Consider the following 58,791-nt stretch of genomic DNA (forward strand, 5'->3'; position numbering starts at 1 on the left):
TCACTTTCGGTTTGCCAGAGTGACTGCATAGGAGAGTTGATTAAAATCAACTCCCAAAAACCGGATCACAATGGTAATTCTTATCTTGCTTTCCATTTTGACTGCCAAGAAAGTGACAATGAAACTTACTAAGACATGTAGAGTACACTTACTAAGACATGTACAGTACATTTTTACGCCGAAACTTACCAAGGCATGTACATTATATTTTTACACCGATATATAAGAAATGTTTCAAAAGATTCTATTGATGAATTTTTAATGCATCTACATGAATATAACAATTCCAGTGAAGGTTCTGAGAGGAGTTAGATATGGATTCGTATTGTCACAGCTTGTCACATTTCCTTGGTGTTCTCGACTGAGACTGTAGCCAGATATCATTTAGCAATTCATAAATCAAATACGCTAGATATACCCCTTAAAATCGGTGTATAAATTTCATAAATCATCTGTGTACTGGATACTTTCTGGTGTTTACAAGTATAATAAATCAGGTGGAGTTTAACAGTAAGATAGGTAAAGGTATGTACATGTATCGGCATTGCAATCCATAAAACATGTATTTTCATTTGAGAACAACATTGTTATGAAGATCAAAATTAAAAAAATTGAAAAAGAAAAGAAAATTCACTTGGTTTTGTTGATGATCAAATTATTTAAGATTTCCTGAGATCGAATTCATCCTCGCTGCGTTGTATAACACATGAAATTGCATGTTATAAACGTCACTAAAGTAAACACTTTAAACTAGAGGCCTATGGGCCATATTGCTTACCTAAGTAACCCTTTCATTTCGATCGTGTAAATTTTTTTGTTTAATAACAATATGCAGTATGCACTCTTTCTTTTGGCGCCATTATGCACAGGGGGTCATGGTTTGGGAACTTTAATCAGTATATTTGCAAGGGCAATATACTTTACATAAAATAAGATTCTTGGTATTTTCAAATATTAGGAATACACATTTTGATCAAAAGAATGTAAACAGTTATAACACAAACTGTTGCGATGCCTTTGAGAAGATTATTCAAAGATTCCGAAGTAAACGTTTGCACCACTACATGTATTGGTACGGTGTCAGAGTAACAATTGACAGTTTTTATAATACTATAGTACACGTACATCTTTATCCCATTTGAAAGGGATGTGGATCTACGGGTGAACACTTCGAATCCTTTTCATAATCACCCAAAGGTATTTTGAACCAAGTTTGAATGAGTTTGGCCCAGTGTTTTAGATCTACTAAGTACAGAAAATTAGAAAAGTTTTAATGAAGTACGCGGTCGGACAACGATATCGACAGGCGGAAACACAGGCGTAGGACAATGCAGGGTCAATTAAAAAAGGTCGCTCATGCCCGCGCCACGGGTCTAAACTTAGTCAAAATAACTTTTAAAAGTACTTTTATAATACTTGAAGTAAATTTTCTGTTGTTGCGGAAACGCTAAACAATGAAGTGATTGGTTAAAATGAGTGACTACGTTGCATTTAAATGTTTAAAAACCCAAAATATATTTCTACATTTATAATTTAATCTTAGTTTCAGTTAAGATTAAATTCAGTTTGATATTTGGACTGACGCATTACATTATTGGTGTACTGTGGCCACAGGTGGTAGCTTAAAATCTTAACGTTAAGAAATGTTTATTCTGATAGACTTCCTTCTTCGTTTAGAGGTTTTGGGTTTTAAAAAAAAAAATCTTTTTATGATTTATCGGCGTTTTAAATGGTTTATATATAGGCTACCTTCATTTTATTTCTCCATTTCATTTCTATCTGTACTGTATTGTTCGTACAAGTGGATAAATATTTATCTATATGTGAGGTACTTTGCACTTTAAAAATCTGAAAACATAATTTGTCATATGATATATATTGTTTGAGAGGCTTGCTTGGATGTAAGTAAAGCAGCTTCATACCGAGAAACTCAAAAGGTGTCACAATTTATGAGAGAACTTGAGAAAAACGCCATCAAATTAATCTCAGCATTCCAAATACGTATTCAAGTAGTTTATATTCGCAAAATATGCAAGTTTCGAAACCATGACTGAGAATCATCGCAATTCATTTGAGAATTCCCTCTGTTAATATGAAATGCGGCTTTCGAATTCATTTCCTGGTACCCATTTATTCCATTACACGATGCAGAGAGAGAGAGAGAGAGAGAGAGAGAGAGAGAGAGAGAGAGAGAGAGAGAGAGAGAGATTATGCATTATAAGATAGTGGGGTGTACGCATTCAGCTATCAGTTCTCCATGAGCATAATTCTGAGTAAAATCTACCTCTTAGGCCTATAGTTGTACAGAAAACAAGAGGAAATGTTTGTATAATCCTTTTAGTTTGATTTGAAATCTAATTTGAGTATTGTAAATACTTCCCATGTTGAACAATCCTTTATTAGTTCATTGGGGCAAATAAACAAACAATAAAACCATAAAATCGCGCTAATTTGTGTATAAATCTGGGAGGATTGAATCGATGAACTAACTTTGAATAATATATCCCTTTTGCAAATGTTTGATGTTTAAATTTTACAAACGGTGCATATTTCAAGGTGAAACTGATAAGCGTTGAAAAATGTTGACTTTGATCGTCCAACACCCCGTCAATTTTTATCACGTGAGTCAATACTCCACCAATGGGAAAATAATTCTATTTGTTGACCTGGTGCACGTGGATCAATTTAATTTCAACACGCATGTGCAATAACCTCATAACCCTAGAACCTGACGTCTGCTAAGAATGACAGTCCCTGGTCACACGTCGAATATGGAGGAAAAACAGCAATCGGTGTCGGGGACTCCGAATGAAGCGAATCTTTTGAAATTAATGGAACGCACCGGTTACCCAATGGTGCAAGAAAATGGACAGAGAAAATATGGACCGCCGCCCGATTGGAATGCCCAAAATCCACCTCGTGGATGCGAGATTTTTGTGGGCAAAATACCAAGAGATTGCTATGAAGATGAACTAGTTCCTGTTTTTGAGCGTGTTGGAAAGCTTTATGAACTCAGGCTAATGATGGACTTTTCAGGGAGCAACAGAGGGTATGCATTCGTGATGTATACGAATCGTGCCGACGCACAGAAAGCGGTCCGGGAACTGAATAACTTTGAAATTAGAAAGGGACGATTGTTGGGTGTATGTACCTCTGTTGATAACTGTCGTCTGTTTGTCGGTGGAATCCCGAAAATGAAGAACAGAGAAGAAATACTTCAAGAAATGAAAAAAGTCACAGAGGGAGTAGTGGATGTGATTGTGTACCCAAGTGCTGTGGATAAAAGCAAAAACCGGGGGTTTGCGTTTGTTGAATATGAAAGTCATCGAGCTGCAGCTATGGCAAGGAGAAAGTTGATTCCGGGTAGAATTCAATTGTGGTCCCATCAGATTGCTGTGGATTGGGCAGAACCCGAGCAAGACGTCGACCAAGAAACGATGTCCAAGGTAGGCACCGGCAAAACACGTGTTCTCAGTCATGCATAAAAACGTAAACAATCAGTTTACGCAGTTTGTTTACCGCGGCATTTCAAGTGATATTTGTTTGGGTTTTTATATCAAAGAATATCTACGAAATTAAGAATTGAACTCTAGAGAAAACCTATATACCATGAGAATAGCAGTGAATGATAATTTAAGTAGGTCACCTTGTCATACCTGGATCGCGTTGTTCATGTTTGCTCTTATCATAGATAACGCAGATTATCTGTCAACAATGTTGGTGTTTGCTTAAGAGATCAAGAATGTACAGACACGTTATCATCCTGCATGTGTTTAATTTTTAACCTGACTATGAAATTAGTGAAGGGTATAAGTTCAGTACCATGCAACTACATTATTGCATATTTTGCCCTCCTCTCAAACTACTCTAAATTTTGACATTATATTTCTGATATGTTAAAACAGCAGTATCATTAAAAAAAATTATATATGTTGTATGCTTTTTAAAACATTGTACTATAATAAGCAAACTTAACTGCACCTTTGCCACTGACTGACAGGGTTTCTTCCAAAAAAAAGTGGTCCAAAGTCAGCCCCCCCCCCCCCCCCCAAGCCTTAGGCTTTATAGTGTATCTGTATATGTCACTCATGTTAAGATGCTCATGATGTACATAAGATTGACTTTGTATAAATTTGTGATGAAACTTATCTTTGAATATATATGCTTACCTAAGAAATTTTACATTTTTAGGTGAAAATACTCTATGTACGAAACTTGATGTTAAGTACTACAGAGGAAACTATACAAAAGTTCATGAACTCAAAGTTGGGGAAGGAAAATGCTGTGGAACGTGTGAAAAAGATTAAAGATTATGCCTTTGTTCATTTTAAAGACAGAGATGATGCTCTCCAGGCTATGGAACTAACAAACAGTAAGTCCTCTGGCTTTGAACTATAAAATACAAAAAAAGGAATTTAAACACCCCAAATAAACCCTTGATACTCTGACAATGAGTAAAATTTGTAACATATATACCAGAGGCGAGTTCAACAGAGCAAGCGTTCGCGAGCGCTCGCCAAAATTTCCTATACCCGCAACACAAATTTTGGCGAGCGCTCGCGAGCGCTCGCTCTGTTGAACACGCCTCAGGGATCTATCTATATCTGTGTGAGTGTGTATGAGAAAATATGGTTGGCTTGAATGTTCTTTGAGCTATCAGGTATTGTCCTACAGAGTAATACTATTCCACTATCTTTTGGCTAAACCACAGTAATAACTATTATCTGTTAAACTTGAGATTCAAGAATAACTCCGGTTTTGAAATAGAATATGTATTAAATGAAAATAATGATGAAAACACAGACTATGACAAAGATGATATATCGGACAGACGGACACACTTGGCTCAGACGACTAACGTCCATACACGTTTATCACACGCACACTCCCACGCGGCTTTCCTCAGCAATTCCAAGAACCAGTCAAAACTCACACATGACCTCTGGTCACAATAAATACCAGATAACACAAAATACACACTTACATATTTCATCTGTATAGAGTAAGCACTGTCTTTTTTATGTTGAAAATTTGATTAATGTATTGTTTTAATTTACTAATGTAACAGATGCAACTATTGATGGAGCCCGAGTAGAAGTTGTACTCGCAAAACCAGTTGATAAAAATGATTATAGGAACTACACTAGAGGCAAAAGTGCATTTCAACAGGTAACTTTTAATGCTCAAGTTTTACACTACCAACTTTCCTATATGCTTTAGATTGTCTTCTTGCTTATTATCTGTTGTGGAAGGAATTATTTATTGAACATTTCTGGTGAATATAGTATTGTTAAAAATGTGTACATTTTAATTAATAAAAACATGTGCGGGTTGGAGGCAAAGTTGCTGTAGATGCACTTAAATTTTTTATTTCAAATAGTTACCACAAATACTATGCCAAACACAATCAATTCCTTTCACTTCATTTTGATTAGTGTAGTGGATGATTCCAAATTTTGTTAAGAAAGAAAGAAGTTTGATAATCATCCTACATGACATGGATTAGATAATTTGAGAAGCAAATTGGGTAGTGGCATGGGTGATGCCTGTTTTTATGCAATGCAAGTTTGATGTATTAACAGAAAATTGAAAACTTTTGATCATATGCATACCTACAAAACGTTTATACCATGTGTATCAATACAAAACCTTTGGGATTCTATAGAAATTGTGTACATTCTTTAAAAATGTTATTCTTTTTTCTTAGGATGATATTGAGGAAACTTTAGAGGCACAATTAAAGCAACTTTCATTTGAGGTTCTTAATGCTTTTTCAACTTTCTGTTTGAAAATTTTCATTTTATCTTTTGTTGCATGTGGTTTCTTCAGAGGAGATTTTTCTTTAGAATGTTACAAATACATTATTTAATTTATTAATTAACCATTTCTGACTAGACAAGATTTATATCTCCGGAATTTGACTAAAGTTGTGCACTAAACCTTTTTTGTGTTCTACTTTTAAGTGGTAAATACTGTTGCTTATACTCCTAATTGTCACTGTTAACAGTAATGGTTATAGAAAAGTGATTCTTTTGTTATACATGTATTACAAAAGTTGAAGTTATACCTCAGAATGTACAATTGCTAGGTTATTAACTTGCTATTTAAACCTATTTACCGTTGGTTTATATGCTAACTCATTTAATTATTGACATGAGACCACCACTTATTTTTGAGGAAAAACTGTTATTTCTAAAATGTCTTGAAATTTTATCATTATCATAAAGCTCTACTGGCTTTCAATAGTGATCATTTTTTCTGCCTGTCTGTCCAACATCAGTTGTCTAAAGCATATTTTATTTAATCTTGGTCAAATCTAAGTAACCCACAAAGTTTCTTTGTGTTTAGAGTTTGTATTGACCTTAAGCAAAGTTTTTAATAGGTAAAAAATTCTAGGTTACCGTTAAGATTACAACAAAGTTATGTCTAAATGACTTGTCTAGACCACGCATTTTCCCCATTTGCCCTATCTGGCTTATAATTTACATGTAGAGTGAGTGTTGGCAAAGGGTGTGTAGTGATCTGGAACCACTTTTCTAGGTCAACAGTGAATGTCAAAGTAGGTCTCTTTGAAATTCAGTTTTTGATAATACTTTCTTTCCCTTTGGGCCAATCATGCTCATATGTTATTAAAAGATTGCCTTTTGTTAAAAGGTGTGCTTTGACCTTGAACCACATTTCGATGTCAAAGTTCAAGGTCAAAGTAAATCTGTGCAATAAATCTTGACAATATTTTTGCTCCTTTGGGCCCAATCTGCTCAGACTTCTCCAAAAGACTGCCTGTATATAAAGAGCATGAAATGTTTCTGTTTCAAATGTCAAGGTCATAGCAAAAATTCTTGTACATATCTTTTGTTTCTCCCTTCTCCACTATCTGTGCTATGATTTTGACCTAAATACATAAATCAGAGGTTATGGTTAAATCAAAGTGGTCTTTAATTTTTTTCATTCTAGTGTCCCTTATAAAAACATGGCCTTTAAAGTTGGTCACCATCTCATTAATGACTAGGTAATGATTCAAAGTATAATTAAAGTTTATGGAGCTGTTATATACAGCCATTTGAATATTTTTTAGAAACAAACCAGGCCTAACAGCAAATTGAATTTTTGACAGTTTTTGATCTGAATCCTTATTTAAGCAAAATATTTCATATGGGAGTTCATCTAATTGTAATTGACATTTTTTTATGATAGCAAATACAAACTGCTCTATTGATTGGCAAATTTTACTTTTAACTAGACCCATTGCTGTGTCAGATTATTTTCATGTATCAGGACACTAACAGTTTACTTTTAGACCACTCTCTAAATTAAATACCAATGGTACTAGTTCAAAATATAACTTTAAGAGGTATTGTATAACATTTTTACATGTATATCCCTCGTTGGGAACTGAATTAAAGATATTTATCTTTTGTAGGCATTCAGTGGATACAACTTGTACAGCGATCAAGCTATGATTAATCAAATTTTTCCTCAATCTGGCAGGTATTGAAATAATGACTAAATTATTGTCATGATGCATTGAAATTTATTGTTTGATACTTTTAAAATTGATTATCATTTTACAGAAATCTGGAATCAGTATCATGTGTTATTTAAAGTTTTGAGGTACATGTATATATCTTATGTATATGTGATGTTGATATATTTTTTTCTTACTTAGGGACTTTCAAGGCAGGACTGCTGTGGGGATAAGAGGTGCTTTGAGAGGGAGAGGCCGGGGTGCTGCAGGGTCTCGTGGTGCTGGAAATCAAAGAGCTAATATAATACCTGGATTAATGGGGAGGGGCCTTCGAAGATATCCTCATGAGGTAAGTCAATCATTTATATCTGCATGCCTTATCTGTTCTCATTTTTGATTGGCGGATTAAGTTTTTTGGAAGATTTTGTTGAATTTTTAGTTTTTGAAATGGTTATTTGGTTTTCGTTGTTTGTTTTTATTTTTTTCTAAATGATGAAGTTTATAACATCATGCATTAGGACATCTTGTTATCATTAGTGAACAAAAACGAAAGAATTGTCACTAGTAAAGTTTAAAAAGTGAATATTTATGGATTAAAGTGCACGGAAAATAATTTAACACAAATAACTTTGTACTGTATTCACAAACACTGCAAAATCTTACTTTTACAGAATAGAACAGATCTTTTATCACATTTCTTATTTTGTGCATGCTGTTTTCTTGTTGCTACTAGGACCGTTTGTATGATTTGCTGCCTGGCATGGAATTGACACCTACTAATCCTATAACACTCAAACCACAAACTGTCAAACCTCCAACTCAGGTACAGAGCTATGCTTTTCTGAGTGCTCTATTGTAAGAAGTATACACTTTTTCATATCTGTATCATGTTTGCTTAGATTGGGTAGATGATGCAAATGTGCAAAGATATATTTAACATACACAAGTCTTTGAAAATCAAACCTAACCCAACCACCAACCAGTTTTCTATCTTTATGGGGGAATATGTAGTCATCAATCAAAAGCATCGGTATATTTTGTCATGCTGTTTAGTTTTACATACTTTTTAGCTCACCTGAGCTGAAAGTTCAAGTGAGCTTTTCTAATCACTCTTTGTCAGGCGTCCGTCTGTCCTCCTGTAAACTTTTTACATTTTCATTTAGTTTCTAGAACCACTGGGCCATTTCAACCAAATCTGGCACAAAGCATTATTGGATGAAGGGAATTCAAGTTTGTTTAAATGAAAGGCCACTTCCTCTTTCAAGGGAAGATAATTAAAAATTATGCCGGTTTATTTGAATTGAATTATCAATTTATTTCAATCTAAACTTACAACGAAGTCTTCCACTGTTCCAATTTCTCTCATTTTTATCTTAATCTGGTTCAGCCTAACTTTTACATTCTGGCTCTTCACTTTCAAATTCTTATTTATCACTTGATTAATTCAATTGATAAATTTTCATTTTTTTCCCTCTCTCTCATTATCAACTTTCCCCTTGTTCTCTCTTTCTTTCTCCCTCTCTTTTTTCTCTTTCTGCACACATCATGCCACATAAGCTTAGTTGTCTGATAGTGGAATTCTTATTGTTCCCGAAGACATAAATGATTAATTAAAACTGGTATTTGTGTGTGAATTTCTGTGTATTGTAATAAAATCATTCACTGAAAACCCTGTTTCAATTGTGGTAAAAAGTGTATTCATTCAGTGTATGTCCATAGAAAAATGTAATGAAACAACACTCGCCATCTTGGATTTAAAGGGGCCCTCAGTTCATGCTGTTTTTAACAATCTCTCCAATATCTCTAATTGATTTCTGACGATATATAATTTGGAAAATGATCGAAAGTCTTATTCCTATCATCTGACTTCATCTGCTAGCTGCATTATAAACACACCGTATGAATATGTACTTAATACTCACCAGCATCGGAAGTTTGCATTTAAGTGACATAAATTCTATACATATAGAGAGAGCCAAAAATCTGCAAAAAAACTCCTCTTGATTTATCATATGCGGTTGGATCTCTTCAGTGATTACCAGAACTTCGATGATTTTGTACAAAATTTTGTTGTATTTTCGCATGATCCTCTCTCAACATTTACCTGTCATTTGAACTCATGATCCTCTCTCAACATTTACCTGTCATTTGGACTAACAGGCAACCTCAAGTAATCGGTCCTAAGTTACTTTTATTGGTCTTGCCAACAGGACCGAAAGATTTCAAGAACTCTGCTACATTGTCCAGATATTTTGTATATGACTCCATAAAGCTAATTTCATTTCATGTATATGCCTATTGCTGCTAAGGTGAGTGATGTGGCCCATGAGCCTCTTTATTGTCCATTCATTATTTTCTCCATGTACAAGTTGTTGTAGAGGAGATATTCAATATAGCACTGCAAATTAATTATGTATAAAAGCATTTTGGGAAAAATTTGATGAGAGCTTAAGTTAATTAGCATTTGCAAATTTAGTTTTGCATAGTATGAATGAGTCAAACCCTTTCATTTCTAAAGTTATCAGTGATTTATTTCTCAAGTTACCCAGTTTTATCGAGCAGTTGCAATGTGGGAGTTAACAATACAGCATATTAAACAAACAAGTTAGATTTGACTCGATGTATTTACATTGTTGAAGGAAAGTATTCGAAAAAAGATAACTTTGTGTACATTGCAACACATTGAAAAAATATTTCCTATGGTGAGGGGATTTACTGCTTGGAACTCACAGTGCTCTTTTCAATTCAAACACTACACTATGATTTCTACCTGTCTGTCTTTCTGTCTGATGTTCTTCATTAACTTATTAACTGCCTCGATAGAATTGTACATATTTAAGGTCATGGCATACCTATGTTTAAAATCCTTGTATATGGGCCATATATTCTCTGTTGGCCTGGACTGTTTCATACTTATCCCAAAGAGAGCCTTTGGATAAAGTGTGGGCATTGACTTTAACCATTGTTTTTAAGTCAAAGGTAAAGGTTATATAAGAACTTGTTGAACAATCTTTATCCTGACCATATATCATATCCCCTTGATCCTATCTTGCTCATATTCCACTGGAATAGTGCTCTAGAGGGTGTGCTGTGACAGTGAAGCAAATTTTGAGGTCAATTGCTATTATTATACCAAATCCAATTTTAGACCTTGGTTTCTCTTCCTTTGACCCAATCTTGCCCAGACTTTATGTCTGCCTGTTGTTAATGGGTGTACATCTATGTAAAACACTTATCAAGAGCCTATGTTTTTAGCTCGCCTGAACCGAAGGTTCAAGTTAGCTTTTCTAATGCTGTTGTTTATCATCTGTCTGTATGTCTGTCTGAAAACTTTTCACATTTTTGACTTCTTCTGTAGAACCACTGGACCAAATTTAACCAAATTTGTTACAAAGCATCCTTATTGGAAGTTGATTCTATATTATTCAAATAAGGGTCAAAACCCTTTTTTAAAGGTAGATAGTTGCAAAACAGTGAATATAGGTTGTGTGTCTTAAAAAATATTTTCAAGAACCGCTGCATCAGAAATGCCATTTGACCCCAAACTAATACCAGGCTAGGAGGTTATAAACGCTAGCTCGGGCTCCAGCTCCAACTCTAGCTCGAAAAGCAAGTTTGGAGTATGGCTCCAAATAATTTTAGGTTATAAAATCTGGCTCGAGCTCTGTCTCCAAAATTGGCTCCAAAGCTGTCTCGAAAATTTCGAGCTGGAGTACATACTCGAATTGTGGTTATAAAACTTTCGAGTACGGAAAATATACTCCAAATGGAGTATGTAAAGCTTAAATCTCGAGTAAGCTAAAGAGCTTACTCGAACTTTCAAGTTTGTACTCAGGGTGTCGTCTGCTTTCATAGAAATGGCTGCACATCAACGCATAGCCAACAGAGAACGCGTTCCGCGTAATTTTAGGGATAGGTCAAACCCACTGGAGGACTTGTCAGCTTCTGACATATTTGCAAGATATAGGTTTCACCCAGATACCATTATGGATCTCCTGAGGCAGCTCCCTGACTTATCTACTCATACAAAGAGGAACCTCCCAATTCCACCCCTCCTTCAGCTGCTTGTGACATTAAGATTTCTTGGTACAGGTGCCACCCACATCCTTGTTGGTGATGATGTGAAGATTTCAAGATCAACAGCAGGGCGATGTATAAGGCAGGTATCGGCCCTTATTGCAAATTTGGCACCAAACTACATCAGCTTTCCAAGGGGAGATCAGGCGCGCCAAGTGATGCTGGAGTTTGCACATATTGCAGGTTTTTACTAAGATAACTATAACGAAAACATTTACTCTGATCAGTACTTTTACTTGGAACATAACTTGTTTAGGAAATTATTACTTTACCCTGTTTATATACATCGACCCTTTAAATGTATGGGGGTTTGGGAGGAGTGAAAGTTCAGTGAATTTTTACCAGTTCAGAAAATTTGTTCTATAATTTCATTTACCTAAAAAATGTGCTTCACAGGTTTTCCAAAAGTGTTGGGTTGTGTAGATGGTACACATGTTCGAATAACCAAACCATCAGGGCCTCAAGAGGCAGATTTCGTAAACAGAAAACAGTACCATTCATTAAACGTGCAGGTACCAATAAATTAGCTTGAAAGCATTCATGCACAAGGCATTCAATATATTTTTTACATAACTAAGACTCTTGTCCAAATTCAATAACTGACTTAAATCTTGATATTAATTAAGAAATACATATATATAAGTCGTGTACCAGGTTAATTTCATCACCCCTTCCCTTTTCTCATGCAGATGGTATGTGACCCAGCTTTCAAAATTACAAGCATATGTTGCAATTGGCCAGGTGCAACTCATGACAACCGGATTTTCAAAATGTCTTCATTGTGCCATCAATTTGAACGAGGTAAAAGAAGTTGTTCGTTTATTATTGAGACCTTGACCTTTCAAACATGACCCTATTTAACAAGAGACCTATTGACCACATTGTTCAACTGATTTTTGAGAAAAAGAAATTTTTTAAAGATTTTTCTTTCTATATTCCTATGTAAAAATTCAACCCCCTGTGGTGGCCCACCTTACCCCCGGGGATCATGATTTGAACAAACTTCAGTTGAATCTATACAACTGGATGCTTCTACACAAATAAATGCTTCTCTGGCCCATTGGTTTTTTGAGAAGAAGGTTTTTTAAAGATACTAACAAATTTTTAATATTTCTCAATTATCTCCCTTTGAAAGAAGGCTTGGCCCTTCATTCTCACAAACTTAAATCCCCTCCACCTAAGGATGCTTTGTGACAAATTTGGTTGAAATCGATCAAGTGGTTCCGGAGAAGAAGTCGAAAATATGAAAAGTTTATGGACACACATACAGACATATGGCTGACAAAAAGTGATCAGAAAAGCTCACTTGAACTTTCAGCTCAGGTGAGCTAAAAACGATGTGTATCGAGTGAACCATAGTAAAGGATCAGTCCAAATGTCAGACTATGTACTGTTAGATTTAAAGCTACATGCGTATTACCATATCATCAAAGATATTCTTTGTAAACTTGACCTTTGAAATACCCCGGTATTATATTAAGTGAAGGTCCATTGGCGGATCCAGAAGGGGGGGGGGGGGGGGTTCCGGAGGTCGGAACCCCACCCCCCCCCCCCCCCCCCCCCTTTCTCTGGGACATGTGAATTTTTTTGAAAACTTTTAATGCCTATTTCAAGGCAATTTTCCCCATTTATAATATAAATACTGTAGTTATCTCAAATAAATGCTTTTAACATTGCTTATTTAAAGTCATTTGATATTAAAATATCGTAATTTTGTTCTTATATGAAAAAACCCTGTCGAATTTTTATCGAAATAATGTACATTGTACTCCCCTTCAGCATCCGATGTTTACTACACTGAGTAAACATGTGGAAAATTAAAGAAATACAAAACAATAACTTAAGCAGTATTGCTACAAACACAGATTTACAATAACATCTCCAATGTATTTTCTACTCTATTTCTTTAAAAAATCAATTATAATAGTTCATTTATAACAGTTTTGAACCGACAAGCCATCGAGTAAAACGACGTTCAAGTACGAGTACACGCATTCGTTTTACTTTTTTAAGCCGCTTTCAAATGTATTGTTAGTTTATTAACTTAAGTATTATAATAGATAAGTTTTACTTCGTTTCGTACGAAAAATACAATTTGAAAGAAAATTACATGACCCGCTTATTTATTGACAAATAATGAATTTTGCACGTATTGATTTTCATCAGTTGGAACCCCCCCCCCCCCTTTTCCAAATAGCTGGATCCGCCTCTGAGGTCATACAGTCTTTTAAAATACAAGCTTCTTGCAAACAACTAGACATCATTGAAGTGTTCATACTATAGGGCTCATTGGCGTCGGAAGGAAATTTTTTTCTCCAAATTATGGAATTCCTAATCCGGGGGGGGGGGGGGGGGGGGGGGGTACATAACTTCTCAATATTCCCATCTTTTCAAGGTAAATATATGAACACTTATTTTTGCTGCGAGAAAAATGGGGGGGGGGGGGGGGCTGAACCCTCTATGATGCTATGTGCCTAATGGTTAGGTTTAACTTTGCAAAAAAAGTGGGGGGGGGGGGCTAAGCTAAGAAAGTGTCATTCAAATTTTTCAGTTTGCAATGATGATTCTTAATTTAGGTGACCATGATGGGCTGTTACTGGGAGATTCCGGGTACCAGTGCCGTCCTTTTGTTATGACTCCGTTCATCAACCCTGTTAATCAAAATGAGAAACGGTACAATAATGCATTGTGCAGAACAAGAGTGCTGATTGAGCAAACTTTTGGATTCCTTAAAAAGAGATTTCAATGTTTGAATTTTCTACGTACAAAACCAGAGGTGGCAGTAGTCTATATCAAAGCTGCAGTAACTCTGCACAACTATGGTATTGTAAGGGGAGAAGTTCTTGAAACACAGCAGAATGTTGTGCAGGAAGCTGCTAACGTTGAACCTTGTCCTGCTGGAGGTGATGGCTATGCCATGAGGGCACATATTGTGCAAACATTTTTCAGCTAGGTAAGGTGCAATTAATTCATAATTGTTAGACTACTGAACTGAAATGAATTGGATAAACAACTAAACATATAACAGTGTACATTAGTTTATATACATGAATAAACATTCTTAAACTTTAACAGTCCATATGTAAATAAAACAATTAATATTGTCCCACACATACCTTCTTAAAATCTCTCTCTCTCTCTCTCTCTCTCTCTCTCTCTCTCTCTCTCTCTCTCTCTCTCTCAAAACAGGGGACCAAACATGTATAACATATGGCAAACAAATAACTTTTGTTTCAATCAAGATTCTGACTGACTCATTTTCATCTCATAGAACTTCTGTTTTGTATCAATCAGTTTAATTTCCTTCTCAAGCTTTGTTATTTCTAATTCTAGCTTCCTCTGCTCTAGCCTTATTCTCTTTGTGTCCTCTGTGATGTTCTCTTTCCTTTCATCTATCTTCCTCTTCTCACTTACTTTACCTGAATATAAAGTATAAATAAAAGAACATACATTGAAACATTTTTTCCATTGTTGAATTCTTTTTTATTACAAATAAATTTTAACATACATTTTTTTACATATAGCTAATGTAAAAGACAATTTAAATGATTTCATTAATTCAAATGTATTTGTATTTTCTGCTCTGATAAAACGCATTAACGAAGGATTTGTTTCAAATCAATTTGATCTTTCAAGGCTATAAGGAACATTTTTTTATCGACATTATGTATAATACTGTATTATCCTTAATAATTGCTCCAGGCACTAAGAAAATATTATTATTTTAGAGTTCAATAATCCTGTTGTCTAATGCATACAAAAAATATCAATAATATATCACTCTGTAAACTAGTAATACATATACTATACTACTTGAGTATATAGCTTATTTTATAACATCACTACTTGACTGTAATTTGGGGAGGGATTACATGGGCTTTGCCTGTTACCCAATCCATTTGAATTCTCAATAAAATATGTTTATATTAAATTAACAGGTTGAAAGATTATGACCCAGACATAGAATACAAGTCAATCTTACCTCTGCTTTCCTTTTCTTTTGAATTGACTGTCCTCTGTGACACAGATGATGGAGCTGGTGCTGAAATAAAAGAAAGAATTGACTACACCTGAGGAACAAGTCGAAGGGTGTTGCACTCAACTTTCTTGTTCAAACTGATGAAATAATTAAGTTATTGAAAAATTATAAAATAAAATTAATACATGTACACTTTATTGCAGACTTTTTTAAAGATTGAAGGGGTAGAGTTGTGTATTAAATGTATTTTAATCATGTTAAGGTGGCCCATTACACCTTGAAATAGTTTCTCAAATCAGCAGAAAATCAATTGACTTAAGGAATGAAATTCAAGTTAACTTGCAACAGACTGGTGTTCCATCCAGGGGAGTCAACGACTCTCATTCGCTGGAGATAAGCGCTAGCTGGCCCTATGGGCCTTCATGGCACAGAGAAGGATTTAACTTTTAACTTAGTCAGAAAACGTGTTACAACCAGACTTACATGAAAATTGTTTTGATAGATAACAAATGATGCATAAGAAATATATAAAATTCAAATAGGTGAAAATATATGCAATTTATATTAGGATGAAAATTATTATTTTTAAAAATTCAACTGAATAAATATGAACTAGCCCTGGGCCGATTCAAACTTGTGATCTGCAGTTCACAGATTGATACTTTATTACCACTGAGTTGCAATGATATTCAAACCATTCGATTGATACAAAAAAATCAACAAAACAATTAAATCACCATCTAATGAGGTAGGGTCTTAAAAAGCATATTAATGTAGTGAGGTACGGTATTTTAAATTATCTAGAATTGATTAAAAATATATAAAATTTGTTAATTTTTTTAAAGAGCAATATATGTAATATAATTTTGGTTTTACCTTGTTATTTGATTGGCTATACACAAATTCATCTTTAATTATATTTTCATAACTTGCCAACTTCACGTCAAAAGATGTGCTTGCATAATGCATTAATCTGCTTGACATCAAGCTTGATTTTTGTACAGATTAACATCATTTTTAAAATTAGACGTCTTATTAACTGCAAATGATAGTGAATAAATTTGCGGTTTAAAGCATGAACTGCCCAAATTTATATGTTATACAAATATAACATAGGAAAAATTTATAAATTCATTGTAACAATACTCACCAACTGTATCAATTTGACTTCTATTTGTCTCTGTCTCTCTGTTAGTACAAGTGAATCTTACATCTAAAATTAAAACAAAGTTATCCATGTTAATTCATGTTAATCATTGGTCATTCAGCAGATAATTTACATCACAATACTCTTATAGATATTTCTCTAGTATGTAGTATTTTAAGAGAACTTGATGGCAGTGGCCATTATCAAACTGCATTTATATCCTGTAGTATAATTTAAGAGCTTGTAATAAAGAATTTGAAAATATCCAAATTTAAATAATGGTAAATCATATGAATTTTCCTTTACTTAGTACCGGTAATAATTTATCGCAAAACAAATCATCAAACACTTTTAGGTAGATCATTGACCATCCTCCTGACAGACTCACAATTTCTATTTTGGCTGGTCTGCCCACCAAACATAAATATGTAACGTCACTATATACCAGCAAATGATCAAAATGTTTTCATGCATCCATTCTGGTGGAATGGAATTCAATAACCTGTGATGAATGACTGAATGCTACCGGTACACATGTACTTAAAATTATACTTGCATCTAGCTGTATTGGAGGGTATAACAAAACAGTTATTGAATGGTATTAAAGGTCAAATGACCGTTTTTATCTACAATGAAGAGTAGAAAAATTAAATCATAAGCAATGAATTGGGACAGTTTACACTATATAAACCGCTTCAAAAAGCATAAACTGTTTCAAACCATTTTATATCGTATAAAACTAATAAATATTGAATTCATTGCTTATAATTTAATTTTCCTACTCTTCATTGTAGATAACAACGGTCATTTGACCTTTAAAATGACGTAAAATTGTACAAAATTCAAACAATACGTCAGGCGTATTGATACATTTTTGACGTTAGTCTTACTATGACGTAGACAACATTCTTTATATGATATAAAATAATTTTTTAGTCAATCAGAAAGCGCGTTACAACCAGAATTAAATAATATCGGTGTATGACTGTTTAATATTTTCTGTGAATTCTTATAAATTTAAATATTAGATTTTGCTTTCTCACCATCACTGTCAAACCCTTCTTCTAGACCAAAAAGACTTGGCCTTCCTTCTTGTCGCTCAAGAAGCACTTCTTCTGCTTCTGTTAATTCAAATTCCACTTGTCCCCCACCTGTCTTCCTGACTTCTCTCTTCAGGTAATCGATTTTCTCTTTGGCTGTTAAAAATGAAATGAAATATTTTAAGGTAAATTATGGGATGACGTTTAAATGTTTTGTTTAAATCTTCTAAATATTTTACAGCCAGCCGTAGTAATTACACATGTTAATTAAAATAAATATGATATTCATGCCTTTAATTGAGTCTATACATGTACTAAATACATGTACATATATATGGTATTTTAATAAACATACTCCTTTGTTTAGCATTGTTGTACTTTTTTCTGCACTCTTCTGGGGACCTCTTGCTGCTGGTAAATTGTCTACAAGAGTTAATATGTGTTAATTTAAGCTTATTTTTTTCAAGTCATGACCTTAATGATTCATAATCAATAGATGTAGATCTCATTCTGAGTCTGTGTAAGAAACTTGTCCTCATTTGTCACATTTTCTTATTTTCTTAACCTTACCCAAAATATATCAATTTACTCGAATTAAATCCATAGCAAAATGGGTTCTAGCTACATGTGTACATGTATTCTAATTGGTTAATTAATTTCTGTTTTCTGTCAGGAAAATGTTAATTTTTTGATCGAACTTATGATTTAATCAAAACTTTTATAACTTATTGAGTGAAAGAGGTATTGTTTAGTAATTCTTTATTTATTTTTTTTTAGGGAATCAAAATTTCAACAAATAACATCAAATATACATTAGTACTAGATTCACTAGATCATTGTAACATAACACGGTAAACATAATAACATTGATTAAAATTAAATATAATGTAGTAAAATTAATTTGCATATTTTGCTTATTTTATTTAGGCCTAATAATGTTTGCAACACATTATTTTAATATTTTCACCTGCTTCATAATTACCTCCAATGCAATCTTCATTAATATGATCAACTAGCTACTAATATAGGCATATGCTTCTAAAATAAAATCAGTGACCTTTTTTTTTTTAGAACTTTCTTACGCATTTATAGCATCTGCGACCTCCTCCCAACCCTGCCTCCTCTTAGCCACGCCAGACTTCCCCCCAGGACCCTTGAACTCCCCAAATAGCACATCCTCCCTGTCCAACACGGCAGATATAAGACACGTTTCCTCATCTGCAGACCACTTTGTTCTTGTTTTTTTGTCGCTAAGGTCTACCCTTTCCTTTAAGCAAAGTTTCTCGATGTCTTTTTCTGCCATATTGCGATGAGTACAACTAATCCTATCGTCTGCAGGACACTGAGCAGCCGATGGCACAATTTCCCGGTGCGTTTTGTTGTCAAAAAGTACCTCTTAATGAATAAATATTTCGTGGAAAAGGATATTATAAAAAGTTTTATCAAAAGTATTGTAATAACTCACCGTTATATTGATTCAAGACATGTCGTCAATATAAACAGCAGGGCGCCGCCATTACAGAAGAGTTCCAAAAAAGCCGCTTGTGCACATAAAAAAAAGTTAGAGTACGAGCTCGAAAATTGGAGTACAAACTCCCGGGAGTACGTACTCGAAATCTTTTATAACCTCAAAATTTGATCGCGTACTCCTAGGAGTACGATTTTGATTTCGAGCTAGAGTTGGAGCTGGAGCCCGAGCTAGCGTTTATAACCTCCTAGCCAGGGCCCCAAGAGGGTTTCAAAGTTGAACATGGAAATATATTGGAAAATGTTTAAAAAAATGAAATAGAATATTATACAGTGAACAGTTGTTCAGTTGAGTGATGTGGCCCATGGACCCCTTGTTTCTACTTGGTTCTATCTGCCTTATATTAACCCATATTATGCCTGTATGATAGAGGATGCTTTAAGATTTGGGAGTAGAGCTTGTTTAAAATACCGTCAATTTTCCCACTTTGTGATGGTCTTGTTTTTGTCAGCAGCTCAATAAATCCAGACCCCCTTTATTTCACCGGCATCAAGGACATGTTCCCAAAACTCCCACGCAGTACAACTGCATTAGAGCTGGCTGGGTCGCTTTGCCAGCATCAAAGAAATGCCGCTAATTTATTAATAATTCTACTTGACTTATAAAAGAAGGACTGTTTAGTATTAACGAGGCTGGGTCTAATTTGTTCTGCCCTTGATTTTGGAATGAAATTTTCTACATGAATTTCTACTGCTATAATTATTATTTAAGATATATAAAAAAAAGACATTTAGCACACCGTTTGTTAAGGGGGTCATCTCAAGGTTTGTTAATTTTTAACATAAGATCTTATGGGTCTACTGACAAATGTTGTTTATTTATTGATTTCCTGAACACTGTAGGTCACAAATTTATATTTACATGTTTGAACTGTATCTTTACTTTCTATCTCTCTTCTTGCTCTCATTCAAGTAACAAGGGTAAATGTCATAACTCCGCCTTCTAGGGTTAGATTTGACAAGGGTCAGTCATCTTCATCAGCGAAGATGTTACAATAGCTAACGAGTATGTAGTTCACTGATCTGTATGGGGTTCAGGGGTAAACCCAGAAAAATGTTGATACTTAATAGTGCATTTTAATTAGCACAATTGGCTGCAACTATAATTAACAACATAAAATATTCAGCATGCTATCTTTAAAGGAAAAAAAGACAAACATTTTTTGTAAAGATGGCTCCACCGTTACCAGAATCTTAAAATCACCCTACTCATTCCCCAACTCAAATCCTTTTTTAAAAAATTCATAAATTTTAGATCAATACGTAGACTTGAGGTTAAACATTGACTTTCAAAAAGTTGGTGACGCAGGCCTGATGAAGCCCTTTTTCTCTCTAAGTTCTCTCGATCTCTCTCTATTGACATATATTTGAAGTAATTCCAAACATATGAATAATTACAAGCATTAGTATTTATAAGAAAATTTTTGGTTTTTCGATCTGCAGTACACGATTTTTAATACAGTTGCAGTATCAACGGCATGCGCTCTCTCTCTCTCTCTCTCTCTCTCTCTCTCTCTGTGCATGTGTTTATTGAGCTACAGTTTTATAAAGTCATTCCAAATATGGAAATATCCAAATTTTTCGACCTGCAGTGTACTATATCTAGTGCAACTGCACTGTTTCAACCTCATGCTTTTTTGTGGCGACGATATGCATTTGATGGTGGCGAATTCGAAGTTACCGGCCAGTTGAGTCTAGCTAGCGAGCGGCTGACATAATCATTGGCTCTCATAAAGTGGGAAAATCGACAGTATTTTAAAACGAGCTCTAAATTTTCAAGTTAGAGGTTACATAAATAAAGGTCAAGCAAAAATGAGGCAAAGTCCTGTTAATTATTGTCAACTTTATGTCCTTTATAAAGGGGGGGGGGGGGGCTTTTAAGATTGTCACCATCTTATTTATGCCTAGTTTGATTTGGAGCCATCTAAGATCTGTCATTTGAGCTTTAAAAATTTCTATTTTACTGGTATGGATATATTGAAAACAGCCTCAAAAGCATCAATCTGTTGATTTAATACTTCTATTTCTTATACCTGATGAGTGATGACACATTATTTTAGTTAAATTGAGAATATCTTTTAGGTAATAGAATACCAGGCCTCCTAATTCTGTTGCACAAAATCTCTATGCATTTATTTTGAAGTTGTTGTTTTTATTAATCCTGATGCCTTAATTGTGCTCCTGAGCATAATGATGTTATGTGCGTTTTAAACATTTTAGATAAAATGTATGTGACAAATTTAGTATTATTTTATAATTTAAAAAAATGAACATTATATTTAATATTTTATAGATTTTAGATGACTTTTGTCAGAAAAATGGCCTTGGTTCCCCAATTTACCAACTTCACTCAACTGTGAATGGGGATGCTCAGTTATTCTTGTACAAGGTAATGTCAATGCATGCTTTAATTGTAGATGCAGTTCCTAAAAAATGTGATTTTTAAGTTGTTGTTTTTTTCAGAATTAATCAAGTAGTTTTATGAATCTCATGATTTTACTTAGAAAATGTGTTAAGTTGCTCACAAGAATTTTGTTTTTTTAACTTTCTCTCAAGATATATTATGATATTATTTGTTCTTAGTCAGATTGCCTTTTTTGTTATTTGATCTAGGTCACTATTCCAGCTTATCCCAATCCATTTCAACCCAATAAGTTATGTCGTACAGTTGATGATGCTAAATGCTATGCAGCAGAATTTGTTATGTCTCAAATGGGCATTCCATTGGATGGTAAGTTCTGATATTGTAATGAGTTGTTTAACATCCAAGAAGACTGATGCTTGGTTTCCTTGCCTGTAGTATTTGATCTTTAGGAAAATGTAATAAATAGATCATGTGATGTATATAACAAAGCTTTTTTAACATCTTCACTCTTTAATATTCAATCAAGAATTATATTTAAGTGAGAACTTGTGATGTATGTGTAGACAGATCATATTTATTGATGTCTTGTTCTATTGATAACAATGTTGTAAGGTCTAAAGTAATTATGGCTAGGGAAGTCTAAAAAAAAATTCTTACTTGCATGAATTAAGAAGCATTTTTTAAAATAAAGTATATTCATTAGATAATGGCCTTGTGTGCAAGTATAATTATGAAAATAGGAATTGTTTTCTGTTAACTAGCAGCTTCCAATTATTTGTAAGATTCATTTTAAATATTTGATAATGGAGTACTTTGGAAAACTGTTTAGTACTTATTCATTCAAATTGGGATCTAAATAAACTGTTTTAGATGTTTTAGAGATTACCTGGTAAATGCAGGTATATAAAATGCCAAGCCCTAAGATAAATAGATAAGAATAGCTTTGCTATCAGTATTCAAGTACCATGATTTATTGATTCAAGCAATGACTTCTTGACAAAAAGTTATTTTCTCGTGAGAGAATTTAAAGTTCTACTTAGCTGCAGACACTGTGGCCCAAATGTTAGCAATTCATAGGGATGGCAACAATTTATTGCGTAACCAAATACTGATCTGTTATTTTACATATCAAATTTTTCAAATATGAAAACTGAAAGGTTCATATTATTCATAGATTTAGAAAAAATGATAATAATTAACGATGATCCAATGTGACCAGTATCAGTGATACTTATAAACCCTTGTAAATAAAACAGGGCTTTGAAACTCTGAGCAGTGATGTAATACTGGTTGTTTTAATAATAATTTATGACCTTGTTCTTTGAAGCTTAGTGTAAGTTCTATAAAAAATGAAATGCATTTATCATTTTCTACATGCCTTTTTTAAAAAAGGGACTGGAAAATTGTAAAATAACATTTTATTGCAATACCGAAATTGACATTGAAATATTTTTCCAAATACAGTTTGGGTTTTTTTTAGAGCAGGATATGATTGCATTTTTTTTCTGTTATTAAGTATTTACTTAGTTTAGTGTGCTTTCTCTGCTAGAAACTCTTAAATGCTTTCACAGGTCCTCCAGAGATGCCTACAGGTCCTGTAGTGGCTTCTACCCCTGTCGCCCCTAACCCATATCAGGGGCGACCCATAGGACCTGCTTATGCATCCATTCCAAGTGCTGTGTCTGCCCGTCCAGACCTGACTTTTGCTTCCACCATGCCGGTGGTTACTAGTGCACCGCCTTCCTATGTAATGGCACCAGGGGAGGTACCACCACCACCTCAAAGTAAGCTCATTCTCAGGGCTTGTATTCCTTAAAGTAAGCTCATTTTCAGGGCTTGTATTACCTTTCTATCGTATACTTGTAGAAAATATACTGTTTTCTGCCCTTTGTAATATAAACTGAAAATTCCCACTTCGTGAAATATAAACCTCAAGGGTGTAACACCATAAAAATAAACCTCAAGGGTGTAACACCATAAAAATAAACCTCAAGGGTGTAACACCATAATTTAAAAAATCAATCTCTTGGTTCTCCAGCCAATATTTTCAAAAACAGATGTGGTTGGGTGGTGATATATTTTTCTTTTATTTTGAAAAAAAAGGATGCAATATTTTTCTTTTATTTTAACAATGTGCAATTCTTTATAAAATTCTAGAAAAGTGATGTTTAAAGCAAATAGTTATCTGCATCGGTCTTAGTAATAGTTAGATCATGTAAGTAAAATTTATGCGATTAAGAAGGGGGCGGAGGGAGCGAAGCGAAGCGCAATTTTAATCAGATGCGCGTAGGCCTGAGAACCAAGGAATTAATTTTTGATCGCCAAATATGAAATATTTAATGCACACCTTTCTGGGGATCTTCATTGTTATATCACACCCTTTTCCGTTTCGTATTGGCTATTATGATGCAGAAATTGGTATGCATCGTTCAATTTCAATGCCTAAGTATGATTTCAGCTGGAGTAAATTGACATAAAAGGTTGTTTTTAAAGCTAAAGAGTCATGATGTTTTATATTTTATTTTTTTTTTAATTTTCTACAAGTATATGATAAAAGAATCATGACATGACATTTTTTACATTGCATCTAACATCAGCTCTCAGTCACTGTATGTCAGCCTTTGACCCTTTTTTGGATATCAGTGACCTAGGGCTAATATAAGGTGTGATATAAAAAATAGCATAAAATACCGGTAATCTTTATATATTGCATAAAGTCTGTCAGCTGCAGATATTTATAATAGCCAGAAGTGGTAGATTTAGTGTTTCTATTTTTTTTTCAGTGATAATGTATTAGGATTGCAAATGCAGTTAAGTGAATTGTTTGATAGTCCAATAGACTGTCTTCTTTTAACAGTTGCTGCTTATGACACAGGATACATGAAGTGAGATTACAGACAACTCTTCATCAACATACATGTGACAGATTTGCATAATATTTTTATTTTCTTAATAGTTTGAAATGGGAGAAATAGAAGCAAAATTAGTCATATGTCAGTCTAGTGATCATGATTCTGACATTTTAATTTGCAGTGTTGATTTGTGGATATTGGTTGTATTTTAAAATGACATGGTTGAAAAAGTTTACACTTTTAAAACTGAAGGACAGGAGATATTGTATCTGTTGGTATTATTCTAGTTGTTACATGTATTATTGCATGCAATTTTAATGTTAAATGTTGACACCATTTTAACTTTTAACAGTGTTCTATTGAACACGTATGTTCACTTAAGATTTTATTCTCACCTTTTGAGGATACCTTTTTTTTGTAACTTTTTTTTTACAAAGGTGAAATTTTAATATTGATGGAACCAAATAAGAATGAGTTGCATGATATTGTACCACAAAACAAATATTTGTTTAACTATTACATCTCTTAAATTTTGTTTTAATCTGTGTATCTCTTGGACATGTGAAATTGATCCCTGTTGAGTTTTAGAACGATGTATGGTACAATATCGTTTGCCAATATAACAGTTCTTTTAATTTATGGATGAGAAAGCTGTTGATTTGTGAATATTATACAACTACCCCCTTGTGCATTGCCATCAATAGTGCCAAAAGTTTCATTATTTCTTTTTTTTATGTAACATTAGTGTATAGTAAAAAGGTAGAAAAATTGGCAATGTTTACAACATAATAATTAATGTAACACTAGTAAATTAAAGTTAAAAGTGCTTGATCTTGTGAAAAAAATCAATCAAATTTGTTGTAAATTACTACAAGGAAAACTTAATTCCACTTGATAAGTAAATGTACAACATCGTAATTTTGAATTTATAGCGTGTTTAAGGAAAGGAAAGTGGTTATACATCATGGCAAAAAAAGTGTTCACCTTCATTAACAAACTTGCCAGTTTACTGTTATTAATCAACCTCACCAAATAGGTATTGTTATAGGTGAACATGAGAATGTTCACAGGCGAAACTCGAATGTCTCTCATTTGAAATGCTTGAAATATCTGTTGATCCTGAGTAACAAGAATGTGCTTTGCAGATATTGCAGGTTTTTTTTTTGGTTTTTTTTAAGCATACTATATATGTAGAACCTAGCTGATTCTAATACTTGGGCAGTCTGATTCATAGAAATGCATGTTTATTTTTGGTTAAAGGACAATGTTTCTTAATTTGTTTTCTTTTTGTTAATTATTTAGTTTGGTGGTGGTAATTATAATTTGTAATGTAGAATTTTGGTAGTATTTTGTCAATTATAAGGTAATCAGATTTTTTTCTTTTTGTATTATTTAGTGATGTTAATAACCAGCTTTCATTTGGTTTGTCCAATTTTTTTTAGTCATGTCTGTCAGATAGAACCTCTGTGGTGCTTATTTAAATGTAAAACTGCATGTGTTAAATGTTTTAGTTATTCTTGTGTTTAGTGTGTTTGTTGCTTTATTTTGATTAATATTATTTGCTTTTAGTTTGCCTTTTATGCATATCATTATCAAGCACAATTATTTGATTTTTAGAGAAAGTGTCCAAAAGACTTTTGAACTAATCATACAGATAGCTTGCCATCAACCAAACTAAACCAAATAATACATTTTTATGCCTAGCTAAACAGATCTATCCTTGACAATTTGTTCAACATAGAAGTGATCTTTTGTATTTTATAACACTCAGGAAGAGATGTTCTTCATTCCCTTGCCTAGCATATCTGTGATAAATTGTGTTGGGTAGCTCTAAAGCAATTTTTCTTTCTGTATGGAACCTTAATATTGCAGCATTATTTAGAGAATATTTGTATATTGGAGTTAATTTGTTCTTGAATTCATGAGACTCAAGAAAGGGATTGGAACATTTTGTTTACAAGTCTATTAATCAGGTAAAGATAGAAATTTATTTTCTCAGAAAATATTGCTAAGGAGCTACCATAATGTATACACAATCCATTTTAAATTTTTTGCAAAAACCCATATGCAAGACGTAAATCATGATATTAAGTCACAGAATTATGGTGTTAAACTCGAAACCCTCAAAAAGACTTTACAGGGAGATCAGAATTGTGATGTAATGTGAGAGCTTTGTTACAACTGAAAACTTGAGAACATTATTTGTATTCTTAGTGTAGGTATCTTTACACTATTTTTTTCCATTTGTTATGATTTGTTGAGATATAATTCAGGTGTAGATTGGTTGCCATTGTGCAGAGGCAAATTTTGTTACGATTTGTTCCATATAATCTGGTTAAGTAACTTCACATTCCAATATGTACAATTTGATAAACATATATCAACATTCCATTGTATCAATCAGAGCTTAAATAAATGTTAGTCATCTGTATACAAAGTCATGTCTTGTGTCTACTCTTTGGTTAAATCGAAGTGTATTATAAAGCCTTTGTACTGTAACGGGATGGGAGAAATAATGACGGACCAGACCGGGTTTCGAACCCGGGCCCCCTGAATCTCTAGTCAGGTGCTCTACCAACTGAGCTATCTGGCGCCGGTATTCGAACCGGTCTGACCGTCACATTCCTCCCCCCTTAAATGATCTTCGTCCCCGAAGATCACCCCAGGCTCTTCCCTTGGCAGGAGTTCACCTGTCAGTTCCAGGGGTTGGTCACGGCACCAAATGTAATGGGATGGGAGAAATAATGACGGACCAGACCGGGTTTCGAACCCGGGCCCCCTGAATCTCTAGTCAGGTGCTCTACCAACTGAGCTATCTGGCGCCGGTATTCGAACCGGTCTGACCGTCACAGTACCAATTCTCGACCAACTTCCATGTGAGGAAAGGATCAGAACAGAAATCCTGGCGACTTGAAAAGATGATTCTCTATTTGATCTACCTTTTCTATCCAAATTGGCAAATTCTGATGCTATCATTGATCACCATGAATTTAATGTACGTTAGTAAATCCTAAATATTTCAGAAATATATTGGGAGAGGCTCAAAACTTGACTACAGCTGGGTTACTCTTGTATGGTGGCATATTTCTGCCCCCTACATGCAAGATAATTATGTTGACATGCAAGTTACAAATATTTTAAGTAAATCTGGTTTTTATGTTGTTAAATCACTTAGATCTAATAACGCCCGTATCTGATATCACTGATGTAAGATGCAACAAAGTTATGTCAACATGCGAGTAATGTATGTCAACATGCGAGTAATGTATGTCAATATGCGAGTTAATTATTTAAACATTTGACTTATTTATGTAAACATGGAGGTTAATTATGTTAGCATGCAAGATATTCACGTCATCATGCAAGATATTTATGTTAACATGCGAGATAAAAATTATGTTACCATGCAAGATATTTATGTCAACATACAACTTATCATGTATGTTGACATACATAAGTTGCATGTCAACATAAGTTGCATGTCAATGTAATTATCTCCCATGTTGACATAAATATCTTGCAAGTAAACATAATTAACTTGCATGATCACATAAATAAGACGCATGTTGACATAAATAAGTCGCATGTTGTCATAATTAACTGGCATATTGCCATAAATATCTTGCATGTCTACCTAATTTACTCGCATGTTGACATGATTTTGTTGCACCTTACATTTGTGATGTCATATACTGGCTTTAGTAAGTGATTTTACAGATATAAAAATCAGATTTCCTTATACGTAAATTGTGCCCGTTTAGAAGGGTATCAGTTGAATTGACCCCCCGAGAAAACCTTTGACAACCAATGTGAAGCAGAGGTTGACAATGGTTTTTGAGGGGTGTCAATTTCAACTGTTACCTCCCCAAACAGGCACTATTTGTTTTATTATACTGAATGTCTTAATTTTAGAGAAAATTTTACTGCTTTTATATAGAAATGACATGAATTCTACTCAAACCGTAGGCTCATAATTTACGCGCATGTAACAGTTCGTTTTATTATACTTTCATGTCAAATACTGAAATCTGATTGGTTTAGACGCAGTTGATAATCCGTTCTATTACCCTCAGCGTTAGCAACACACTTGGCAAGGGTAACATTATATAAAAAGTGCCTATTTGGGAGGGTAACAGTTGAAATTGACACCCCGAGGAAACCATTGTCAACCGACGCAAAGTAGAGGTTGACAATGGTTTTCAAGGGATGTCAATTTCAACTGTTATCCTCCCAAACAGGCACTATTTATTGTCCCCCGCCGCAACGCGGTGCGGGGACATAGAAATGCCGGGCGTCCGTCCGTGTGTCCGTCCGTCACACTTTTTTGTAAGCGCTCTCATGCCTACAAATTTTGATGGATTTTCATTAAATTTATACCAAATGTTTATACCACTATTACCTTGGTCAAGTTCGAAAATCAGCATTGGTCGATACTTTTTGTTGGAGTTATGGAACTTTGACCACAATAATGACTCCGTTTTATCCAAAAATTGACCTTGTAAGCGCTCTCATGCCTACAAATTTTGACGGATTTTCATTAAATTTATACCAAATGTTTATACTACTATTACCTTGGTCAAGTTCGAAAATCAGGATTGAACGATACTTTTTGTTGGAGTTATGGGACTTTGACCACAATAATGACTCCGTTTTATCCAAAAATTGACCTTGTAAGCGCTCTCATGCCTACAAATTTTGACGGATTTTCATTAAATTCATACCAAATGTTTATACCACTAATACTTTGGTCAAGGGGACCCAGGAATTCTATTCTTGTTTTATTATACTGAATGTCTTAATTTTAGAGAATTTTTTACTGCTTCACATGAATTCTACGGCAAACCGTACACACATGTAACAATTCGTTGTGTTACCCGTTGCTAAGTATGTTGCTAACGCTGAGGGTAATAGAACGGATTATCAACTGCGTCTAAACCAATCAGATTTCAGTATTTAACATGAAAATATAATAATACGAATTGTTACATGCATACAAATGATGCGAGTACGGTTCGCAGTAGAATTGAAGTCATTCCTGTAGAAAAGCAGTTAAGTTTTCTTTAAATCAACATTCAGTATAATGAAATAAATATTGCCTGTTTGGGAGGATAACAGTTGAAGTTGTCGATTTCAACTGTTACCCTCCCAAACTGGCACTATTTATATAGTGTTACCCGTTGCCAAGTGTGTTGTTGCTTACGCTGAGGGTAATTGAATTATCAACTGCGTCTAAACTAATCAGATTTCAGTATTTAACATGAAAGTATAATAAATAAATTTGTAACTTGCATGTCAACATAATTATTTTGCATGTACTAGACATAATCATCTTGCATATTGACATAACTTTCTTGCATGTTGACATAATTTATCTTGTATGTAGGGGCAGAAATATGCCACCATACTCTTGATCTGAATGCCATGATTGGTTATCATGTTGGTCAAGGTCATAAAAATAGGCTTGCAGAAGGAGCATTATTTTTTACATTGAAAAACGAGATCTATCATGAAAATTGGTTAATTTGTACTTCATTGCATGAAGTGAGCAAAAATGCTTGTACTTTCATCTAGGTCTAATCTGAAGCGAGTTCAATGAAGTGAGCGCTCGCCAAAATTCCCTATACCTGCAACACAAATTATGATGAGCACCCGCGAGCGCTTGCTCTGTTAAACAGGCCTCAGTTTTACTGGGTGTGTTCTGTAATTGATACTAGGATTTTTTTTCAATAGAAAGCACCTTACTTCAGTACTACTATAAACCCCAAGTAAACAAAGTTTGTTTGGTACATAGGAAACGCATTGTTCAACTGTCTGTCCATCAGTCTGCAAAAATAATTTGGTACATAGGAAATGCATTGTTCAACTATTTGTCCATCAGTCTGCAAACATAATTTGTACAATTCAGTTCCAAAAACTCAGGATTTTTCTGATAATTTCTATGGTCATCATTAGTTATATAAAGATGTACAGATGTTATTTTCATAATGATTGGTTCATGGTTCATAATTTTTTTCAAATCAATGGACTAACCAGTAGCCATTTTTCAAAAATATTTTGTAGCAACATTACATGAATTTGAAACTAGCGCATAAATGGGTACGTGTATAATGAAATAATGTCCACTCCATCGGTCCATCCATGGCATATACTTCCATGTCTCGTTGTGTTGTGAGAAGAAATATCAGAGGCTCATGCATGACATACCCCTGATCTGATATCATAATAAGCAAGAGGCTGTGGATGGGTGGGAATGGTCCTTTGAAAGTTTTAGAGAAGTCAATGTCAAGGTCACCTTGACTTTGGAGAAATTAGAGGTGTTGTGCAACATATACTGAATATTTTCCCCTTTTTTTTTCTTTAACTTTTCCATAGCTCCACAGGCAATTTACAAACATATTGAATAACATATTACCAAAGATCTGCATTACAACTGGCTACTACCCAGTACTTCTACTTCTTGCACTGTCTTGGCATATGTTACTCATAGACCAACTTGGCAATGTTTACTAGTCTTAAATGGACATAATATGAAGGTATATATCTTCACTAATAAAAAGGTCACACGCAGATCATGTTCAAGTCATCCTTTGCTTTAGAGTCTCTGTGTGGAAATATATTACAAAGACACAAACACCAACAGATCTCACGTTTTATTTAATGACAGAGTAAAAAGTCTAGATTCTTTAAATGATAAATATATATAATATATATGTATATATATAAACAAAATATGCTAAAATCAACAATTATAGTATTGTCAGCAATAGACGGAGAAGAAACTGCTGGAATGATTAAACATGCATTATTGTCCCCCTTCCCAATTCAGAAACAGAGCACTGAACAAGGCCACAAAAATTAGTTTCAAGATTCTTTATATCAAGAGACAAAATGGTATTTTAAACCTCAGAGATTTGATTTTTTTTTAAATTAAAAGATGAATAGATTTTAAAATGATAAATTTGACAATATGAATATTTTTTTTGACCTGAAACTTGTACTTTATTTTTTATTTTATCCACCCATGTTAAGGTAATTAACTCTTGAAAGCACATTTTGTGTGGCCCTGTACCTTTTAGCCCACCCCATGGATCTTTGAGATAAAAGGACAAGTTACTATCTCTGATACCCTCATTATATGCTTTGCACATGAATGAATTGATCACTAAATATATAATAGAAAGAAAATTACACATTTAATCATAGTGAAGAACGTTTTCCAGCATTTTCAACTTGGGCAATACATGCCAATGAACATCTGAAATGCCATCAGCATGCACGTGTAATAGTAGTAGTCAGCACTGTCCATCAAATTATCTGTGTGTAAGCCCCACAGAACTCCTGTCCTGTAGAAATTCCATGGGCTAAAATATATCCAGAAAAAAAGTCTATTTTGGTAATGGAAAAATTCACAAATGATTGTAACATATTCCCAGCTGAAGACAGTCACCCATATACAGGATTGTTGTGGACAAGAAATCTATCAAACTATCAGAAATATGTCAACCCCTCTGGCCTCGGCCTCCATAGGTATAAATTCATATAGATTAGTATACAACACACTTGTTACCATGGTAACAAGTCAGTCACCATAGCAATGAATGAAACAATACGAAACGGTCACATCAAAGTTATTCTAATACATGTAATCGGGAGTTCTTTTACAAAATGCAAACAATGTCTAGAATTGTCATTTCAACATCTACTGACATAATTATCTCTTTAGTAGTAAGTTTTCTATGTAATAATCCATCTGAATTATCAACACATCTCAGCCCAGGCAAATATGTTGTGTAAGAATGCAAGGGTGTCTCCAGTATTACTCGCCGGTTGTTCTGCCTCGTCCTCAGATAATAAACTAGCAACGGAAAAATGGTGAATAGGACAAAGATCATCTAAAATAGTTAGTCATGGCTTCTGACATTTTCTTTCTATCAAATATATCGCTTTTCAAAATAAAAAATATAAACTGTTACATCTTCAGACAGCATAGGACCATCTTTCTTCATCAATGTAACATATACATAAGACTGAACAAATTAATAGTAACAGCACCGATATATTATAAAAAGAACAACTAATTTATTAATCAATATTGTATTTACTGAAGGAAGAGTTGCAGTGTGATGGGGAATAATTTTTTGTAGCAATTCATATCAAACCCACCCTTGCCTTAGTAACCAGATTTATTCAGCATCCAATAACAACAAAACAATATCAATGGAAATTCTTAAAAATGAAAACAATTTCTTCTAAACTATGTACAGAATAAAGGAATAGTCAACTATGTATGATTCTCATTTTCTTGAATTTAAGACACAATCTTACAGTAACTGAAATATTGTTTTTCAAACTATCATTTTTGGTAGAGGCTACAACATTTTAAGTTAAATGCTACATAAATGAACTTATTGTGATCTGCAGAGAAACTGTTTAGAAAACATTTTACAACTCAGCAGTACTTGATTAATTTTAGTAAAAGAGATAATTATCTTTTCAAATTAAGATAAAAGCACACTATTTCTATGACTCAGCATTTTCCAGGATATCACCTAATGGCACCGATACTTAACTTCTAGCAGTCTCTGGCAATAAAGAGAAATCCCAAAGATAATACATGTACAATATAGAGAAATCCCAAAGATACTAGTAATAAATGCACAGGTCATTCTTTTCCACTTATATTAACATGGTCATAACCAAATCTAAATAGATGCATTAGAAATTTCCATCATCCATGTAACAGAAATTAAGAATAGACTCAAGTAAAAAATTATGATTTTTCATTCCCATAAATTGTAAATGATAAAAGGTTATTCTCTGTTTGTGTATATTAATCCATAAAAACACTCCTTAATTTAATCATTAAAAATCCATTACTGTATTACCAATATTACATCAATTCTAAATTTTGACCCAAGTTTTCTCAGTTTATGGTCTTTGAGCCTGTGTAATAATTTGGATTCTTTATACATAAAACTGTTGAAGTTTTCAATATCTAGCAATGTTTAACCCTTGTACCTTCAGTATTGAGTATGAAGTGAGACAGATCGCAAAGACAAGCATTCAAAACGATGAAGGAGGGGGTATTTTCCATTTGTTTTCTCATTTTCCCTGTGGACTCCTAACTCTGGGCTCTTCACTCTTAAACATACTTCCTATTACATGTAGAGGGAAGAAATGGAAGCAGTAGCTGTGTTCGCAGAGAAATCTCAGTCACACTTATAAATACTCTCACACTTGTCACACACAAATCAAGCTCTCATCCTGATACTAACATTAAAACCGTCATGGTGATTTGCCACAGAAGAAATCTCTTGATATGTTTTTTTTTTGTTATTTAAATTCTGACAGAGGAGAGAAGATAGAGATTATACTTTCACTAGAGTAACTTTCTTTCCTGTAATAGGTACAAAAAAATATACATCTATTACACCTGTTCCTCTAATACTCTGTATGTATGCCATTTGAAATCATGCACTGATAAAATATTAAATAAAACAATATAGCCTAAACAAGAACAATAACAAAGGAATCTAAGCCATGATTAATATGTTATTGGTCCACCCCAAAAAGAAAACAGAAACAAAAATATAATTCCATCTCTACCATAACAGCTGTGCTGCATGATAACATTACAATATCTCGTTTACCAATGGGTGCAAAAAGTCTAATACTGTTGACTTTTTTGTTCTCATTTTTAAATCCTTTGACTAAACAAGATAAAGAACTAATTAATACATGTTAGTATATGATTTCCCATTGTATGCACACACAAACATTATGCATAATTGTACTACTCACATGTGTTGATCTATTAACTTTCTCTGCTGAACATTGGAATACATTCCCAACTGAATACCTTAACTATTAAAAAACATAACCTATAGAATTCCTTGTACAGGTTTCTGCTGGAAGGAAGCTGAACTCGAGGAGAATGAGTATTGTTTTCCTTGCTTGTGTTGCATGCTGAGCGGAGTCGAGCTGCTTCTGTTTTATTCTTGACCAATGAGATTTAAGGAGGTATTTCTGGTAGGCTACGGTGTCCCAGGAAATGTAACAACATTGATTCTGTTCGACATAAACATCCAGTCCCTGCCCTAGGGGCAGCGACAGAAGATGGCGGGAGATCTCCAGATGTAGTTCAATAGAGGATTCATGCATGGAGTTGTGGTTCTTGTTTTTCTCATTTTTTTGTTTAATAAAATCTATGTATGAAGATAATTTGCCAAGTCCAGACAATCTTGAGACAATGGCCTTGACCTCAGAGGTTGGCTGTAGGAGGGCCGAGATAGTTGGCATTCATTCATCCATACATTCGGTCCACACCGTTTTGATGTCAGGTTCCTTATATTCACTACTTGTCTACCCTGTCAAAGAAGAACAGAATCACTTAACTCCACACTACAAACTGTCATTTTTACTTGTGACGACTTTGAAATTTCTAAATAAGACTGTAAATACTGTCGCTGTAGATTATAATACAGTCCTTGTATAGTAGACACTGGACCTGTATAAGCAGTTTACAGTGCAGAGCCCCTGTAAAAGTTTACAGTGACCTCTGTCCCTGTATTGACACTTATCTCCCACTTGCTGAGAGTGGTTCACTCTTCTCTAATGGTGACTGTAAACAGTAAAGTTTACAGTAAACACTGCCCCTATATTTACACTTTTCTTCCACTTACTGAGTTAGAGTGGTTCACTCTCCTCTGTGGGTGACTGTAAACGCAGAGGTTCATTGTCAGGAAAAAATATGCTAGGTTCTGTATTTCTCCGCCTCATCTTCTTTTTGCTCTTTTTTAGCATTGTTGCCTGAAAGGAAAGCAAAGTTTTGAACTTAAACTCAAATCTTAAATAGGGAGATGATATGTAGTATTCAACAAGCTTCTTTTTCAGTAATCATCTCCATTGTACCACAATATGCAAAGCAATAGACCCCTTCATGGACTAAAACTTTGCCAAACTTTATCAATTTGCCCTGCAAAAGAGTAGTAAGGCAGTTATCCTGAAAGGGTCTATTGAGAGATATTGAGAGTTCTGCGGCTATTTTCTCTCACCTTTAATGCTGATCTTAGAACTACAACTTGTCCTGCAGGTTGTACCCAGGGCTCTCCATCTACCTGCACAGGTATGTCTGTCAGTAATGTGATCCTTAACTAAGAAAAAGAAAACAATTTTGTGTAAGTTATGTGATCATAAACTGAGAAAAAGAAAAATAATTCTCTTATAGCTATTTGGTCTCAATGATGACACTGTTGGTAGAAAATACTGTACAACAAATACAGTTGAACTTCAATATCTCGAACACTGATATCTCAAAAACAATGGATATGTTGAAATAATTTTAAGTCCCAACCACTTCTTTTTTAAGTATTTAACCCTTGATATCTTGAATACTCAGATATCTCTAAGTTTCTAAACAGTCCCATCTAGTTTTAGATAACAAAGTTTGACTGTATTTATTTGCAATGACTTAATTTGAAAATGTTCACTGTTTCCCAGAAGTTAAATGGTTTGCAACAACATTTATGCAACCAATCTTTGATTTACCATCTTAAACAAGTAGGTCTGGTTTCAAAGAAAATTTTCTCAAACACTAATAAGAGTTGGTTAATGTGAATGCATGGAATGACTTTTACATCAGGATATCTAAATCCCACACTCAGAGTTCATAATAATTACACTGCATTTTCTTCATATAAATCACATTGCTATTTCTTCTATGCACTCACATGACCTCCCTGTGCTATACGGATTCCGGCTCGTAGACTGCTCTGGATCTGTCCCATATGAACTACTCCAGTGACCCCCACGACCTCTAGCATCCCGTCGTAATGAGTTGGTTTAGCAAATTGGTCCTCCCTTTCCGGTCCCCAAGGGTTGGAGCCAGACCCCCAACTGTAAAAACATAGTCTTACCCTTAACACTTACAAAAGGTGTTACAATGAAGGGCACCTGCATAAAAACTGTGACAACCGAAATCTCTCTTCCATGCCAGTATAAGATGATCTTTTGATTAGAAACTTAAAATCGAGAAAAAGAGTTTACCTGAGTATATTTAGTATAATTATTCCCTCAACTGGTGGTAACTCTACTAGTCGCCCATCCACCTCTAGTCTAATGTGGCGATGCAAGTCTTTCACCAGTCTTTTCTTTACCATTTTTTGTAATCCCATTTTAAAATAAAACCCTTTATTATGAATTCTGAAAAAGATAAAACAAGTCTAAATAAAAATGAAACAGTCTTGCAACAATTATCATATATTTATTTTTCATTACCAAAATGAATATATTTGAGTAATATGCTTGCTTGTTCTTAATGACAGCATCTACATATAAGTTCATTTTATCACTTGTTATTAGACTGTTGTGCAGTTAAGTTTCATTTACCAAAGAAAATAATACACTGGTTTGTCATCAGATTTTGCTGACTAGGCATAAAGTACATGCCCCCTCCTTTCAAATATCTTCCATGTATTAGATAATTTACCTGCTTTGGAATTTTCCTGGTTTCTCTTCTCTGGCTGTGTGGAAGTCCAAAGATATTTCAGCATCGATTCCAATACCAAAATAATTGTTCATTACAAATATTGAGGTTGTGTCCTCATACTGGTCTTTGGTTTCTTGTTCCTTCTCGTTTGGATGGAAGATCACAGTCCACCTACAAGCAAGCACTAACACTGACCAATCTGTACTTAAACATGTACCACTCATTGAGAATTTGTTTTTTGGAGATACCATCCAGTATTTAAGAAACCACATTCTTAATGAATCAATTTTAGTATGATCCAGTTAATCTAAGCTACATGTATGATGAATTTGTAGGAATTTTAAAAAATCAATTAAAATTTTCTACATCTGTAATCTCAATACAGGTGTACATTATTTAATTTTTTTAAATTAATAACAACAAAACTCCTATAAAGCTGGAAAATATATCCACAATGCAAATAGGTTGGGAATGGTACCTACATAAATATAATATATAATATAGGCCTATTATATAAATATCAAACTATTTTTATAATAAGGTTTATAAAAAAAAAAATTGCAACAGAGTAAAAAGTATAGAGTCCCAACAAATCCTACGAATCATATAACACATTTACATTAAGCAACTGTTTTGAGTTCAATATTTCAAGCTGTATGTAGACTAGCTCATTTAGATCCCAGTGAAACCACTATCAGTCCAGATTGGCTCTGTGTCTCACCTGTCTAGTTTTATTTCCTCAGCATCTATAACGTCCCTTAGTAAATTTAACGGGTCCTCCCCACCTGTGTAACCTGGTCCCCAGCGTAAAACTCTTGCCAAATCATTACCTGCCAATAAATTTTGTTTGTTAATTCAAATCATAATGATAGAAAACAATCAATCTATTCATAAGAAAAATAATACATGTATGAAATCTATTTTGCTGATTTGTTTTCATGAGCAAGGAAGCATATCCAATTTGAATTAAATACTTCATCTTTACACCACAATCTCACATCATGTAATAATTTTTTTTTTACGTTATTTTTTTAGACAAAGAAAAATTCCAACTATTACTAAGATACTGTACTTAATTAATGTGAGAAATTAATATCTGCATTGCATTGTGAGAAGCACATCCTGGGGATCTTAAAATCTTGCTTTTATTTTTCGGACATACATAAACTTTGTGAAACTGTGATAAAAATTTGGTGTTCGCAATGTTATATTCTCGCAATTTGATGCAAAACGGTTGAATCGAAGAATTAAGTACCCGTGTAAAATAAGGAATCTACAGTACTTTATCATTGCACCATCTTGTCTCACCTGTACCCAATGGAACAATAGCCAGGGGAGGCGACTGGCACACCGCATCCTGTCCCACATTGTCCAGACAGGAGAGGACCCAGCCCACGGTCCCGTCCCCCCCACAGGCCAGGATCTTGTAGTGGGCTACGTGTCTGAACACATACAGGCCGGGTAGAGGACCCCCGTTCTCCAAGTTAAACACCTGATGGGGGTTCAGAAGTTTGCGGAAGGAAGTGATGAGCTCAGAGCCCTGACAGCCTCCACTCTTTGCATTGACAAAAACTAGCAGAGGGCTGACGTTTTCTAAGATCATGTGGGACTGCAAGGTAAACAATGTAACCTTTGATTTCTGATTATTGACAGCTCTCAGAAATATTTCCCTTCAATCAGAATTTCATACAAGTTGAGCAAACATTCCATATTACTTTGATTTATTAAAAATTGAAAAAATTATTTTACTTATGATGATGATTCTTTATGTAGAAAATGTGAATCCATATTCATCATCATTAATTATTTTCCATTTGCATAATATTCCTTACACCTAAGCAAATCAGAAATGATTCTTCTATTGCTGCTGTTTATCAATAATGAGACACTCACCTGAATATTGGGTAAAAGCAATGCTAATATTGGTTTCTGATCAAATGTACTATTACTCAAAATGTTGAATGCACTGGTTGCATGTTCTGCAGAGTTGTATATTAGCACTAGAGACCCATATTCATAGTATATCACATCAAAATAGGACCATTTATTCTCTGTCAAGAAACAAAGACAACATTAACTGTAAAAAAAAATCTTCACATTCTCACCTCTTCTGATGTCAAAGTTCTGAATTACATGTAATATTTGAAGCATAAAAGCTGCATACCTGGAGTTATAAAATCTAAAAGAAGTTTTTCATATTGTCGTTGAGCCAAGCCTGTGGGTAGATTTCCTACAAACAGTGAGATACTGGGACCGTGGGGGTCCTCCCTCTGCTTTAGGTAAAACCTGGTCATCCTGTTCCGTTGTAAGGAGTCCTGAAAAAAAAACACCAAAATTTTAAACCTTTGTGTCGAGGATATTATTAATGCATTAAATATTAAGTTCTGCAGCTCTAGTACAACTATACACAATTTCACAATATGCAAGGATATGAATAAGCACCAGTACACAACATTTTATATCCATTTTATATCAGCAGATCTGTTTGTGAACTTCAAAATAATGCAGTGTCAACTTATGTACAAACTACTCACTTTTTATCTTAAGGTCAAGATCTAGTAAACAAGAGGTGCCTACAGGTTCCAAACAATAGCTTTGTTTGGTAGGGTGTATCGGGGCTAAAAGTTTTAGTAAACACAATGAAAAATCATGTTTTAAACTGTCATTTTCAATGAAATATGAAGGAAATAAGGAAAAAATATGGGAGTTCTGTCCATTTATGACTAATGAAATATACCTAGAATGCCTAAAGTCTCTCCAAAAAGGGAATGAAACAAGCTCTTGACTTCCTCTTTAAATCGATGTCAAATTGAACATAGGTATCAGGATTACTTTTCCCATGATTTAACATAAAATGTCAAAAAAATGTTTAATTTTCTACATAACTCCATTAGAGCCATAAAGTACAGGAAAACGATTCTTCAAATCAATTATGACATCATAATGGTTCTATCACCAAAAAGACACTCTGGAATCATTTACTAGATCTTGACCTTAAGAAATAATTCAAAAATCAGTGCTACATTTTATACATTATTTGAGCCTAAATCCTTAATCATTCCAACTTTTTCAAGTTCCAATATGCAAATATATCCCTGGTCACATTATTTAGACAGAGGCTACTGTGCAGAATTGGATGCGTTACCTTTCGACTCTTCTGCAAAATCTGCCATGGCCTTGCATCACTTGGTAACACCTGTTCATTGACCCCTTTATCCAACAGGACCTCAATCAAGTTGAAGGTCTCCGGGACCACATCCTGAAAAATAATGCACATTCTGAAAACACCTCTTCATGACTGTAGTAGTAAACCATGCCATTTTATTCAATATGAAACTATATTTGTATATGTATTTCTAGGCAAATTTTCACACACTGACTGTTTATACTGGGGTATATTAAAAAGAAAGATTAATATTTTCATACTCATTTTTCTTTTATTCTGCTACTCATATTGACTTACCTCCACACCAAACTTTTGAAGAGCCTCTCGTATAACATCCACACAGGTCATGTCGGAGCCAATCTCTATATTTTTGTAACTACCTGATACCCTGAACAGACAACAACAATTATTCAAACCAGTTTTAAGTTTCTCTTGGAAGGAAGGAGTCATCTTGTATAAAATTGTCATAGTAAAATATTCATAAAATGTTCAAACAATCAAATAGACATCACTAGGTTTTGTTATCCCTATAATTTCCAAAGCAAGGTCAGGTCAAGGTCATTATTTTCCCCCTCTATATGGTAAACTTATTCCCTTAAACAAAAAGATGTACAAAAAGTGATGTCAATATGTATCAGCGTACCTCAACACTCCTGGGTAGACTTTGATCATGCCCCTTTCCGAGTCCATGTCTCGATAACGTAGGAAAATGGAGGGTCTCTTGTCGTCTGACGTCTTCAGCTGTGATCTGATTGGACTATTCTCATCTAGCTCCCTCTCTTCTAAAGAACACACGAATTAGCAATCAATATTTCATAGCTTTTCTGGAATCAAAGTTTCAATGAAACATCCAGAAAATCACGGACCCTACAGATCATGGGGATACCTGTATATAACTTTAATTTCTTCATTCTGTTCAACTTTGGCCTTTTGCTTGTTTATTTTTTTTATTTATGTGCATTTTTAAAATTATAATTCAGATTTCTATAGGATAATTTTAAACTCAAAAGTAAAACTTGTTTGCCCTCAAACTAACAGATATTCAAATATCAAGCTGAATATAAATAATAAGCAGCAGAACATTAGCTAGCAAAATTTTAACCATTAATGTCAAAATATTTAATATCAGACAATGACACTTGTATGCAAAAGTGAATTCTGTATATTTGTTTGCTGTGTAGAAATCAAGACTTGTGGCTAATTATGAGTTATTCAAATATAGAAATTCTGAGAGTTTTGGGGATAAAGGGACACTTTTCAGAATAAAATGGCCAGAATGTGATTGCCAGTTATGTACCTGAGTCTGTCACTTCTGAGACATAATAGTTCTTCGGATCATCTGATATGTGGAATGTTTTCAATGTTGCTTCCTATGTCATGAAAAAATTTATTTTCACCTCATTAGTTCATGTTCTAATAAAAGGTATTCAAAAAATTCCAATCTGAGAGCAGTTACTGCTTAGTTAAACTCACCAATATACTTTGAAAGGAAGCATTCTTTGGAACAGATACTGTCCGGTATCTCTTTTCTCTTAATGAATTATCCCCATCATACACATGGAAAACTTCCACTAAAATCCAAATCACACCAGTTACAGATAAATTCCATTTACACATAACATATAAAATAATCTTTTATACTTGAACGCAACACATGTTAATATGTAGTGGGGACTAAACTTTTAAGGGGAAACTATACTCACGATCTGGGTCTTTATCTTTGTCCTTGTACTCTTTTTCACGAGGCGACTTCCGTTCTCTCTCCTCCTCCTCGTTTTTGGAATCTCCACTGGATGGACAGTCATCGAAAACTGGTTTTACTGTTAATAAAAAGTTACCAAATAAACTCTGAAATCTCAGAACACACTTCAGAAACTGGTGTGTTAGCATCTAGAATAAAGCAACACAACCCATGGTTTTATTGTCTGCTTTTCAGGTATTATTTTTCGCATAATACATGTATATGTATATCTTCGAATAAAAAGGAGACAAAATGTATTTTTTTTTTTTATTTTTCATGACAACAAACATAATGTTATCCAATAAATTAAAACAAGGCTTTCCCTTTATCATTTTATCATTTTTATACCAAAAACTTTGCAAATGCAAATTAAAATCAAGTAACATTTCTTTCTGAATGTATATATAGACACAAATATTCCATAAAACTCATGCCCCATACTGAAAGAATATGGTAAATATACACTTATGTACTCAATAAAACAGGTGCCCCATACTGAATGAATGAATATGCACACAAATACTCCTTAAAACACGTGCCCCTTATTGAATGCATATATACACACTTATACTCCATCAAACAGGTGCCCCATTCAACAGGTCCCCCTTTAATGAATATACATGCATATAAACACACCAATAATTCATCTAACAATTCCCCTTACTAAGTGTATATATACACACAATTACTTTAATTATCAAACATGAGCACTTACTACATGTATATATACACTCAAATACTCCATTAACAAATGTCCTTACTGAGATAGCTATCCGATTCTTCAGATGTCCCATTTCGACTACCCTTCTTGGGCTTCGATTTTTGGGCTTTCTCTATCTTCTCTGGTTCTACAATGAGTAAAGACAATGTTAGAAGAATGTTATTTACATGTATTGTAAACTAATAATTGTCTTGATACTCCATCATTCCACTAGACATTTATTGTATACAGGGAAATATTCGCCCCCTTCTATTTTTCATCCTTTCACCTTTGGTGTCTGCTCACAGATTGACATCTGGGCGAATTCAAAACAGTTTTTGAATAACTGTGTTAATTCGAAAAAGTACCTATTTGTAACTGTGTCTGGGATGATTTAGAACAAATATGATATTGTACCCATTTAGAACAAATATGATATTGTACCCATATAGATGCAACGATGATATTATGCTAACTACACAGTCAGAACCAACTACATAACAAAACAGTTTTTAAATAACTGTGTTAATTCGAAAAAGTACCTATTTCTAACTGTGTCTAGGCAAATCCTCACAGGGCGAAAATGTTTGCTTGTGTAGAGGGGCGAAAAAAAAACACAGGGCGAAAAATTACCTTGTGTATGGTATCTCAAATTCAGGTAAAACAGACAATTTTTTGGAAAGATTTTTAAACAAAGTACATATATTAAGTACATGTAATAACATCCATACGATCAACTGCAGAAGAGTAACTTCAAATGAACTATTCTGGAATCATATAAAATTGTGGGAGGCAATTTTCATGGTTTGTGGGATTTTCTTTATTTGTGGGGGTGTAATTTCGTGGATGCTTTGGTCTTCAGTTTCAGTAAAAAAAGATAACTCTAAATTTGTTTCTGTCGAAGGTGTAAATTTCGTTGGGGAGGGCTACCCACAAATACCATGAAAATTGAGCCACCATAAATTCTTACGATTCCACAGTACATGCTATTCCTTTTGTTGATAAAACTGTTACTATGGGTATTTTTATCAAGCAAGTCTGGGGAATTTAAAACACCAAACTGATCATCACCAATCACTGCAGAGAGCATATCTTATACGCTATCTGCTTACGAGCATAATATCAAACGATATCTAAGGAAAATCTATCTATTTCTGGTCACTTACTTTAGTTTTACTGTAGATTCCTAATTAAACGCGAGGAAATAATTTCCGCGTAAAATCATGAGAAGCAACCCTCGCGGATTTTAAAATCTCGCTTTTATTTTTCAGACAGTTTTAAACTATAGGAAATTATTACAAAGAAATGGTGATCGCGGTTTTATATTCTCGCGATTTGAAACAAAACAGTGGAATCGTGGAATTAAGTACTCGCGTATTATAAGGAATTTACAGTATCATCAACCCCAAATAAGTAACAATCTATCAACAAGTACTTGTAATTGTGACACTTAAAATGCTACTATATGACTACCAACCTTACTAGTGTTCTATTCTGTACAGTAAAACCAAATTCATATTAATCAAATTTCATCTTTCTACAAAATGCTATATCGAGTTTGATCTTACAGTACAAAAGATTTGGCTTTTATGATGTTGCTTTTAAAGAAACGCACCAACATTAGATGAGTAGGCAATTTGAGATCTCTAGTACATTAAAGATTTCATATACAATTAAAAAGTTTCATTAATGTATACATGTATTACAACTGAAATTAATTTAATTCTAAAACTGCTAATAATACCCTTATATTGTTTGCCAATTTAAGGATGCCTGCTCTTACACAGGGAATTTAATGGCCAATAAGATAAGCCAGTACTCAATAGCAAATAGCAATTCTTAGACTTGACCAAAATCCTTAGAAACATCTTCTGCCAATAATACAGCACTACACTGTAAGTGTGATGCAGACAGCATTTCCATGACAGTTGATTCACGGTGGGGGAAAATCAATACTTTCTACAATGCTTGGCTTCATATAAGCCAGTTCTGTGTAGAGTTGTGTATTTCAGACTTCCATGTAAAGCTTGTAGCTCTGTATAGTGTTCTTTATGTCAACCTTCCATGTAAAGCCTGTAGCTCTGTGTAGTGCTCCATGCAAAGCTTGTAGCTCTGTATAGTGTTCTGTGTTCTATGAAAGCTTGTAGCTCTGTGAAGTGTTTCATGTAAAGCTTATAGATCTGTATATACTTCCCTGTACAGTTTGTAGTTCTGTTTTGGGTTCCCAGTAAAGCTTGTAGCTCTGTGAAGTGTTCCATGTAAAGCTTATAGATCTGTATATACTTCCCTGTACAGTTTATAGTTCTGTTTAGAGTTCCCTGCAAAGCTTGTAGCTCTGTGAAGTGTTACATGTAAAGCTTATAGATCTGTATATACTTCCCTGTACAGCTTGTAGCTCTGTTTTGGGTTCCCAGTAAAGCTTGTAGCTCTGTGAAGTGTTACATGTAAAGCTTGTACTCTGTCTATACTTCCATGTAAAGCTTGTAGCTCTGCGTAGAGTTCCATGCAAAGCTTGTAGCTCTGTGCAGAGTTCCTTCCATGCAAAGCTTGTAGCTCTGTGTAGTGTTCTATGTAAAGCATGTAGCTCAGTGTAGTGCTCCATGCAAAGCATGTAGTTCTGTGTAGTGCTCCATGTAAAGGTTGTAGCTCTGTGTAGTGCTCCGTGCAAAGCATGTAGCTCTGCGTAGAGTTCCATGTAAAGCTTGTAGCTCTGTGCAAAGTTCCTTTCATGCAAAGCCTGTACCTCTGTGCACTGTTCTATGTAAAGCTTGTAGCTCTGTGTAGAGTTCCATGCAAAGCTTGTAGCTCTGTGTAGTGTTCTATGTAAAGCTTGTAGCTCTGTGTAGATTTCTATGTAAAGCTTGTAGCTCTGTGTAAACATCCAAGTAAAGCGTGTAGCTCTGTGTAAACATCCAAGTAAAGCGTGTAGCTCTGTGTAAACATTCAGGTAAAGCTTGTAGCTATGTGTAAACTTCCATGTAAAGCTTGTAGCTCTGTGCAGAGTACCTTCCATGCAAAGCTTGTAGCTCTGTGTAGATTTCTATGTAAAGCTTGTAGCTCTGTGTAGATTTCTATGTAAAGCTTGTAGCTCTGTGTAAACATCCAAGTAAAGCTTGTAGCTCTGTGTAAACATCCAATTAAAGATTGTAGCTCTGTGTAAACATTCAGGTAAAGCTTGTAGCTATGTGTAAACTTCCATGTAAAGATCGTAGCTCTGTGTAGTATTCTGTAGTGTTTAAAATATCACCGTGGTATCCACTTTAGATTTATACACCTTGAATTAATATAACTTTACCTTTTTCATACAGATAAAAACATAATACTGTGACATTTAACATTTAAGTATGTCTTCTTCTCTTCTTCAGTTGGAGGGAAAGAAGGAGGATGTAACATAACCAAAACCCAAGTCTTCTTCTTAAACCTCAATTTACTACTGAGTGATTTTTATCTTATTTTAGAGAACAAATAACAAAGCCTACCATCGGGAGTCCTGACGTTGATTCCTAGGATCTTATCCATGCTGATGTTTATCCTGGGGACTGTCAAACAACTTGGAGGCAGCATGATTTCTCGTAAACTCCCAAAATTACATTCTGCTGGAAGAAGTTTGTAGCAACTTGCATGGGACTGAAATCAAATTTATAAATTACATATTAAATTCACCCAATACCATCTTATTGTTTACAGGTCAAGCTAAATAGAGGAATATTTTAAATGATAACTTATCTTTAAAATTGATGATCATGTCAAAGCAACTTTTTATCATAAAGAGAATGTTACGTTTACTATACAGTCTAAACACGTATTTGTACTAAAACAGTCATAACAAATGTTACAGTAACAGTCAGAAAAATATGTTACAGTAACTATACAGTAAGAGCAAACACCTTACATTAACTATAAAGTCAAAACAAGTTATGCATTTAGAACAAATATGATATTGTACCCATATAGATGCAACGATGATATTATGCTAACTACACAGTCAGAACCAACTACATAACAAAATAGTCAGAACAAAGTGTTCCAGTATATATTCAGTCAAATCAAACATGTTACAGTAACTATACAGTCAGAACAAAGATATTACAGTAACTATGCAGTTAAGAAGAGACATGTTACAGTAACTATGCAGTCAGATTGAAGATGTTACAGTAACTATGCAGTCAGATCAAAGATGTTACAGTAATTATGCAGTCAGATCAAAGATGTTACATTACTATGCAATCAGATCAAAGATGTTATATAACTACAATCAGATCAAAGATGTTACAGTAATTATGCAGTCAGAACATAGATGTTACAGTAACTATGCAGTCAGATCAAAGATGTTACAGTAACTATGCAGCCACATCATGATGTTACAGAACTATGCAGTCAGGACAAAGATGTAACAGTACTATAATCAGATCAAAGATGTTACAGTAATTATGCAGTCAGATCAAAGATGTTACAGCAACTATGCAGTCAGATCAAAGATGTTACATAACTATAATCAGATCAAAGATGTTAAAGTAATTATACAGTCAGATCAAAAGATGTTACAGTAACTATGCAGTCAGATCAAAGATATTACAGTAACAATACAGTCAGATCAAAAGATGTTACAGTAACAATACAGTCAGAACATAGATGTTACAGTAACTATGCAGTCAGATCAAAGATGTTACAGTTACATTATAGTAACTATGCAGTCAGAGCATAGATATTGCAGTAACTATACAGTCAGAACAAAGATGTTAAGGTAACTACTCAATCAGAACAAACACTTACCGTGACACCACACCATTCACACCTCATGCCGGCCATACATTCAGATGACCAGCAGGTCTTTTTACACGCTACACATTTGGAGTTAGCTGGCAAGTTCCCCTCCCTCCAGTGATGGTATTGCACAATGTTCTGTTGCTGTAAGAATAAAAACATCAGGCAAGATGAATATAAACCATGAGTGCCATGGTCATCTTGTGGCAAAATTACAAATGGATGGGTATACTTAAAATTTCAGAAATTAATCCTACAGATAAGAATCAATAAATCTATTCTACTTCTAAACTATACAGCAGGCTATTTTGACGAGTCTGAATTTGGAGATTTTGACTCTGATATTATCTTTATAATTTACAAAAATTTGGCGATTTCAAATTTTCAACCCAACAAGCACATAAGTAAATGAGTTTTGCGACTTCAATTTAGCCCATTGGTAACTTTGGTATCAAATGCCAAAATTGAGCACCCACAAAATAACTTGCTATATTGTTTCAAAAGTTCATAAATCATTCATTTTGACAAAAGAATTGAGGTGGATTTGTGTAACAGTTGTATATCAGCTTGTTCAAAAGCATCTTATAGCATATAGTTTGCATTTCCTCATTCAGTTTACACCTACTCAAAGAATCATATTTCATAAAAAAATATAAAATTTTACTTTTTATTCATCATTAATTACAGTAGTTCTATTCCGTTATCTATTTCCTAGGACCATTTTGATTCAACCTAGAAGATTACTCAGTATAAGGCATTTATATATCATTAATGTCAAGAAAATTTTGTCCTGACATTTACTTACAAAATATACACAGTTTCACAAAAAGTTTTTTTTTATGCAAATGAGGCAGATACACCGACTGCACGTACAAAAATCAAATCAAGGCCAAATGAGATTCACAAGATAGAAAAGAGCTTAAAAATGATGTATTGCTTAACATGCATAGCATTAACTTTTGGATTATAGATTAGAATAACGAGTGTCTGCAAATGTGAGTAGCCTTTTATACATACGCCAACACGATCATTGTCCGGGGTGTAGGTGGCGCACTCCTTACAATTGCTGACCACAAAGTCTTGGCAATCCACATGGGCATAGTATTCACACACTACAAGACAAAACAAAGGACCAAAATTATCGAGCTTCAATCTCATCAACTGTGTTACAGAATTTTCAGTAAGTGGAAGTGGAAGAAACTGCTTCCTGTTGCCCCTTATTAAAAGCTCTGTATGAACACAAAAAAATCCAAATGTTAGTGATAAGAGTCAGACTTACGTTCACATCTGATGGCTGCACTGTCCTCCAGCCGCTTGCGACATACATCACAGAACTTGCGTTTGAAGATGGAGGGTGTCGAGAAACAATGAGCCACTGGATTCTTGATCAGAGTTGTGGCAATGCTGGAGCAGGCAGACACCACTAATTTCAGACATCGCTCATGGACCACAAAGTTGCAAACTGTGCAGAAAAAAAGAGAGAATTTTAACCGATGCTATTGAATGCATTTCATTTAGCTATATTCACATCCATTAAGTATGATTCTCTCTATTTCTTACATGGGTTAGGTAATTTTTTTGCAATGTCACTACCTTCATATTTTGCATAAATTACCAAAGAAAGCATTTTATTGTTTAAGTGTACTATATTTAACATTTTGGTGAAATGACCAGTGTTATCAAATGTTAAAGATTCCAATATTCACATTTTGTGAGCCTGCAGGGCTTCAGGACTCCATTTTACAACAGAACTCTCAACCAATTCTTAATGCAGACAAATTTTCATTGCGACTACAATGCCTATTGTTTAAAAGGACAAAAAGTTACTCCAAGAAGATGGAAAGCCTCATGCTGATTTTGACTTTTGTACCTATGATAGATCTGTGTAAAATGGGCTAAGGTCAGAGTTACTTTAATACTATTCTCTAAATAAATGGTGTAAATCCCAATGCTTACAACCAAATTGCTGGAAAAAGTCTATCCTAAGATCTTGCCAAAGGCTCTTTGGCAGTTATAAAGAGAACTACATTTATCTTATGCCCCAGAGCAAATAAATGAAATTGTTATATTCAGTAGTATATTCTCACTATATAACTCTATATAGACGAATAGTCAATAATTGTAATATTAGCTCGTCCCAAAAATATTGACCGGTCAATATTTTTTTGATATTGACCGGCTAGGAATAATATCTAGAGAACATTCCCTCTATTTCAAATAATCGGCTCTGATTTGTTGATTCGTAAACGATGACGTAAATAATTCTTCGCGACTCCAAAACAAGGTGACGTCATAAAAGACAGTCAGTCAAGGCAAGTAAACAACGGACGCGCAATGCGACGGTTTGCTATCATAACGGATGTAAGTATTTGCGACTGTGTTTTGGGCAACATTGATTATATTAGCCCCCTTGGGACGAAAATATTGCCCTCCGCTTCGCGTCGGGCAATATTTCGGCCCTTGGGGGCTAATATAATCAATGTTGCCCTCAACCCCAGTCAATATTTGTATAATGTTAACTATTTGTATAATAATCAAGATTCTTGTCAATCACCATCTTTTGTAAAATGGAATTAATCTGAATTAGCGCCTCAAATAAGGTGTGGTCAAGAATAGGCTGTTGAATGCACTGATCAGAATATAAACATTTTATTTTTTATTTTTAGGGAAGATTTCTGTGCCTGGTCAATTAAATATATATAAATGTGATAGAATCCAAATGTAATGAATTTGATGAAAATTGATTTAACTGATAGAATTGTCTATTGGTTCTAGCTCTAGATATCAGACATTGAATATATGCAAGATAAAAACAACCTTTTGCCTAATGACAGGTTTTTGTGAAAGAATAAATGATGAATGGAAATGAGCAAGATTAAACATGTGATTATAGTAATATGTGATTATTTATAAACTTAATAAGCATTTAAAGCTGCTTGGTCTGATTTTATATCAAATTTTATGGACGCTTTAAACGATGGTTTTGCTTAGTATCTGTATAATAATAGACATTGCATTTCAGGTCAATTAAGCCAAATTTCAATGAAGAAAAATACGTAAAAAATTTGTTAACAAACAAATGACATAAAAGGGTATCGCGTTATTTCGCCTCATGTTAAATTTCACCCCTGATGACGAGATGGGTATCATGGTTGTATTCAACTTTGACATCGCATTAAATAGAGGTCGAAATAATCAGACAAAGTAGAAATAAACATGTGTACATTTTGTTCGCTAATATTTCTGAAGTTTGCTTTCTTTACAATCCATGCATATATAGCATGCGGGTCAAATACTAGTAACCTGAATCATTCAGGGGACAAAACCAAACGGTTTCCTTTTCTAACAATTCCCGTGATGCACTTTGGTTTGTTTTTTTCGTTTGCCCAAAAGGAAATTATTTTTATTTACTTTGAATATTTCTAACTTTGAAAGGAGATTGATTCTGCTCGCGTAAATAGGAGAAAGTCCATAACTTTCTAAGATAAAGGGTTTTCCAGGAACAAATTTGATACTGTAATAACAAAAAAAATCGGACCAAGCAGCTTTAATGTTTAATGTGTTAAAAACAAACAAAAAAGACAATAAATAAAGCCCAATCCAAATTTGAGGGCCCATGTTCAAATCCCATTTTATACCTATATATTTTGTCCATTTGTTCTATTGGTTTCATCAGACCCTTAAGACAAAACTTCTAAATCTTGTGAGTGATTTTTTCCTTATATGGAATATTAATCAAACGAAAAAACTGTTTAAATGTAGTAGTACCTACTTAAATTATTTCCAAATTCATCGGGTTCGTTATTCATTTTCTCTTTCATCTATTATAAACGTAAATTCTTATTGGCCAATTCTGTTAAAAGTGTTCACTATTGTTTAACAAGTATATAAACCCAAGCACATTCTTGCTCAGGGCTTCTTCACTGAACCTTGCATCAAGGTACGAAGTCGCCCTCCTTGTGGCAATTTTAAGTTGACTCAAATTCCATATTTATTTTGGGAAATTATTTTTTTGTTCTTTAATTTTTGTTATTTATTTTGGTCACTAAGGTACACTAGCTCCTCATCGTAATTAATTATTATTTAATTACGAATAAATTATATTTTCAACTAATGAAAATCAATGATTCCTGCTAGAAATATGTTCAGACCCATCCCATCTTTCCCATTGTCTTTGTTTTCAACATTTATACATGTATTTGTTTATACTGCATCTGGCAACAGTCCTTAGCCACTCATGTATACCAATATACCGAGTATATTGTAAATAAGATTCTTTCATTGAACCAATATGAACTATTTTAATTCCTAGTATACAGAAGGACTGTGATGACTTTAATGAAGCTCTAGATCTGTCAATCCTGTTGATTGGTCTTTTCCTTCAGGTCTACATGATCACTCCTTTATAGTAAACAATGACAATGCCAGCACTGGGCTGACATACAATGTTTATTACAACAACTGACTAATCTGTTGTTTACCAATTCCACCAAAGTTACTATTCCCTTTGTATGACCTTAATGTAGTACGCCAAATCTTGACTCAGACCATTATTATGTAGTCATTTCATTAACACTGTACCTGCACTTCTCAAAGATGAATGGAAGTGAGATATTTGAAACTAAGTCAGGTGAAGTCAGGTGCTCAGCCAACTGACCTAATCTGGTGCCAGAAGTCCAAACCAGTCTGACCATCACTTTCCTTCCACCTTTTAAATGATCTTGAAGATCAACATCACAGGTTTTTTTCCTCTGAAAGGAGTAAACCTGTCTGTTCCAGGGGTTGGCCACAGCACCAAATGTAATGGGATGGGGGAAATCATGACTAACCAGAATGTGATTTGAACCCAGATTCATTGAATCTCCAGTCAAGTGCTCTACCAGGGGCACAAGTATTTGAACATAAGAAAGATGGTCACAAACAATACATTTAACTTTCCCAAAGTTAATACATTTAAAGTAATTGTCCATAAACTAGAACCATTTTAACAAGACCTTGGACTTTCAGTAGGGTGTTACTATCTTGCGTCAAATCAACTTAAAAATGATGCGATTTCAAGCGAAATATGCACCGGTTGGGTAGTCTTAGCTCAAAAGCCAGTCAAATCTTGCTGATTTCAAAGAGCCATGACAGAGTGGCTAGCAATGAAATAGACAGGCTGTTTGACACAACTACCGAAAGTCCAAGCTCCTGTTAAAATGGTTCTATGTTTTACAATTCTTAAAGTCATTACTAAATATCCCAAGCCAATATCCAACTTTTGAATTACAGATCACATGATCCAGGGTTTATAACCAAGTCAACTACATGGATATATGTGCAATCAAAATGTACAAACTTTATACAATGTAACTGTTAATTGCATTGTTTACCGTTATTTTAAGGCTGCTTGGTCTGATTTTATATCAAATTTTGTGTACGCTTTTAAATGATGGTTAAGCTTAGTATGTGTATAATAATAGACACTGCAGTGGTTTTCCTGGTCAGTTAAGACATATTTCAATGAAAAAATATACATTGTACAAAATTTGTAAACAAAAAAAATGACATAAAAGGGTGTATCGCATTATTTGCCCCTGAAGTCTAAGCCAGTATGACTGTTTTACAACTTTGACATAGCTATAAATAAAAGTCATAATGTTTAGGCAAACCTAAAATAAACCTCTGTACATTTTGTTCATAAATTAATATTTCTGAAGATTGGTTTTATTACATTAAACGTAGAATTAAGTTTGGGCGGCCTTACAAGTGTTCCAAAAATAGTGTGGATGTCCAAAGCCTATTATTTGCACCATTCAAGGTTGCCATGTACCCAGAAAAAGCTTTACCAAAACCTGCAATATCCCTACTACTCAAAAATAAGCACACATAGATGCATTTAAAATATAATAACTATATAATTATTGAATTCATGAAAAGTACTCTGTCCCAAGTTTCTGCTTCCAGCACTTCTTGCTTTATATTTCGATAATCATAAATAGGTCCAGATTTTCTGATTTGAAACACCTCCTCTACAGCGTTGGGTTTTAATACACAACCAAAAATAGGAAGTCTACAGGGAGTTTGCATTGCAAACAATATAAAAAGTACCCAAACGATAGTGTTGAAAAATTGTGAGAGGTCTCTCCGCAGTATTTCAAGATGGAGAAAAGATGTAAACACTTCTCATTATTAATCCCCATAAGAAATTTGTTTTTATTCTTTGACAAATACGTGTATTCTAATTAAAATTCACCAAACAGTGGTGGAAACAGTAACCTTGGACACACTATAAGTATAATAACAAGGTTGAGCTCAATCATTAATGTTTACTGTGGAATCATCATTGTTCGTGGCTTTGGTAGGTAACCCTTGCCCATGAATTTACATCACCAGGAACATATAAACAAGCGTTTGTTTAATATTTATTAAAATTGTCTGATTACACTACCAACAAGATAACATCCCCACAAATTAGGACAATTTTGGCTGCCCATAAACATTGACCCCCTCCCCTCACACACAAATCCACAGTATTTACATTAACATAAAAAAATTGTCTTGTCTGAAGAAAAAGATTGTGTACTGATTGACCTTTCCATCAGCTTCAAATCAACAGTCTGCCGAGGAATCTGAAATTTGTTCATCAAGAGTGCATCTCAATAATTTAACAAACTCCCCATGTCATCCTCTGCACACATGCTCAGACAGTTTACAGTTTTCAAATTCATGTGATGTATTGATCTTTCCAGATGTCAAGCTCGGAATGTGAAGGTTATGCAAGATAGAAATTCACTTGACATTTGATCAATATTGCTACTGACTAGCTATTGCAAAATTCAACTGTAAATGGTTTAAACACATCAGTATAATGAGTTTACTCTTTTCTGTTATAATTATTTTATGCAATACAATCATATTATTTTGCAATAGATGCAAAAGAGTGCTTAAATTAGTGAAGGCATAATATTGTGATAGGCATATATTGTCCTTGCAATAATTCTCATTCTCTCTCTCTCTCTCTCTCTCTCTCTCTCTCTCTCTCTCTCTCTCTCTCTCTCTCTCTCTCTCTCTCTCTCAGCCTATCCAAGGAAAAATCATTGACAGCGAGTGATGAGGCTTCATTCGAGATGTTTACATTAGCTGCTTAGTTCATCAGTACACTAGCGCGCTGTATTGTATTGATCGCGAACATCGGCAATCGTTTCTGAGTATCGCACACCGGTCAAGCTACAGAAAACCTGCCTGCCCTGCAAGAAAAAAAAATCCTCCCAAATCCCATGTCCCTCACAGTTTATTCTTTCACGACATACTTACCCTCCACCTGTGTGTTGATTTATTCATTCACGTTGATTTTGCAAGATGAAGCTGTTTGGCGATCATAATAAATTAATGCATGGAATACGGCTTACCTTCGCATACATATCCTTGTCCTATGAGACCCCATAGCATCAGGGTGCAATGGTGACAATACGTGGGCTTATGAAATGTCTTTTTGATGAACGAATGTCCATGCCCCTGCTCATTTTCAGGCATAAAACCGGACGTCCTCTCTTCATCAACAATTCCGCCATCCACTGTGTTGTTCTCCATTGAAAGACACACTCTTCGCCTACTTAATCGAATACATGGCATGTATACTTAGCTAAAGAGAACCGTGATTTAGGAAGAGATGCGCCGTCCTGCATGCGACTTGCCAGCGTGCACATTCTTATCGTGACAGCCTGAAAGATGTCACACTATTGAAATTTTTCGTGAAATATTCCACCATTTCTATAGAACAAACCAATCACGGAAATGAGGATGGATGGCCAAATCGAGGCTTGATGAAAATATTCCGCGAAGCATCACGCTCATATTGCTGCTGAGGCTGGAACATCATTGATTTTTTTTTTCAAGGGATTTTATAGTTTGTAATATTATAAACTATTTATCTGTTGTAATCAACATAGTTTATGCATTTTGAAATTCCTCCTGTATGCCATGTTTAATAAATTTTTCTCAGAGTATTGAATTTTAATTTTATTGTTGTGTTTTGTCAGCGACATTAATTTTATCAATTTTCACTTACCACAGAAAACACAACTTTCGTGAATTTCTTTCTGGTTGAAATTTTCAGTTTTTGGGAGAATGATCCGGTTTTCTATTTGCGTTTATTTTTAAACATATATCCACGTATTTATTTTCTTTCGAAAAATATTTATTTTACCTCACTAATTGCGTCGATATTGAAAATATCATTCTCCAAACCAAGATTTCTGCGCCTGTATTAAAATTCAGTAGCAAACGCAACAACGCAAATGAATACAGAGAATTTTCCTAAGTTGTTTAAAATGTCGGAAGTTTGATAATTAAAAAAAAAGGTACAATGTACAGCGCATTTTGTACTTGCCTACGCAACTGGAAATACGGAACCGACCATAAATGATATCGGTAAAAAAAAAGAAAGAAAAAAAAAGAAAACGTTTTTAACATCGTGCATGTGTTATGTCATAAATGTATTTAAAAAATTGGTTTTCTAGAATCCCAACGCCAACTGGACAAATTTAGTGCATTCCACAACATTTACTGCGACATCACATAAAAATCATTTGTTACAAGAATAATCAGTATTTCACGTGAAACAAAATCTACAGTTCACAATATCAAAGGATTCTAATAAGATATTTCTTTAATTCTATCTTCATAAAGTATTATAAATATATCAGCAGGGAAAAGGGGGCTGGTCACGATAAACGCCTCGTATGCAAACAAAATAAGGGCCCGTGAACCCTATCGCTAACCTGATCGACAATGTCTAACTATGACGCAAGTCGACCTGTAAGTAAAACATTGGTGCTTCTGTATAATTATTACTCAGAGTAGGTCCAGAAGACAAGCCATGTTAATTCGTGATATTAATCTCATGCAATCTTTTTAACCATGATCATATTTTTTTTCGCATACGCGATATATAATTTTCTTCACATTAGCGTGCTTCTTCACCAGCTCCTTTGATAAAGCTCGTTCTTCACACACTGAGGGGAAGAGGGTCTTTTTATGTAATTGTTTGCATGTGGAACTCCTTCATGCCTTTTTGTAGGGTTTTTTTCCTATTTCGTTTCATTTAATTCATATTTTCATACTTCATCACTAAAAAAAACCTCTGAAGTTATTTACACCGTTAACTACCCATAAGAAATATATTCTATTTATATATTTACATTCACTTTCTTTTCCTCTATTAAATGCATTAATTGATTTGTGTGATATTTACGCATAACACAGAAGACTTACTCACCAAATCATGGGCGTATGAATACATTTAGTATTCTTTCAGTATTTCTCGAAGAACATCATGAACTGACTCTTCTCGCGCTTCAAACTGGATCATGACCTGATATTATACTTACGCTGATTATAATATTTCATTGATGTAAATATATTTTGACGGTTAAATGATTTCAATTGATTAATTTCTTGGAAGCCAAAAGTAAATTCATTAAAAAAATTAAAACGCTGTGCACTATTTTTGTCAGCATAATTCGGCTGTTCCAATGGCTCTTCCGTTAATTTCGCAAAACTCGTTGAATAAGACAGAGCTTTTTAAAAATAAATCATATTTGCGGGAAGGAAATAAATGTTTAAAAACATAAATATAAGCTTTGAATCATTATTTTTTGAAAGATGTGGTCTCATAACTGCAACAGTGTGTGCAAACGCCCTAGCGCGCATTATTTAATTTGTATGCACACACCGTTGCAGTTATGAGACCACATCTTTCAAAAAATAATAATTCAATGCTTAAATACTTACATGTATGTATGATTTTATGGAATCTCCTCGTGGTTACTTTCTGATGTATGATTTTAACTTCGATCCCTTACTACACTTGCTATCATATTACTTTCACCAAAAAAAAAATTATTTGATTATTCATTTCCAAAATTACTCGAGGTATTTCTATTAGTCATTTTAGAAGAATTTTTCTTTACATTTATGTCTGAAAATGAACCCCTTCTCCAAGTTCTGACCCCTTCTTTAACATTTTAAAACCATGCATTTTAACAAGAGATTGGACTTTGGGCAGTTAATTGTGTCAGACAGCAATGTGACGTACTTGTTTATTTCATTTGCTGGCCAATCAGCCATATCTCTTCGAAATCAACAAGAATTAATTTGTCTGACTTTTGAGGCAAGACGACGCAACGTATATAATTATATGCGTATGATAACTACGTCCTACCGAAAATCCAAACTCTTTTGTTAAAATGGTTCTATTATATAGCCATATATATATTGGTCAAAGTCTGAATCAATTTTGACTAACTTCTTCATACCGTTAGTTCTGACCCCTCCCTAGTCACAGTGGCCATGGTATGATTTTATAACCCTAAAACATCTTCATCATATACACGTAGGTTGCTTCCGTGTAATTAATTTCACACACTGATTGCTATCTAATACATCCTCTATTTCATTTAACGGAATATATATCCAATTCACACTCAATTCACGCATGCATTAATTTCTATTTTCTTCAAAATATATAAGGTATACAACCATTTAAAATCCAGATGATGACATCTCCATCGTGGTTACTATCTGCTGCGGGGGTAAATGACCGGACAAAATCTGAAACTTTTAATTGTTACAGACTGCCTCCTTAATTATTTCACAAACTGTAGCCCTCTGTTGACTTTTGCAGTAAAAACTTGCTTGCAATGAGGGACCCCATGGACTCATGCAGTCTCTTCTCCAAATGGTTTGGGATGACCTAACTTTGCTCTATATACCAGGGGAAGGTACAAAATGGAAAATGAATCTTGATTTTTATTGCCTTGTCCGATCCGAATGATACAGGAATAGGTCACCAGTTACTATAAAATAATATTTGATATACCATGAACGCCCGGTGGCATGGAGAGTGAAACTTGAATAAAGTAGCCTCCTCTATCATTTTGATTAAACAATCACAAAACACTCACTCTACATTCTGTATTCATCTCCCCTTGTATATGCCTTTATATCCCACAACAGCACTCGTCATCATATTTTAACTTTGTTTTATGTATACATGTACATGTACAATGGACTAAGGACACACTTATAGATCCTGAGTCCATAACCATATTCTATGTCACTGTAATTAAACACTGGAGGGCTGTTCTGTCCAAATTGTATATTCTAAATAAATATGATTCAATTTCTGAATACGAACGTAACAACAAAATTGATATTTAAGTTTTTGTTATCTGTACAAACAAACAGTCGTACTGGAGATATTGTAAAAGAAAAATTGTCAGAAAGGACAAATTGCGTTTTTCAGAAGAGCTTTGAGAATGTTGTCTGCACGTGCAGTGTATGTATAGAGCGGCCGTTTTAATAAGAGCTTGGACTTTTTGGTGTGATGTTTCGTTGGGATATTACTATATCTAGTTTGCTCATCATCAAATATTTAACTTCTTTCTTCTAATTCGCAAAATATTCATACAGACTTTCAAAATTGAAAAAAAAAAATAA

At 34.2% G+C, this 58,791-nt stretch overlaps 4 protein-coding genes across 13 annotated transcripts; 2 read left to right on the forward strand and 2 right to left on the reverse strand.

Annotated features, from left to right (window-relative positions):
• Window positions 1-2,565: 2,565 nt before the first annotated feature.
• LOC105341857 (APOBEC1 complementation factor) lies at window positions 2,566-26,499 on the forward strand. 6 transcript variants are annotated; one of them, XM_011448606.4, is made up of 11 exons: window positions 2,569-3,446; window positions 4,192-4,372; window positions 5,069-5,169; window positions 5,708-5,758; window positions 7,421-7,488; window positions 7,667-7,814; window positions 8,199-8,288; window positions 21,529-21,624; window positions 21,849-21,966; window positions 23,172-23,384; window positions 24,440-26,499. In XM_011448606.4, the coding sequence occupies exons 1-11, from the start codon at window positions 2,745-2,747 to the stop codon at window positions 24,487-24,489; spliced, it is 1,818 nt and encodes a 605-aa protein (XP_011446908.1). In that variant the 5' UTR covers window positions 2,569-2,744; the 3' UTR covers window positions 24,490-26,499. The 6 variants fall into 6 exon arrangements, with proteins under 6 accessions (XP_011446913.1, XP_011446908.1, XP_011446912.1 ...); XM_011448608.4 differs by having other exon boundaries at window positions 2,571-3,446; window positions 24,384-26,499; XM_011448607.4 differs by having other exon boundaries at window positions 2,576-3,446; window positions 24,458-26,499.
• Window positions 11,023-15,668, forward strand: LOC117692817 (putative nuclease HARBI1). Of its 2 annotated transcripts, XM_034481952.2 has the most exons (5): window positions 11,023-11,725; window positions 11,939-12,054; window positions 12,232-12,343; window positions 14,119-14,495; window positions 15,481-15,668. In XM_034481952.2, the coding sequence occupies exons 1-4, from the start codon at window positions 11,323-11,325 to the stop codon at window positions 14,493-14,495; spliced, it is 1,008 nt and encodes a 335-aa protein (XP_034337843.1). In that variant the 5' UTR covers window positions 11,023-11,322; the 3' UTR covers window positions 15,481-15,668. The 2 variants fall into 2 exon arrangements, with proteins under 2 accessions (XP_034337843.1, XP_034337841.1); XM_034481950.2 differs by lacking the exon at window positions 15,481-15,668 and having other exon boundaries at window positions 14,119-14,720.
• LOC105324436 (myb-related transcription factor, partner of profilin-like) lies at window positions 14,565-19,167 on the reverse strand. 3 transcript variants are annotated; one of them, XM_034481954.2, is made up of 6 exons: window positions 18,791-19,167; window positions 18,064-18,131; window positions 17,712-17,864; window positions 16,672-16,734; window positions 15,525-15,584; window positions 14,565-14,961 (listed from the first exon to the last, which is right to left on the reverse strand). In XM_034481954.2, exons 1-6 carry the CDS (start codon window positions 19,009-19,011, stop codon window positions 14,780-14,782), a joined length of 747 nt encoding a protein of 248 aa, XP_034337845.1. In that variant the 5' UTR covers window positions 19,012-19,167; the 3' UTR covers window positions 14,565-14,779. The 3 variants fall into 3 exon arrangements, with proteins under 3 accessions (XP_034337845.1, XP_034337852.1, XP_065942222.1); XM_034481961.2 differs by lacking the exon at window positions 16,672-16,734; XM_066086150.1 differs by lacking the exons at window positions 15,525-15,584; window positions 16,672-16,734.
• Window positions 26,500-31,087: 4,588 nt separating the features above from the next.
• On the reverse strand, window positions 31,088-55,103 carry LOC105341856 (diacylglycerol kinase theta). 2 transcript variants are annotated; one of them, XM_034481985.2, is made up of 22 exons: window positions 54,702-55,103; window positions 48,590-48,772; window positions 48,328-48,422; window positions 47,320-47,454; window positions 46,026-46,173; window positions 42,608-42,694; window positions 41,809-41,925; window positions 41,579-41,676; window positions 41,403-41,475; window positions 40,749-40,884; window positions 40,403-40,493; window positions 40,085-40,198; window positions 39,104-39,254; window positions 38,833-38,990; window positions 38,248-38,548; window positions 37,661-37,769; window positions 36,940-37,110; window positions 36,498-36,653; window positions 36,182-36,347; window positions 35,507-35,605; window positions 35,135-35,261; window positions 31,088-34,819 (listed from the first exon to the last, which is right to left on the reverse strand). In XM_034481985.2, the coding sequence occupies exons 1-21, from the start codon at window positions 54,922-54,924 to the stop codon at window positions 35,139-35,141; spliced, it is 2,934 nt and encodes a 977-aa protein (XP_034337876.1). In that variant the 5' UTR covers window positions 54,925-55,103; the 3' UTR covers window positions 31,088-34,819; window positions 35,135-35,138. The 2 variants fall into 2 exon arrangements, with proteins under 2 accessions (XP_034337876.1, XP_034337869.1); XM_034481978.2 differs by having other exon boundaries at window positions 40,749-40,887.
• Window positions 55,104-58,791: the final 3,688 nt, after the last annotated feature.

Source organism: Magallana gigas, chromosome 5 (genome assembly GCF_963853765.1).
Source record: "Magallana gigas chromosome 5, xbMagGiga1.1, whole genome shotgun sequence".
Lineage (NCBI taxonomy): Eukaryota > Metazoa > Mollusca > Bivalvia > Ostreida > Ostreidae > Magallana > Magallana gigas.

Excerpts from the sequence above, each read along its gene's own strand:
- LOC117692817 (XM_034481952.2), top strand. The coding sequence starts at position 11,323 with ATGGCTGCACATCAACGCATAGCCAACAGAGAACGCGTTCCGCGTAAT. Across the intron at positions 12,055-12,231 it reads ACCATTCATTAAACGTGCAG|ATGGTATGTGACCCAGCTTT; the intron begins GTACCAATAAAT and ends TTTCTCATGCAG. Across the intron at positions 12,344-14,118 it reads GTGCCATCAATTTGAACGAG|GTGACCATGATGGGCTGTTA; the intron begins GTAAAAGAAGTT and ends TTCTTAATTTAG.
- LOC105341857 (XM_011448606.4), top strand. The coding sequence starts at position 2,745 with ATGACAGTCCCTGGTCACACGTCGAATATGGAGGAAAAACAGCAATCG. Across the intron at positions 3,447-4,191 it reads ACCAAGAAACGATGTCCAAG|GTGAAAATACTCTATGTACG; the intron begins GTAGGCACCGGC and ends TTACATTTTTAG. Across the intron at positions 8,289-21,528 it reads CTGTCAAACCTCCAACTCAG|ATTTTAGATGACTTTTGTCA; the intron begins GTACAGAGCTAT and ends AATATTTTATAG.
- LOC105324436 (XM_034481954.2), bottom strand. The coding sequence starts at position 19,011 with ATGGCAGAAAAAGACATCGAGAAACTTTGCTTAAAGGAAAGGGTAGAC. Across the intron at positions 18,132-18,790 it reads GTCGCAGATGCTATAAATGC|ACAATTTACCAGCAGCAAGA; the intron begins GTAAGAAAGTTC and ends TAACTCTTGTAG. Across the intron at positions 17,865-18,063 it reads CAACAATGCTAAACAAAGGA|CCAAAGAGAAAATCGATTAC; the intron begins GTATGTTTATTA and ends CATTTTTAACAG.
- LOC105341856 (XM_034481978.2), bottom strand. The coding sequence starts at position 54,924 with ATGCCATGTATTCGATTAAGTAGGCGAAGAGTGTGTCTTTCAATGGAG. Across the intron at positions 38,991-39,103 it reads TTTAGATTTTATAACTCCAG|AGAATAAATGGTCCTATTTT; the intron begins GTATGCAGCTTT and ends GTTTCTTGACAG. Across the intron at positions 35,606-36,181 it reads GTATAGCACAGGGAGGTCAT|TTAAGGATCACATTACTGAC; the intron begins GTGAGTGCATAG and ends TCTTTTTCTTAG.